Here is a 58,680-nt window from a genome sequence, read left to right as displayed (position 1 = left end):
AACTCCCATCACATCGGGGGGGAAAAATCCGCAAATATTCAAATTGACAACATTATATGTACAAAATCACAGAAGCACAATGTGGGTGTGTGGGTGTGTGGGTCTGTGTGTGGGTGAGTCTGTGGGTAAGTGTGTGTGTGGGGCATTTAAGTGCCAATGGGGTGAGCAACGCATTTTAAATAATGAAAGGAAACAACTCAAACAAATACAAATATACAAAATTCATTTTAAGGCCATAAACCCTAATAGCAAATATTACCCTATACTAAAGGCAGGGTTGGGAACAAAATCAGTCAAAGGCCCGATGGGTAATCTGTAAACTGGATTTATTGTGATGGGGAAATGTGCACAGCAAAGGGTCATTAACTCCTCGTATTTATCTACAACCAGAAGAAGGATTAACCCAGGTCACAAGGCAGTTTACTGGACACCCCTCATCCTTCTCATAGGCATTGTGAATGGGACTTACCCGTGGTCCCTTGGTGGCCATCTGAGGTCCCCATGCAGTTAAAGGGACATTTCACATACACATAAAGCAGGTTAATTTGTTGAAGTGCTTTATATGTGAAGAACTGTCCTCTAACTGTCAATCATACAAGGGTCCTGTTACACCCCCTCAGTGGAGATAAACCCAAGAGGCAGCGATTGCCCAGAGCACCTGCCTTGTAAAGACTTCTCACTGAGCTGCATTAGGAAGTCTGTGATTGGACAGCCACAGAAAGTCTGGGCGGGGTTAGAAGGGGAGGTGTTTCAAAGGCTGCAGATAATAGATCTGCAGTTTTTGAAGCTATTAGATATACCCACAGTGAAAAAATGCACAATTAGATGCAAGCATGTTTTCAGTGGGGTTGTATCTATTAAATATTTAAAGATTTATTTATTATTTAGGCAGTGGGGTGTCCCTTTAATCCTGCCTTATTGCAATATTCAGATATTCTCCCTCCCCCAGATGGTGTTACTAAATGAATTGTATAATTCTAGAATGGAATCGTTTAACCCTGCGCAAGCCGTCACAGAGCTACCAATCAATACTGCACTTTGATATCCATGCTTTCACTACCTATATTTAATGGGAATATTCACTTAAGTGGGAGTTCTGGAGAAACCTAAGGCCAAAACAGAAAAATAGTCAAATAAAAGGCTGTGACGTTCCAACTATTTCGGCCAAACACTTGCACCGCTCTTGCCAGCAGAAAAATCATATGAACCTGCAATAAAAAACCTGACGTTAATGCGTCCCCAAGGTGCCCTTTCCTATCCATTAAATCTGTATCAAGTTTATTTATCCATAAGCTGCCGTTACTCTGAGCCTTAACCACTCGGTAAATGATTAGCAGCCACATGGGCGAGGGTCATAGGCTGCATGAAGGACCTGCACAGGCAGCAAGAGGCAGGAACTAACACTTTTAGTGCCAAGGGGGTTACAATGGCTCTTAACGTTCCCAACCTAATAACTAATATTAGCTGATGGGAAGATATAACAATGCTGCTAATGCATTAAAAACAATAATCCAATCATTTCAGTAACTCAGATAAACTATAGACGTTCACCAAGTGGGATCATGTAAAAGACTTAATTGGGGAGATCCAGAAATTCTCCAGTTTTCAGCAAAGCTAATTCCCCAAACTGACACAAACATTGACAAGAAACAGATTATTATCCATCTCTGCACTTTAAACGGCTTTTCAAACTGGCTGCAAGTCAGGTAAAAACTTTATGTAATAATAAAAATGGCAACACTTAAAAAAAAAAAAAAAGTAATGAATTCTCAGACAGTTATTCACGTATTCAGCCACAATGTATGGAGAAAACGTACGCTGTCGACATCCTATGTGTAACATTTTAATTCAGAGGCCAACACTCCATATCAGAGCATGTTTTAAATGGCTTTTCTTTTTTTTTTTTTTTTAATTCTTTATTTTTGTGGTGCATAAGCTTTTAACAGTCAGTTGTGAGGTACCCCAAAGGCATTCCTCCAACGCATTATAGACATTTGAACATAGAGGTCCTTGAGATATCTAGCACACATTTTATGTTTAAAGGTAGTTGAGTGTTAACGTGGTTAGATACAAGCTTAGTTAATCTTATACTGGCGTCGCTATTCAGTTGTTTGGGTGCATATTTCCTGAGTGTGTAACTAAAGTTAAGCGAAGTGCTGTGTTGGGATGCATAATGTGTTAGCATGCTAGGTCCACTCTAAACAATATTCTTAATTTGAGTAAAAAATAATTAAAAAAAAAAAAAAAACAGAAATAAACAGTAAAGGGTCTCCTGGCCAGGTCTTGTTCCTATCAATGAATAGACTTGCTGTGCTATCTAGCCATAAGGATATTATGCTGTGTAAGAGCTAACAAGGCATTAGGTTATGAACCACTGGGGGTTAATTTAAGCTAAGTAAACCTGCATTCATATGCTGATGATAATGGGGGAACTGAATCTGTGTGCAGTAGTTAACAACTTCCCCTTAGGTAGCTATTATGCTAGTCAAAGGTGTTCCAGGCTATAGGAGAAAGGACAGCTTTAACCCCTTCTGACCTGGACCTCCCTGACAGCCTTAGAGACCCAAGCAGACCACTACAAGGCATCACAAAGCGATTTAAACATGTATAGCATTGTCCTTGCGAGGCCCTGCAGTAACCGTGTTGAAATGACCCAGTTGTCGCCTCTGCGGGTGGAGTACAAGTCTCTGTGAGGGTCCAAAGCTGCGAGCCTCTGAATGCACCGGTCGGGGTTGCATCACCCGATGCCCATTCTGGTGGCTTGTCTTGCGTGGCTGGGTAGGTGCCCCATCAAGGTTCTATCTCCAGTGGGTCGTGGGTGGGTTTTCCGCCGGTTCCGCCCGCCTGCCATCAACCTCGCTGTATCCTGGGCAGCATCTCTGTGTGCATTGCGATGTTCCACATGTGTGGTTGTTCCCCGCCCGTTGAGTGTTGCTGGGGCCGCTGAATGGCAGGTATGTTGGGTGCGTTGGTCCTGAGCCTTGGCATCCGAGGAACCCGGCATTGCTTCCCGCCCTGTTGAGCTCTGGCGTTTCCGTTTGGAGGCCGTTCTGCTTTTGCGAGGGGGATTCCCCTGCAGCTGGCGCCGGGTAGCCGGGCGGATCCACTCTGCTATCGCTCTTCTCTCCAGCTTATAGAGCCGTCTCTGGTCGTAGTGTTTCATCCAGAGGTGGGTGCACAGCCGGTCGAAGAACTCCAGGGTATGCCTGGGTGGCTTAGCAAGTGTTTGCTGAGACACAGTCTGCGCCTGGACCGCCATCCTGGTTAGGCCCCGTTGGTCTCGCTTAGTTGTCGCCGTTTGTGCATGTAGTGGTGTGGGGGTAATCGTCCCCTGCGAGGACCGGGATATCCCCCGCCGGTCCAAAGGGGGGGGCAGCAGGGCTGCAGTGGGTTGTCGCTTGTGGGCGCTTCCCGTGCTGGGGGATCAGCCGCCTCCCCCGGGCACCAGGTCCCGCTCCGGTGTAGGCCGCATGGTCGGTGTGGGTGTTTCCGTGGAGCTCAGTTGCCGGACAGGCACCATTCTGTGCCTCAGGTTGTAATGCGTCTTTTTCCGGTCACCGTGTGCCGCTATCGCCTTAAGGTTGGTCGATATCAGCGCAATTACGCCCTGAGTAGCTGGAGCTCTGAGAATGTACGGCCGGCCATCTTGGCTGTCAGGCCCCGCCCCTTAAATGGCTTTTCAAACTGACAGGCCAGAGTAGTCAAACTGAAAGATTAGCAGACTTGGAGAATTTTTCCAGCTCGGCTACTTTGACCTTAAAATCTGAAATTCACTTTGAATACTCATTTCAGTGAATAACCCTGTAAGATCCATTAAATCGGTTTCATATATTCTAACAGTTTCTTTATTACCCAAATCCAAGTGTGAACAATCCTATCTTCTTGTTCCAGTGTCCCCTGCCCTGCGTGTAAAGCTTCACTAATAAGTAAAGGGATCGTTTATACATCATTCATTGACATTTTTACTTTATTATTTAAAACGAGGGAATAAAAACAGGCCAGACAGCATTTATTGATATTCACGAGTAACAGACCACCCCGTACAATTTGCTATTAAACCACGGAAACAACAAAATAAATTAAAAAATATGAACTTAAACAGAACATTAAGATAAATGCAGGGGACTGATTGTCAAAACTGTAAAACAAATGGGTTTATTAATTAAACAATGAACTGTAGTGAATCAAAAACACCACAACAACATAACCAAAGTGTAACTATAACAATCGGAGAATTTACCCAGATCAGAACTTTTTTACTTAATTTGCGATTCACTACAATTCACTACTTAATAAATAAACTCGTAAGGATTTACTGAATAAAGAGAGAAAACACATAAATCTATCAGAAATCGTAAAACTTAGAGTGAAAGGAATTGGGCATCAAGTGGGTAAATGGAAAATGTCATTACCCCAGAAAACGTCTAAACATTTTGTAACGACGTGATGACGTAGACTCGGGTATCCTTTATGTCAGATATTGTCTGGACACGAGAGATTCTATATCCCAATTAACAAACCGCGTGTGATCTAAAGCAGTGTTTCCCAACCCAGTCCTCAAGGCCCACCTACCAGTCCAGGATTTAAGGATTACCCAGTTTTGTCTAAGGTGTTTTTAGAAAAAAAAAGAAAAAACACCTTAGACAAAACTGGGTAATCCTTAAATCCTGGACTGGTAGGTGTGCCTTGAGGACTGGGTTGGGAAACACTAATCTAAAGGATATTCCATGCATGCGCACACATCGTATACTGCCCATTTCACTACAGCTATTTCGCTTAATGCTATGTAAAGTGCTATTCTTAGATAATTATTGATGATAAATAGATGGCTGCTCCCGACACACAAAGAAATGTGTAATATAATGTAATAAATATCTTTTCCACACTGAAATGCATGTTGGGATACTCAGCATCATTATACAGCAGAAGCAGTTTATTTCTAAACGACTACGATTCCAGGGATATGTTCAGTGCAGACAGAAGGCTCATTTACAGCTGGTACGACACACACACAGCATCAACATACAAAAACACAAGTAACTTCACACTCATACCTCCAAAGAGTCCCAGATCTGGCATGACAGTCCTGATTTTGCACCACCCACTCACTCCCTGTCCTGATTTCACACCTCCCAATGTTGGGGCGCATGCCATAGGAATGGAAAAGGAGGAAAGAAACCTCCCCAAATTCCTATTGGGCAGCTATTCACAGATATTCTGTAAAGGACCGGGATAGGGCTACACCTATAGCAAGATACTTGGCATCATTATGCATAAGCATCAATCAGTATAAAATTAATTCAGCATTCAGGGTCAGCACACCAGCGCATCAAGAAATAAATAAATGGAAGGTTTCTGGATCAGGAATTCTTCATCATTCACCCAGAGAAGTCAGCTATTTAGGAGAGATACTCCACATCACTATACACTAACGGAGTGACAGGACGGAGAGGAGGGCCGTGTTTACAGATATGTAGGGAGTTTAGTGACAAAGCATTGCCAGCAGAACTCAGAGAAGGATCACGTTTGCAGCATGCTAGCTGTGCGGGTAGATACACACTACAGATAGACGGTGCAGCATATTGATTTCCACCTTTCCACACATAGAGAGGACAGACAGACACACTGGGGACAGACAGCTGACAAGCAGTGATATCTGGATTAAGTTAATCAGCCATATAAAGTAACAGCTTGTTCACATTGCTGGGTAACTAGGAAACACAACAAGAAACAAAGGGTTAAAACGATTGCAGGCGGGCTCCCCCTTTCCCAGAAACAGTGAATTTTGTCCCCCATCTTTCTGCTCCTCCGTGTCTTTTGGAACCAGAAATAACGAGCAGGGAACCGATTTTGGGGAGTTTCTTGCTTCGACCTCTGTCTCTTAGGTGCTGTGATATATCCGTATGCGCTGCGTAATCGCCCCACGGCACAGCGGGCAGGTATGGAGGGCGTCCCCACATTTTGAGCAGCAGCACACGTGTCCACAGGTGAGAAATATGGTCTGAGCCTAGAGATGACAGAGCAGGGCGTTATTACAGTTACTGGCTGGCACTTTTCTCCTACGGTACGCCCACGCCGTGTACTTGCAGCTCAGATCGTATCAGATATATAGGATTAAAAGTTGTGTTTGTGCTACCATTCTGCTTTGCCCTTTCATAAAGTTATTTAGAAAATGCATTAAAATGAAATAAACAAAAAAAGGACAATAATTAAGATATATTATTAGTAATGTGACCTGCCTCCTGCTCACTGCTGAGAATCTGTCAGTTCCAGCGCACTTACCGTAAGATCAGCAAGAAGGCGGTGTCTGATCTCTCTGCACCGCAGTTACTGTCTCACTGCGAGAAAGGGTTCTAAATGATTTGAAATTAAAGTGTTTGACATCATACCCCCAATGAACACAATGATAACAAGAGTGTCCCCCAATAGAGGCACAGCGCTCCCTTCTCCCTGAGCCTACACTAATATGGAGCGCAGCCCTTCTGCTATCGCCTGTATAGAGAGAGGAGAAGGATGATTTCAGAGTCTGTAAGATGTGGCCATAGGCTACCACAGCCAGGACACAGCGAATTTCTCCTATATTTGTCCTCTGCATACAGTAAATGGCAGAATGACTAACTTGGCCAGCGAGCACCATAACTACTGAGCAGGCATGTAGACCATTTTGGGCATTTGCTACGCAGCACTTGGTGTCTAATGAAATCCGCTGTGAGTTTTTACCTCTTGCTCCAAGCAGACGACGCACTCAGAGTTACTATTGGTCACTTCGTTTAAGGGGAAAGAAGGAGATTCGAGGCTGGGTTGGACGTCTTGGGGTGCACTCGGCTCAACTTCTTGAGGTACACTTGGCTTTAGTTCAACAGGTGTAATGTTATCCACAGCTTTGAGTTTTTCTGAAACCATGTAAAACAGTTTTAAGAATTGCAGTGGTTTTGGTTACGCCATGTGAACGGGTCTGCTGCAGACCAATATCTAGTGGAGACCACCAACAAGATCCTTTGACTAAATCCAAGGATGACTAAACCTGCAACTTCTTGGCATAAAGTAAGAGTAAAAATATCGATGTTTATAATTTCATGAAATAAATGTTACACAGAAAAAGAATCAGAGATTATAGGAGAAAATGTTATAGGAGAAGCCTCAGCAGTCTACACTCCCTCTTAAACACCCATGTCTGAATCTAATATGTTACTGCAGGGGAGGGTTCTATAGGATGTTACTAAACAGGAGGATTCTATAGAATGTTACTGGAGAGAAGGGTTCTATAGGATGTTACTAAACAGGAGGATTCTATAGAATGTTACTGGAGAGGAGGGTTCTATAGGATGTTACTAAAGAGGAGGATTCTATAGAATGTTACTGGAGAGGATTCTATAGAATGTTACTGGAGAGGATTCTATAGAATGTTACTGGAGAGGAGGGTTCTATAGAATGTTACTAAAGAGGAGGATTCTATAGAATGTTACTAAAGAGGCGGATTCTATAGAATGTTACTGGAGAGGAGGATTGTATAGAATGTTACTGGAGAGGAGGATTGTATAGAATGTTACTGGAGAGGAGGATTGTATAGAATGTTACTGGAGAGGAGGGTTCTATAGAATGTTACTGGAGAGGAGGATTGTATAGAATGTTACTGGAGAGGAGGATTGTATAGAATGTTACTAAAGAGGAGGGTTCTATAGAATGTTACTGGAGAGGAGGATTGTATAGAATGTTACTGGAGAGGAGGATTGTATAGAATGTTACTGGAGAGGAGGGTTCTATAGAATGTTACTGGAGAGGAGGATTCTATAGAATGTTACTGGAGAGGAGGGTTCTATAGGATGTTACTAAAGAGGAGGATTCTATAGAATGTTACTAAAGAGGAGGATTCTATAGAATGTCACTGGAGAGGAGGATTCTTTTGAATGTTACTAAAGAGGAGGATTCTATAGAATGTTACTGGAGAGGAGGGTTCTATAGGATGTTACTAAAGAGGAGGGTTCTATAGAATGTTACTGGAGAGGAGGGTTCTATAGGATGTTACTGGAGAGGAGGATTCTATAGAATGTTACTGGAGAGGAGGGTTCTATAGAATGTTACTGGAGAGGAGGGTTCTATAGGATGTTACTGGAGAGGAGGATTCTATAGAAGGTTACTGGAGAGGAGGATTCTATAGAATGTTACTGGAGAGGAGGGTTCTATAGAATGTTACTGGAGAGGAGGGTTCTATAGGATGTTACTAAAGAGGAGGATTCTATAGAATGTTACTAAAGAGGAGGATTCTATAGAATGTTACTGGAGAGGAGGATTCTATAGAATGTTACTGGAGAGGAGGATTCTATAGAATGTTACTGGAGAGGAGGGTTCTATAGAATGTTACTGGAGAGGAGGGTTCTATAGAATGTTACTGGAGAGGAGGATTCTATAGAATGTTACTAAAGAGGAGGATTCTATAGAATGTTACTGGAGAGGAGGGTTCTATAGAATGTTACTGGAGAGGAGGATTCTATAGAATGTTACTGGAGAGGAGGATTCTATAGAATGTTACTAAAGAGGAGGACTCTATAGAATGTTACTGGAGAGGAGGGTTCTATAGAATGTTACTGGAGAGGAGGGTTCTATAGAATGTTACTGGAGAGGAGGATTCTATAGAATGTTACTGGAGAGGAGGGTTCTATAGAATGTTACTGGAGAGGAGGGTTCTATAGAATGTTACTGGAGAGGAGGATTCTATGGAATGTTACTGGAGAGGAGGATTGTATAGAATGTTAGTGGAGAGGAGGATTGTATAGAATGTTACTAAAGAGGAGGACTCTATAGAATGTTACTGGAGAGGAGGATTCTATAGAATGTTACTGGAGAGGAGGGTTCTATAGAAGGTTACTGGAGAGGAGGGTTCTATAGAAGGTTACTGGAGAGGAGGATTGTATAGAATGTTACTGGAGAGGAGGATTGTATAGAATGTTACTGGAGAGAAGGATTCTATAGAATGTTACTGGAGAGGAGGGTTCTATAGAATGTTACTGGAGAGGAGGGTTCTATAGAATGTTACTGGAGAGGAGGATTGTATAGAATGTTACTGGAGAGGAGGATTGTATAGAATGTCACTGGAGAGGAGGATTCTATAGAATGTTACCGGAGAGGAGGATTCTATAGAATGTTACTGGAGAGGAGGGTTCTATAGAATGTTACTTGAGAGGTGGATTCTATAGAATGTTACTGGAGTGGAGGATTCTATAGAATGTTACTGGAGAGGAGGGTTCTATAGAATGTTACTGGAGAGGAGGGTTCTATAGAATGTTACTGGAGTGGAGGATTCTATAGAATGTTACTGGAGAGGAGGGTTCTATAGAATGTTACTGGAGAGGAGGATTGTATAGAATGTTACTGGAGAGGAGGATTGTATAGAATGTCACTGGAGAGGAGGATTCTATAGAATGTTACCGGAGAGGAGGATTCTTTAGAATGTTACTGGAGAGGAGGGTTCTATAGAATGTCACTGGAGAGGTGGATTCTATAGAATGTTACTGGAGAGAAGGGTTCTATAGAATGTTACTGGAGAGCTGGAGAGGAGGATTCTATAGAATGTTCCTGAAGAGGAGGATTCTATAGAATGTTCCTGAAGAGGAGGATTCTATAGAATGTTACTGGAGAGGAGGATTCTATAGAATGTTACTGGAGAGGAGGGTTCTATAGAATGTTACTGGAGAGGAGGGTTCTATAGAATGTTACTGGAGAGGAGGATTCTATAGAATGTTACTGGAGAGGTGGATTCTATAGAATGTTACTGGAGAGGAGGGTTCTATAGAATGTTACTGGAGAGGAGGGTTCTATAGAATGTTACTTGAGAGGTGGATTCTATAGAATGTTACTGGAGTGGAGGATTCTATAGAATGTTACTGGAGAGGAGGATTCTATAGAATATTACTGTAGAGGTGGATTCTATAGAATGTTACTGGAGAGGAGGGTTCTATAGAATGCTACTGGAGAGGAAGATTCTATAGAATGTTACTGGAGAGGAGGGTTCTATAGAATGTTACTGGAGAGGAGGGTTCTATAGAATGTTACTGGAGAGGAGGGTTCTATAGAATGTTACTGGAGAGGAGGGTTCTATAGGATGTTACTGGAGAGGAGGGTTCTATAGAATGTTACTGGAGAGGAGGGTTCTATAGAATGTCACTGGAGAGGAGGGTTCTATAGAATGTTACTGGAGAGAAGGGTTCTATAGAATGTTACTGGAGAGGTGGGTTCCATAGAATGTTACTGGAGAGGTGGGTTCCATAGAATGTTACTGGAGAGGAGGGTTCTATAGAATGCTACTGGAGAGGAAGATTCTATAGAATGTTACTGGAGAGGAGGGTTCTATAGAATGTTACTGGAGAGGAGGGTTCTATAGAATGTTACTGGAGAGGAGGATTCTATAGAATGTTACTGGAGAGGAGGGTTCTATAGAATGTTACTTGAGAGGTGGATTCTATAGAATGTTACTGGAGTGGAGGATTCTATAGAATGTTACTGGAGAGGAGGGTTCTATAGAATGTTACTGGAGAGGAGGGTTCTATAGAATGTTACTGGAGTGGAGGATTCTATAGAATGTTACTGGAGAGGAGGGTTCTATAGAATGTTACTGGAGAGGAGGATTGTATAGAATGTTACTGGAGAGGAGGATTGTATAGAATGTCACTGGAGAGGAGGATTCTATAGAATGTTACCGGAGAGGAGGATTCTTTAGAATGTTACTGGAGAGGAGGGTTCTATAGAATGTCACTGGAGAGGTGGATTCTATAGAATGTTACTGGAGAGAAGGGTTCTATAGAATGTTACTGGAGAGCTGGAGAGGAGGATTCTATAGAATGTTCCTGAAGAGGAGGATTCTATAGAATGTTCCTGAAGAGGAGGATTCTATAGAATGTTACTGGAGAGGAGGATTCTATAGAATGTTACTGGAGAGGAGGGTTCTATAGAATGTTACTGGAGAGGAGGGTTCTATAGAATGTTACTGGAGAGGAGGATTCTATAGAATGTTACTGGAGAGGTGGATTCTATAGAATGTTACTGGAGAGGAGGGTTCTATAGAATGTTACTGGAGAGGAGGGTTCTATAGAATGTTACTTGAGAGGTGGATTCTATAGAATGTTACTGGAGTGGAGGATTCTATAGAATGTTACTGGAGAGGAGGATTCTATAGAATATTACTGTAGAGGTGGATTCTATAGAATGTTACTGGAGAGGAGGGTTCTATAGAATGCTACTGGAGAGGAAGATTCTATAGAATGTTACTGGAGAGGAGGGTTCTATAGAATGTTACTGGAGAGGAGGGTTCTATAGAATGTTACTGGAGAGGAGGGTTCTATAGAATGTTACTGGAGAGGAGGGTTCTATAGGATGTTACTGGAGAGGAGGGTTCTATAGAATGTTACTGGAGAGGAGGGTTCTATAGAATGTCACTGGAGAGGAGGGTTCTATAGAATGTTACTGGAGAGAAGGGTTCTATAGAATGTTACTGGAGAGGTGGGTTCCATAGAATGTTACTGGAGAGGTGGGTTCCATAGAATGTTACTGGAGAGGAGGGTTCTATAGAATGCTACTGGAGAGGAAGATTCTATAGAATGTTACTGGAGAGGAGGGTTCTATAGAATGTTACTGGAGAGGAGGGTTCTATAGAATGTTACTGGAGAGGAGGGTTCTATAGAATGTTACTGGAGAGGAGGGTTCTATAGGATGTTACTGGAGAGGAGGGTTCTATAGAATGTTACTGGAGAGGAGGGTTCTATAGAATGTCACTGGAGAGGAGGGTTCTATAGAATGTTACTGGAGAGAAGGGTTCTATAGAATGTTACTGGAGAGGAGGGTTCTATAGAATGTTACTGGAGAGGAGGGTTCTATAGAATGTTACTGGAGAGGAGGGTTCTATAGAATGTTACTGGAGAGGAGGGTTCTATAGGATGTTACTGGAGAGGAGGGTTCTATAGAATGTTACTGGAGAGGAGGGTTCTATAGAATGTCACTGGAGAGGAGGGTTCTATAGAATGTTACTGGAGAGAAGGGTTCTATAGAATGTTACTGGAGAGGTGGGTTCCATAGAATGTTACTGGAGAGGTGGGTTCCATAGAATGTTACTGGAGAGGAGGGTTCTATAGAATGCTACTGGAGAGGAAGATTCTATAGAATGTTACTGGAGAGGAGGGTTCTATAGAATGTTACTGGAGAGGAGGGTTCTATAGAATGTTACTGGAGAGGAGGGTTCTATAGGATGTTACTGGAGAGGAGGGTTCTATAGAATGTTACTGGAGAGGAGGGTTCTATAGAATGTCACTGGAGAGGAGGGTTCTATAGAATGTTACTGGAGAGAAGGGTTCTATAGAATGTTACTGGAGAGGTGGGTTACATAGAATGTTACAGGAGAGGATGATTCCATGGAATGTTACTCGATAGGAGGGTTCTATAGGATGTTACTGGAGAGGAGGTTTCTATAGAATGTTACTGGAGAAGAGGGTTCTATAGAATGTTACTGGAGAGGAGGGTTCTATAGAATGTTACTGGAGAAGAGGGTTCTATAGAATGTTACTGGAGAAGAGGGTTCTATAGAATGTTACTGGAGAGGAAGATTCTATAGAATGTTACAGGAGAGGAGGATTCTATAGAATGTTACTGGAGAGGAGGATTCTATAGAATGTTACTGGAGAGGAGGATTCTATAGAATGTTACTGGAGTGGAGGGTTCTATAGGATGTTACTGGAGAGGAGGATTCTATAGAATGTTACTGGAGAGGATTCTATAGAATGTTACTGGAGAGGAGGGTTCTATAGAATGTTACTGGAGTGGAGGATTCTATAGAATGTTACTGGAGAGGAGGGTTCTATAGAATGTTACTGGAGAGGAGGGTTCTATAGAATGTTACAGGAGAGGAGGATTCCATAGAATGTTAATCGATAGGAGGGTTCTATAGGATGTTACTGGAGAGGAGGGTTCTATAGATTGTTACTGGAGAGGAAGATTCTATAGAAGGTTACTGAGAACAATTACTCAATGCGATCAAGATTCAATAGAATATTACTGGGCGGAAGAGGGTTTCTATTAAATGTTAAAGGAATGTGATTCTATAGAACATTACAGAAGAAGGAATGATATAGAATATTAGAGGACAGAATGGTAATATGATTACATACTGTAGACTATTACAGAATATAGAACAGAAAGAGAGAGCGGACAGACATAGACTATTAGAAGAAGATTACAAGAAGTATCTTTACCTTTTCTGAGTCTCCAGATCTCTTTTGCTCGATCGATGATGGAAATCTGTAGTCCCACTTCCTGCACTCCAAGCTAAGGCACAAGAAAGCGGTCTCAGAAATGAGTAATTAGGGGAAAGGATGACAGAAGAACATAGGGGTGGGAGAAGCCAAACCAAAAATCGACTATTTCCAGAGGTATTGAAGAGACACTCAAAGCATCATGACCAATTTATTTCATTAAAGTGGTTATGGTGCCTGAGTACACCGGGTGCAGTCATCAATTTTAAACGATTTTCTAGTGGTTTAACATTGAATGAGGTTCCCTGACAACCTGGCTACTCTCTGCAGCACTTGGTCATCAGCGAACCTGGTATGAGTTGGTACAGAGCAATACTTCCACATTGGGCTGAGATGCAGGAGTCTGAGGACCCTCAAACAGTGTTACGAAATCCCAAAATGGTTTCATAGTAAAGTGTGGGATAGTGATAGATGAGGGAAGTGAATATGGTGCCTAGAAGGTGCCTTTAAGGAAAATCCAATCATTTGAATTCGTCCAACAAAAAGAACCATTGGTATTTTTTAAAGGTTATATATTTGTCTAATGCACTCCGTTTTGGTTATAATATTTTAGGGAGTCTAACAGATCTGCAACTCTTAATTTAGTCTCATTACCACAACGCTGACGTTTCGTACCTTTTTAAGGTCGTTGGGCGTCATCTTCTCCAACATCTCCAGCGAGAAACGATGGTGAGCGAATATCGGAAGGTACTTCTCTGCAGAAACTTCCTTCAGGAGACTCACTAACTCTTGCTCCAATCCTTCTTCCTAGAAAAGGGAACCGACAGTGGCCATATGTAGTGTGTGTGAGCCACGTATAACAGCATGGATCCAGTTCTCAGCTGGTCATCAATGCACATCATTCCTTTAGATAGTAAGATTATAGCCCCCTTCTACTTTATGCCTGATAATATACTCCTCTGCAGTGTTAAATGTGGCAGCAAATTTCAATTTAGTTTTAGTCATATTTTAGTCATCGGAATTGTTTTAGTTTTAGCAGAATAAATCTCCAGTGGATTTTAGTCAACACGACCCAAATCTATTGGGTTTAGTTAAAGACTGTATTTGTCTCTTTGTCCCCTTCCCCAGCCCCTCTGTGTCTCTTTGTGTCCTCCCAGCCCTTCTAGGTGTCTCTTTCACAAGCCCTGGTCTGTCTTTTTCCCCAGCCCCTCTGTGTATTTGTGTCCTCCCAGCCCCTCTAGGTGTCTCTCTCACAAGCCCTGGTCTGTCTCTTGTGCCCCTCCTACAGCCCCTCTGTGCAGTGTTTATTTTGGCTTCAATTTTCAATTAAGTTTTAGTCGTATTTTAGTCATCTGAATTGTTTTAGTTTCAGTCGACTAAATCTCAAAATTGTTAGTCAACTAAAATTTGACTTAAATAGTAAAGCGCTTTGCATTAAGGGGTTAAGTTTAAACTGTCTAATAAATCTAGATCTGTATTGGAATTCTGACTCCTCGCTCAGTAATAAAGGCTCCCATGTAACTGTATTGGGAGACATTTCTATTAGTTCAGGTAAAGCTATTCTTACATATAATCCCAATTTCATTCAGTGTCTGTTCCAGACTTGATATTTATCGTTCCTTGCTGCAGGATGACCCGGGTTAGCACTGCGTTTGGCAGGTGGTCAGGACGATCGTCATATTACTCTGCATAATAATATTAACACCACAATACGTATCCAGACTCCCGCTCTCACCTGGAGTCTGAGAGACAGCGGCTTCTGGTTTAGCAGGCGCTGATACTGGATCAACCAGTAATTCTCCTGATTGGCTTCACTTTTCGCATCCATTTGGCGCTGAGGGAAAAAAAAAAAGTCACAAATATCTAGAATTAGCCCATGAGATATGAGACCATGACATTAGCCGCCAGTGCACATGAAATGCCGTGGACGGTTTAATTTCTATAGACTATTAGTTATAGAATCATTCATGCGAACATTTATTCCTCTTACAGACGTTCTATTATATGCTTTTAATTATACCAGTGTGTGGCATTGTTGGTTTGTTTGTTGGTGATTGCTGTATTCAGAAAATATTACAGACATGTAGAGAGACGAAAGCTATTTTACCAACACATCCAGAAGCTCTTCCTCTCTCTGCTTCTTATCTTTCAGGAGTTGTTGTAAGAGTTCGCTGAGTGTGCGGCGTTGCACTGAGATTTCTTCCTGCAGTAAATTAAAAACAGAATCATTCACAGTAAAATCGCCTGCGCCTTGAAATCGGGGGTTCGGGAATTGTAACACGAAAATGGATGGACAATCCCCCCTTCAATCCCCCCTTAAACCTTGGAAGGGAATTAAAGATAAATGCTACTTCATGGTGATCTCTCCCCCCTCAGGGGTCAATACAAAATATGAGCATCACATCACAAAAGGGGCGTGAGGATACTGGAGGGTTTTATTTGAAATAAGGAATAACTTAGAAAAATCATATTTTGGGGAAAAAATCACTACAAGTCAAATCTGGGCTTTATTGGGATCGATTGTGTCGATATGTTCTTGGGCACGAGAAGCAAGGCAGGGATAAGAAATGGGAGGGTGATGGTCAAAACAGAAATGGTCCTTATCACATTTGGTTGAAAGCGATGATACGGCAAAGGAAAACGAAAACAATGCAATGACCCCTGAGTTTTCCCTATTTATCCTAAAAATTCAACCACAAGATTGCAAGTTCCAAAGTGTAGTATACGGGGTATGATGGTGGGGTACAGGAGGGTTAGCAAGGGTTGAAGAAGGGAGATAAGGATACAGAGAGGGGGGGGGCCTAGGTGCAAGATGTGAGTGTGGAATAGAGGTCGGGGGGTTGGGAGCCAAAAGATGATGAAGTCTGCTGTATGATGGGACAGGTGGGAGAGGCATGAGGTAACGAGGGGTTATCAGACAGGGAGCGAGACTCTTTGCTGTAGAACAGGAATGTTTCATTATGTCTGCTGCCTGGACACTGCCAGGGCGGTCAGGATTGCAGTGCCCTCCCGTATTACAAAGACTGATCGTTCCGACCTTTAGTCTACTTACAAATACTCTATCCTAGTGAGGACACAATCACAGCGAGGACGCAGACGGTAACAAATACCAACAGAAGGAAAATGTACAAATATTATATACAAGACACACAAAGAGTGACTACATATAAAGACACGAGGCATCGCACACGCACCAACATACACATATACCAACAGGACGTAGTGAATGTACGAAAGATAAATCATTTCTATACGCAGAAAGAGAAACACCACTATATAGATGCAAATAGAAATATATAGCATGTATGCACAAAGAGAAAGGCGCTTTATATACGCACAAACAGAAACATACACTGTATCAGCACAAACAGAAACATACACTGTATCAGCACACACAGAAACATACACTGTATCAGCACAAACAGAAACATACACTGTATAAGCACACACAGAAACATACACTGTATCAGCACACACAGAAACATACACTGTATCAGCACAAACTGAAACATACACTGTATCAGCACACACAGAAACATACAATGTTTCTCCTGACCGCTGCTCGCACCCGTACGGCCAACTCACGCTTGCAGGACCTCTCACAGGCGGCTCCTCTCCTATGGAATAACTTGCCTACTGCCATCAGACTCTCCCCTAGTCTTCAATCATTTAAGAAGGGCCTTAAATCCCATCTCTTCAGGAAAGCTTATGGCCTCCCAGAGTAATCTCTCCCTTACATACCTGTCTCTTGCTCTCTCCTATGGGATAGTGCTTTGCTCTCTCCTCCAGCTCTGCTTCACTCCTACTTGATATTTCCTATCCTAATGTTTCTAATACCCCACCTCCTATAGACTGTAAGCTCATTTGAGCAGGGTCCTCTTCAACCTATTATTCCTGTACGTTTTCTTGTAATTGTCTTATTTATTGTTACATCCCCCCCTCTCAAAATATTGTAAAGCGCTACGGAATCTGTTGGCGCTATATAAATGGCAATAATAATAATAATAATGTATCAGCACACACAGAAACATACACTGTATCAGCACATCAGAAACATCCACTGTATCAGCACAAACAGAAACATCCACTGTATCAGCACAAACAGAAACATACACTGTATCAGCACACACAGAAACATACACTGTATCAGCACACACAGAAACATACACTGTATCAGCACACACAGAAACATACACTGTATCAGCACAAACAGAAACAAACACTGTATATGCAGAGAGGTAAAACCGTACTTTACATAAGCACAAAAGAGATAGATGTACATTATATACGTACAAAGAAAAACGTACTTTAAATACACACAAACTGAAACCTACAAAGAGGTAAACGTATATTATATATGCACAACGAGAAACACACAGGGAGGTAAACATACTTTATATACGCACAAAGAGAATCGTACATTATATACGCACTAAGACATAAACGTACTTTATATACGCACAAAGAGAATCGTACATTATATACGCACTAAGACATAAACGTACTTTATATACGCACAAAGAGAATCGTACATTATGTACGCACTAAGACTTAAACGTACTTTATATACGCACAAAGAGAATCGTACATTATATACGCACTAAGACTTAAACGTACTTTATATACGCACAAAGAGAATCGTACATTATATACGCACTAAGACATAAACGTACTTTATATACGCACAAAGAGAATCGTACATTATATACGCACAAAGAGAATCGTACATTATATACGCACTAAGACATAAACGTACTTTATATACGCACAAAGAGAATCGTACATTATATACGCACAAAGAGAATCGTACATTATATACGCACTAAGACATAAACGTACTTTATATACGCACAGAGAGAATCGTACATTATATACGCACTAAGACATAAACGTACTTTATATACGCACAAAGAGAATCGTACATTATATACGCACTAAGACATAAACGTACTTTATATACGCACAGAGAGAATCGTACATTATATACGCACTAAGACATAAACGTACTTTATATACGCACAGAGAGAATCGTACATTATATACGCACTAAGACATAAACGTACTTTATATACGCACAAACATACAGAGAGCTGAACGTACTTTATATTCACACAAAGTGAAATATACTTAGACACAAAGAAAAGTTCAAATATATGGAGAGATTTATCAAAGTGTTGCCAAAACTTCACGACTAATTTTCATAGAATACTTGGCACTATTTATTAAATCTGTTGCGTATTTTGCTTCCTAACCATACATTTTGAATGTATGCCATGTTTTCGGTGGCGCAACAGAAATGTAAATCTTTCAACCACTTTTTTGTGAAGCGGCTATTTCTGTGCATACTGGCAGAATAAAATATGGAAAAAATTGTCAATTATTTAATTGCTTTTGGAGCAATTGTATAAATACCATTAAAAAAAAGACAGAATTTAACAGTCGCTTTCAGAACACATTAATAAATATCCTTTATCATGTCTACACATAAAGAGAAACGCACATAGTTGCACACAAAGAGAAACGCACATGGTATGCACACAAAGAGAAACACACATGGTATACACACAAAGAGAAACGCATTTGGTATGCACACAAAGAGAAATGCACATTGTATGCACACAAAAAGAAACGCACATGGTATGCACATAAAGAGAAACGCACGGTATACACACAAAGAGAAACGCACATGGTATGCACACAAAGAAAAACACACATGTATTCACACAAAGAAAAATGCACATGGTATTCACACAAAGAAAAACACACATGTATTCACACAAAGAAAAACACACATGGTATTCACACAAAGAAAAACACACATGTATTCACACAAAGAAAAACACACATGGTATTCACACAAAGAAAAACACACATGTATTCACACAAAGAAAAACACACATGGTATTCACACAAATATAAACACACATGTATTCACACAAAGAAAAACACATATGGTATTCACACAAAGAAAAACACACATGGTATTCACACAAATATAAACACACATGTATTCACACAAAGAAAAACACATATGGTATTCACACAAAGAAAAACACACATGTGTTCACACAAAGAAAAACACACATGGTATACACACAAAGAAAAACACACATGGTATACACACAGAGAAATGCACATGGTATACACACAAAGAAACACGCACATGGTATACACACAAAGAAAAACACACATGAATTCACACAAAGAAAAACGCACATGGTATTCACACAAAGAAAAACACACATGGTATACACACAGAGAAACGCACATGGTATTCACACAAAGAAACACGCACATGGTATGCACACAAAGAAAAACACACATGGTATTCACACAAAGAAAAACACACATGGTATTCACACAAATATAAACACATGTATTCACACAAAGTGGAGAGTGGGGGGGGGGGGGGGGGGAGACAGAAGCTGGAGGGGAGGGAGGGGGGGTTCAGGCCGAATAGTTTGAATTCCCCACCAATAAGCCCCTAGGTTTCCTTGTTAAAAACCGATAGCATTTCCAGTGAAATAATGCACTAGCAAAATTCGTCACCCCTGAGAAAACTAAACTAAAGATCCAGTTAAATTAAATTCAAATCTGAAAATACCAACAGACAGACTAAAGCCACTAATATCAGGTGCAGCACAGGTATTGGGGGTAAAGGAGTAACAATGTAGGTGTCTTTGTAGTGTGAGCACAGAGTGCCCCCTCTCCCGAATCAGCTGTATGAAGAAATGTTAATAAAGACAAATCAGAAATCCTGCAATGGGTGTTACGGAGGGGCTCCAGGGGGACCACATACCTGCAGTGCCTCGGTGTCCAGTTCTTGCCTGGTTATCTCAAGGTGAGTCAGCTGCATTAACTCAGTCTCTATTAATATAATCTAGGCAGAAGATGAGACAGGAGGGTTTGGATCAATTCCCGCTTACTTACTGACGCTCCGGTGGATGGCACCGAGGGGCTTCTTACCTCTCATTTTATTCAATGTATAGTTAAAACATATCAATGCATAAGTACGCGCCTGCTTTATTTACACAGAGAGATGTGGAGTAACACAGGGACACAATGCGGGCGCAGGTTATTAGCGTCGGTTCGAGGATGGTAACAATCCAAAGCAAATTGAAAGCTGGAAAATGGGACTTTGCAAGGAAGTGCTGGCAAACACACTAAATCCTCAACAAAGGCTACAGTTTGTTGCTTAAATATTAACTTATGAGGGGCTTGGAAAGAAACAAATCTAAGCAGGGCTCAGGATGCTGTATCCCCAAAATATCCAGCAAACTGCAGCCCATACCTAGAAACCAACAGCGCCAACTTACCATCTACTAACCAGCAACTTACAGCGCCAACTTACCATCTACTAACCAGCAACTTACAGCGCCAACTTACCATCTACTAACCAGCAACTTACAGCGCCAACTTACCATCTACTAACCAGCAACTTACAGCGCCAACTTACCATCTACTAACCAGCAACTTACAGCGCCAACTTACCATCTACTAACCAGCAACTTACAGCGCCTACTTACCATCTACTAACCAGCAACTTACAGCGCCAACTTACCATCTACTAACCAGCAACTTACAGCGCCAACTTACCATCTACTAACCAGCAACTTACAGCGCCAACTTACCATCTACTAACCAGCAACTTACAGCGCCTACTTACCATCTACTAACCAGCAACTTACAGCGCCAACTTACCATCTACTAACCAGCAACTTACAGCGCCTACTTACCATCTACTAACCAGCAACTTACAGCGCCAACTTACCATCTACTAACCAGCAACTTACAGCGCCAACTTACCATCTACTAACCAGCAACTTACAGCGCCAACTTACCATCTACTAACCAGCAACTTACAGCGCCAACTTACCATCTACTAACCAGCAACTTACAGCGCCAACTTACCATCTACTAACCAGCAACTTACAGCGCCAACTTACCATCTACTAACCAGCAACTTACAGCGCCAACTTACCATCTACTAACCAGCAACTTACAGCGCCAACTTACCATCTACTAACCAGCAACTTACAGCGCCAACTTACCATCTACTAACCAGCAACTTACAGCGCTTACTTACCATCTACTAACCAGCAACTTACAGCGCCAACTTACCATCTACTAACCAGCAACTTACAGCGCCAACTTACCATCTACTAACCAGCAACTTACAGCGCCAACTTACCATCTACTAACCAGCAACTTATAGCGCCAACGTACCATCTACTAACCAGCAACTTACAGCGCCAACTTACCATCTACTAACCAGCAACTTACAGCGCCAACTTACCATCTACTAACCAGCAACTTACAGCGCCAACTTACCATCTACTAACCAGCAACTTACAGCGCCAACTTACCATCTACTAACCAGCAACTTACAGCGCCTACTTACCATCTACTAACCAGCAACTTACAGCGCCAACTTACCATCTACTAACCAGCAACTTACAGCGCCAACTTACCATCTACTAACCAGCAACTTACAGCGCCAACTTACCATCTACTAACCAGCAACTTACAGCGCCAACTTACCATCTACTAACCAGCAACTTACAGCGCCAACTTACCATCTACTAACCAGCAACTTACACCGGCTACTCACTATCTACTAACCAGCAACTTACAGCGCCAACTTACCATCTACTAACCAGCAACTTACAGTGCCAACTTACCATCTACTAACCAGCAACTTACAGCGCCAACTTACCATCTACTAACCAGCAACTTACAGCGCCAACTTACCATCTACTAACCAGCAACTTACAGCGCCAACTTACCATCTACTAACCAGCAACTTACAGTGCCAACTTACCATCTACTAACCAGCAACTTACACCGGCTACTCACTATCTACTAGCCAGAAAACTCTAGCCCCTACCCTGCAACTTACAGCACCTACTTACCATCTACTAACCAGCAACTTACAGCGCCCACTCATCATCTCGTAACCATCAAACTGCAGCTCCTAGCCAGCAATATGCATTACTTGGAGATTTATTTTACAAATAGAATATGTTCATTTATTAAAGCGCCCTACGCTATCATTACGTGCTCTGCTTGAGTCAAGATTTGCTCACTTTTTAATATGACAGAATAAATACAACAATCACTTTTTATCACTCCCTGATTAAGTAATTCACAGCATGTCCGTTTCCTGTCTCTCCTGTGAGCGAAGGATTCTGGGAAATTAAATGTCACTGACCCCATAGATGGTGTCATATTAGCGCGTAGATTTGAGGTGTCCAGTGTGAAGGGTGGCTATACCAGCAGAATTGGAGAATTATTATTTTTAAAGGTTTCAGACTGCTGTGAGGATGTGTAAACATTACCCTCCCAAAAATATTCAAATCCTGACATGTTTACCCGTAGTTTAGGTATAAGCCGGCCCCATGGGTTCATCCGTTCACCATGACTAGTATGTCTCCATTGATGAATGAAAAAAGGATGAAAACCAAAATAAATAAATAAAGCCAAACAGCGAAGCCAGGAATTAGGGTAACTCAAAACATGCTGGAGCAGAAGCGGGGAATGTCACGGGAAACTGTCCAGCTAGGAATTTATTTTGCACAGAAGGGGTGTGCAATGCCCAGTATTAGAGGCTGATATGGGTGTGCAGAGAATGGATAGAATATTGTATACCAGCGATGGCCGCAGGGCTAGCTGGGCATCATGGGAAATATAGTTCAGAACCATTGGAGGAGACATTACTCTATAATAAACTGTGTTTTCTAGGCAGGATCTGTGATAACAGGAAATGATTAGTGCTCTAAATGCCGGTCACTGGATATGGTACAGAGTTTTTATACGTCTCCATTTTACATTTTGGTTTGAATCGGCACAAATTGGGGAACTGTTATACGGAGTCCAAATAAATGCTAAAATGGTATTAAGTCACCTCCTTCCCTGCACAGTCTGGGCCACCATTACAATGCAACACTCATGGTGTTTGCCAAATGCAATGTTGACTAAGGTTCATGGGGGGTTTTGGCCAACCCTGAAAAAAATAATGTTTATTTTTTTCCCTTTTCTTTTGATAAGGACGTACGATTACACTCACACTAACCTGCTCTCTTATCTGTCTGTGCATCAGATCTTTTTTAAGCTGCAGAGCCTCGAACGCAGCTTTCTGGATTTCCGACTGAAAGAGAACAGAGGATATTTCAGGATTAAACTCCGTGTTGCACCAAATACTAACTGTAATAGAGATCTGTAAGGCAGATCCCTTCACCAGAAAGAGAAGCTCACAGAGATGTTTGTCTAAATGGGAGGCTCACGGGGTGCTCCACTAAATGAGAGGCTCTCAAGGGGGTGCTCCCCTCAATGAGGTGCTCTACTCAATGAGAGGCTCTCAAGCGGGCTTCCCTACATGAGAGGCTCACAGGGGTTCTCCCCTAATTGAGAGGCTCACAGCGGTATTCCCCTAAATGAGAGGCTCTCATTGGTGCTCCCCTGAAGGAGAGGCTCACAGGGGTGCTCCACTAAATGGGAGGCTCTCAAGGGGGTGCTCCCCTAAATGAGAGGCTCTCAATGGGGTGCTCCCCTAAATGAGAGGCTCTCAATGGGGTGCTCCCCTAAATGAGAGGCTTACAGGGGTGCTCTACTAAATGAGAGGCTCTCAAACGGACTCCCCTAAATGAGAAGCTCACAGGGGTGCTCAGGATACAAAGATCTACACACAGTTTGAGCAGCTACATTTAAATAGCCGGGAGCTGAATGCTATAGTGTATACAGTGAACAGCGCACTCTGCTGGCTACAACATGAGGACACGTTTCCCCAGACAAGTGTACGGTTATTTTCTTCTGTTATTATCAATAAAAAGATTTTTATGAAGTAATTCTCCTGCCTTAGTATGTAACCGTTCCCTTTAATATGAGCGCACAAGGCCTGTTCGTCATTAACAGGAAATCTCACAAATACTTGAAACTCAACCACAGATCCCCTAGTCTATGGAGTCTATGGACAGCTGCAGGGTATAATATTCAGTCTATGGAGAGCTGCAGGGTATAATATTCAGTCTATGGAGAGCTACAGGGTTCAGTATTCAGTCTATGGAGAGCTGCTGGGTTCAGTGTTCAGTCTATGGAGAGCTGCAGGGTTCAGTGTTCAGTCTATGGAGAGCTGCAGGGTTAAATGTTCAGTCTATGGAGAACTGCAGGGTTCAGTATTCAGTCTATGGAGAGCTGCAGGGTTCAGTATTCAGTCTATGGAGAGCTGCAGGATTCAGTCTATGGAGAGCTGCAGGGTTCAGTATTCAGTCTATGGAGAGCTGCAGGGTTCAGTATTCAGTCTATGGAGAGCTGCAGGGTTCAGTATTCAGTCTATGGAGAGCTGCAGGGTTCAGTGCTCAGTCTATGGAGAGCTGCAGGGTTCAGTATTCAGTCTATGGAGAGCTGCAGGGTTCAGTATTCAGTCTATGGAGAGCTGCAGGGTTCAGTATTCAGTCTATGGAGAGCTGCAGGGTTCAGTATTCAGTCTATGGAGAGCTGCAGGGTTCAGTATTCAGTCTATGGAGAGCTGCAGGGTTCAGTATTCAGTCTATGGAGAGCTGCAGGGTTCAGTATTCAGTCTATGGAGAGCTGCAGGGTTCAGTATTCAGTCTATGGAGAGCTGCAGGGTTCAGTATTCAGTCTATGGAGAGCTGCAGGGTTCAGTATTCAGTCTATGGAGAGCTGCAGGGTTCAGTATTCAGTCTATGGAGAGCTGCAGGGTTCAGTATTCAGTCTATGGAGAGCTGCAGGGTTCAGTATTCAGTCTATGGAGAGCTGCTGGGTTCAGCCTATGGAGAGCTGCAGGGCTCAGTGTTCAGTCTATGGAGAGCTGCAGGGTTCAGTGCTCAGTCTATGGAGAGCTGCAGGGTTCAGTATTCAGTCTATGGAGAGCTGCAAGGTTCAGTATTCAGTCTATGGAGAGCTACAGGGTTCAGTGCTCAGTCTATGGAGAGCTGCAGGGTTCAGTATTCAGTCTATGGAGAGCTGCAGGGTTCAGTATTCAGTCTATGGAGAGCTGCAGGGTTCAGTGCTCAGTCTATGGAGAGCTGCAGGGTTCAGTATTCAGTCTATGGAGAGCTGCAGGGTTCAGTCTATGGAGAGCTGCAGGGTTCAGTATTCAGTCTATGGAGAGCTGCAGGGTTCAGTATTCAGTCTATGGAGAGCTGCAGGGTTCAGTATTCAGTCTATGGAGAGCTGCAGGGTTCAGTATTCAGTCTATGGAGAGCTGCAGGGTTCAGTATTCAGTCTATGGAGAGCTGCAGGGTTCAGTAATTAGTCTATGGAGAGCTGCAGGGTTCAGTATTCAGTCTATGGAGAGCTGCTGGGTTCAGCCTATGGAGAGCTGCAGGGCTCAGTGTTCAGTCTATGGAGAGCTGCAGGGTTCAGTGCTCAGCCTATGGAGAGCTGCAGGGCTCAGTGTTCAGTCTATGGAGAGCTGCAGGGTTCAGTGCTCAGTCTATGGAGAGCTGCAGGGCTCAGTGTTCAGTCTATGGAGAGCTGCAGAGCTCGGTTACAGTTATATGAAGCTGCTAGGTTGAGCTTTAAGCCCCTATCCCTAAGGAGAACCCATACCTCCTGTAAGATCTGACTGATGGCTTTACTTTGATCCAGTTGTTGCCAGACCTGAATTTGCTGCAGTTTATGATCCATATCTGCCAAGCTGTAAATAAAAGAGAAATTTTAAAAAATTAAATAAATAACAACAAGGTCCCCTCCCATCTAACAAAGATACTTCTATTAGCTTACATTTAAAATATTGTATCCCTGACAAGACCCTATCTAGGAGAGTCAGTCACAATGCTGGACCCAAATCCCCCTGTCCCTCTTTTCTAGGAGGTCCATATTGTTGGTGTGTCTGTGTGTATAACAGAGCTCCACAGCAATAAATACTCCCAGTAATGTGTCTGAGTATATAACAGAGCTCCACAGCAATAATACTCCCAGTAATGTGTCTGAGTGTATAACAGAGCTCCACAACAATTATACTCCCAGTAATGTGTCTGAGTGTATAACAGAGCTCCACGGTAATAATACTCCCAGTAATGTGTCTGAGGGTATAACAGAGCTCCATGGTAATAATACTCCCAGTAATGTGTCTGAGTGTATAACAGAGCTCCACAGCAATAATACTCCCAGTAATGTGTCTGAGTGTATAACAGAGCTCCACAGCAATAATACTCCCACTAATGTGTGAGTGTATAACAGAGCTCCGCAGCAATAATACTCCCCGTAATGTGTCTTTAAACTAAAATAAATCTGTTTAGAAATCAGTCTGTGTAAATAAGTCACTTAAACGTCCTTGGCTACACACCCCTGGTTACACATGCAATCACACTACTAAAATTGGAGCAGAGGTACCTGGCACGGCCTGTGGCTGCCAATCTGTCAGTCTTACATTGGGTATTCTAGATCAACATGCCTGTCGCTTTGTGAATTCTAGCAAATCTCACTGCCCGCAGTTAAACTCTGCCAGAACTATCTGCAATTCCCATTGGATGCCAAGTGTCTTCACCTGGAGCATGCCTGGTTAACCATCTCCTGGCGACGGGACTCATAAGCCATTTGGAGAAGGCGGCTTTTATAGCTCTCCGTGAGCATCTGCTGCATGGCGGCTGCACAGACAGAAACAGAGGGAGTCACTCAGATGGGTTCGTAGTTATGGGCACAGAATGGAATGATGTATGAATAGATAACACAATCTCTAATAATACGACATTACTTGTGACTGAATAATCTGTATACAGAGCACTACATGTGCTTAGACATGAGAATTATAAAAACAAAAAAATACAAGCCCAATCACAAAATGTTATTTATAAGACAACGCACACGTGTACTCCTATATCCGACTAAACTGGTACTAAGTAATCTAATAATTTTTCGGTTTTGGCTTAATTTTTGCAGTGATCCCCATTTCTAGCAGTAATTATTTCATACAGGAGAGCAAATACTAATTGTTTAAGAGATAAAATGAGACAATTCAATAACCAGAAGCATTGGGGAACATTAAGAGGATGGAGATTAGGTTCATCACATCGGAATGCCCACAATCCCTTGCTAAGTATTCTAGAAGTTAAAGGTATAACTGCTTTCTGCGTGTGGATTAAGTTTACATACACGCTACTTCCTTTCGACGCAGATTGTCCGCCTCTTCTTGTGTGATTGCCATGAGCTGCTCCATTCTTATCCTGGAAGGTAGCACAATAAACATTCATTAAGCGAGGCTTCACACAATGCTTACATCACGCTACAAAGCTACGTTTCTTGACAGTGGTTGCCTGGTTCACGTTTTACTGATCAAAGCATGTTGATCGCCATTTATAAGGTGACCGAAAGAGGTTTCATAGAACATTTCCCGGGACAAGTTCAAATCCCGCCACGGCGAGTCAAAAACCCGGGTTAGGACTGAACCAAGAGAACAGACAGAAACCAAGACTGATAGCACTACTGCCTTAATAACCAGTGGAAGATGATGTTTTGGGGTGTTAATGAATAAATGAAGATTGTGTTATTAAGACATAGAATGTATTGTGTTTATTTAGAGTAAAAAAAAAAGTAACATCACTTACCGCTCGTCATCCAAAGATTTCAAAATGGCGGCACTTTGCTTCTGTCTGGAAAGTAGAAATAACAGTATTTAGTATCGAACAATTAATAACAACATATTATATGGGGTGCTCTGTATAACAAGACTCAATGCAAGCGTAACAAACTGGAGCTAGACTAGGTTTAATCAATGAAAATTTCCATGAGCTTCTGTTAAACTATCGTAGGACAATTATTTATAAACTGCTCAGTTTTATCAGAAAATGATATATTCAACATTTACAGTAATTTGGTTGGACTTGTTATCAGCTAAATATTATACCCAATCGAATTATCCCAGACAGGATTCTGTTAATCCAGTTATTGATGCAACGGGTAGGAATGAAAAAAGCTGAAGCTTCCTCAGCCGTGCTGGACCCGGCGTCAAAAATTAAACTAAGAGAAAATGGATGGTGTCTGGCTGAATTCACCGATGGGTGGAGGGTCACCGGGATCACCACATGATACTACTCTTACCTCTGGTTTTCTTCCAGCAGATTTGAGATGCGGAAGGAGATTCTCTTGTCCATCTGTTTAAGCTGCTCCTGTAGCTCCCGTCGGTCGTTGTGGAGCTGCTTTTGGTGTTGGGTCAGTCCTTTATCGAGCCGTGATTGCTCCTGAGACAAGAGGCACCAAACCATCAGCTCTGTCTGTCTGTAACTCGTCCTGTCTATATGCACTCACTGTGATACAACGTAACAGTCAATGGACCCTGAGTGCTCCCATAACCCTGAGGCAGCCAGCTTCTCAGTAATCCCATAAATAGAAAGTAATGGATCCCGGCTCTCCAGGAGGGTGTAAATCACAAACGTCAATTTTAAATGCAGTACGCAGATAACATTTCAAACACCTTAGACTAAATCATTAATTTTAATAGAATAGGTGTAGATGTGTGGAATAGCCATCCCACTAAAATTCAAGGTTTCTGCGTTCTATATTTTAAACAACTTGTTCTGATAATGTGACATCATAGAATTTCGCATTATGTTCTAATTTGTAGAATTAGCCAGACTGTGTTGGGTCCAAGGGATCTAGTAATCAGCCAGGGAGAGGATTAAAATGCAGTAATTTGGAGTTTCTGAGTGGTTCAGTATGGACATTACTATCGATCACGATACCTGGACCATCTGATGAACGGCCGTGGTGACCATTAGGATGTGTTTATTTTTAGGTTTGGAAGATTTTAAACTACTCACCTGTCTCACGGATTGCAGGATCTGGTCTTTCTGCGTGTTGTTCTGTTGGACAAGCTGTGCGTATTCTCTCTGCCCCAGGTCCAGACGACGTTCAAATTCCAGTTTTTCCAGCATTTTCTGTTCCTACAAAAGCAAATAAAGCATATAATATAGTAATATAATATATAATCCCAGGTGGGGGAGGTTAGAGGCCTGGATGGGAAGGACAAGGGTATGGGCACCCAGATGGAGGAGGGTGAAAGTGCCCAAGTGTCTCCCCAATTACCCACCTTTCTCCTTTCGTATTCTGAGAATTTGTTCTGAAATAAGAAATCAGAAAAATGTTTGTTACAGAAAACTGCAGATTTACACCAGAAATAAATAATACCCTCCTGGTTCGGAAACAATATAATTATTGAAGTACAAAATTAGAAGAAAAAAAAAAAAAAAAGCGTGAGACCGTAAAACTTGATCAGAAATCTTATAAATCACCCAAAATGGAGGGTTCACTCATTCTGTCTATTGTTGCTTCCAGTTAAAAGAACTGTGACATCTGAGCATATACGCATCAGTTCGTACATCCCTTACTACATGAGAGGTCCTACAACTATCCGTCTTCCACTTAACATCAATTCACACACGAACAGGGACGGTGCTACTATTAAGGTGAATAAGGCATTCGCCTGGGGCGACGGCCTCTGGGGGGCGCCCACTGGGAGGTTTCCTGGTGGGCTGCCCTGCTGCTGTCTGGGGATGCTGTGCTGGGTGAGCGGCTCCTTAGCCACCCCCCAGCGCAGCCACTCACCTGCTGGGCTCCTCTCTGCCGCTTGCCTGCTCGGGGAAAGCACCCAAGCAGAGCACTCTGCTTCCTGCAGGCAGGGGGAAGCAGGGATGTGACTTAGTATCCTGGCTGCCCCCTGCCTGTGAACACCAGAAAGCACTCTAAGGGGAACATGAAGCAGCCTTTGCTCACAGTGACCGGCTCTCCTGCTCCCCCCATCAGGAACAACAGCAGCTACCTGCAGGCTGGACTTCTCTTCGCAGCACTCAGGTGTGGCAGGCTAAGAGGGATGATTTATTGTGTGCATTGTTGTAAATTGGTGTGTGTATGTTTTAAATTGCTGTATTTGTGTGTGTTAATAAAGTGATGTTTTTTTTTTTGCTTGAGTGACAGTGTGAGAGTGTTCAAATGACACTGTGTTAGTGAGAATGTGTAAGTGACTCTTAAGTGAATGTGTAAGTGTGTGTGTGTGTCTGTGTTAGTGAGAGTGTGTAAGTGACACTGTAAGTGACTCTGGGTGTGTGTGTGTTAGTGAGAGTGTAGCTGACAGTGTGTATGTCGGTGAGAGTGTGTGTGTGTTAGTGAGACTGCAAGTGACACTGTGTGTGTGTTAGTGAGAGTGTGTAAGTGACAATGTGTATGTCAGTGAGTGTGTATATCTTTCTTTCCTTAAATGTGTGCTCACTATGTTTCTCTCCTAAAATGTTTTCCAGTCTCTGTTTCCTAAATATCTCAACAGTCTCTATCTTTTCCCTAAATGTCTCCCCAGGCTGTATCCGTTCTCTCACTGTGCGTCTGCTTTCACTTAAAGGGACACTAAAGGCAGCCAGACCACTTCAACTGATTGAAGTGATCTGTATGCACTATCCCAGTGCCCTTCAATTGCAAAGGTAATTATTGCAGTTTTTAACAAACTGCAATAAATTCACATTCAGAGTTAACTCCACCTCTAGTGGCTATTCATGGGGACATCCAGCGTCACGCAAAACCCCAAAGTATAATGCTTTCCTATGGGGAAATCCTAATGTGAGCGCGGCCATTGAGGAGCGACGGCGGACCTGAGCCAGTGCCGAGGGACATTAGCGCTGGACCCGGGTAAGTGGTTTGTAACCCCTTCTGCACCACTAGGGGGGAGGTGCACTTGATGGAGAGGGAAGCTATAGTGCCAGGAAAACAATTTTGTTTTCCTGGCACTATGGTTACCCTTTAATGTCTCCTCAGTGCTTCTCTTTCCCTAAATGTCTCTTTATTGCAATTCAGATTTGTGAATAAACCTCTGAGGGAATGTAGTTGCATTCATGAGGGGGCGGCAAAATGGATTGTTGCCTAGGGCGGAAGAATCCTTGCACCGGCCCTGCACACGAGACCTTAGCCCTCTTGCCGCGTCACTCAAGGAATTGTTACAGCTCGTCCTGTTACACGGACACAATACACACAGTTTACCTGCCACTCCACCTCCTCTGCTTGGAACGCTGCAGGTGCCCCGTCCACGGAGTCCCCTTCTCCCGCACTGTTTTCCAGGACGGAGAGCAGATACTGCGAGGGCGCACAGTATTCAATGCCGATCTCTAGCAAAGGAATAGAAACAAAACACAAACTGGAGGAACGTGTAAGACCCAAAACCCAGCAATTTATAAACAGATAAATGAAACATGGCGGCACCGTTTATTATGCAGACATGCGGTTATCTCTCCACGATTCCTAGTTTAGTAAATACTGTAAACAACGTGCACCACGCCGTCCTTACAATTTGGATGTCAGATTCACTATAAACAGATCTGAGATATTTCTCACATTTACCGCCACAAACTGCCAGCATACTGGGTTTATCTTTAATCCACGCAGGCGGCAGTTTGAGATATATCACTGTTTTTATTTCTGGAGTGATGTCAGAGTTATTTACTAAAGTGAGAATTCAACGTGAAGTTCAAATTTAAGGCCTTCGAAGCCAAACTGAAACTATAGCGGACTTTTCCACGTCGGCTACGCTGGCCTTAAATTGGAGATTCACTTTGAGTTCTCTCTTTAGTGAATATGCTGTGTATGTTGATAGAAGACACAGGTTGGAATTGATCTGGTTTTACCTTTGCACAAAAACTGCTGGATAGCTTCTGTTCCTTCCACGCAGACAGAGCGCGGGGGATAGACCATGCCGGCCGTGTCCAGAGATAGCATCTACCAGGCGGGATCAGATCAGACACAGAAACATTACAGATACAACCAAGCAATCGGACAAAACGGATATTAAACAATCTGCAGACAGACATTCTACAGTCGCCATGACGACCTTTAGCCGCTGGACACACAAAGAGAACAGATTATCAGACGTGACACTTCCATTCTTACTTTTCCTCCCTCCCACCGGGACACCTAACCTGCAAACTACGCCCCGTCGTAAAGCATGATGGGAGTTGCCATCCCTTGTCTGAAAACGATTTCTGATAAAAATATTAAATCAAATAAAAATAACCCTAAATAATTAGAGGACACATTCCACATAGCGATTTCTTTTAACTCATCCTGATTGTCTCAGAGTTACGTCGGTTATAGATAATTTATTTTTGGTTTGTCAGAATCTCAGAGTAGAGAGGAATACTTTACCTCGAGAGTTCGGACATGGGCAAGCGCTTGAGGGAGTTCCTGCAGTCTGTTTTCCATGACATCGAGCGTCCGCAGGCTGCGCAGCCCACCCACCGTCTGAGGAAGGACTTTCAGCTTGTTCCCTGGATAAGGAAAGATAATGAGCTCATACAGAGACGGCAGGAGTAGAAGCAGTGTTTGTCTGGGAGAACAGGAGTTTGTCCTCAGACAGATCATCTGTACAAAGTGCGAGAGATTATGGTAGAACTAAAACACGGAATAAACTATAGAAAACGTGAAAAGCACTCATAAACAGCAAAGCTATCATTTCATTAAGCTCAGTTTAAAAGTCCGTTAAGGATACCTTTACCAAAATCCAAACTGATCGCACTGAATATACCTTTCACATTGAGAGTCTGAAGCTGCACTAAGTCTCCAATTGAGTCGGGAAGAGACCGAAGGAGATTTCGTTCAACGTTTAACACCTGTTGGGAACAGAGAATTATTACACTCTCCTCCCGGGGGGGATACATTGATCCCCATCTGTATACACATACCATACATACATACACGCACACAGGATCTGCTATAGAGTGGAGCATGGGATGTGGGAATCACCGGTGACGTTCTCCAACCCACCCCTCTCAATATCTCACCCCCAGTAAATATCTTCTGCTATTGTCTGTAACTGAGTCTCTGTATATGGTACAACTAAAAAAATATAATAACATTTTATTGGGGAATCAATAAATGGCCAGTTTTACAGAATTTTGCTACAACACGATTTGATATAGAATTACTTTTATTTATTTAATCACTTAGTTCATCAATTGCTTTCCCCATAGAACAATATGACTATTACATCACCCCAGGGCTGCATGTCCCAGTGCCTGCCATATTTACCCGTAATGATGTCAGGGAACCAACGTCAACAGGAAGTGATGTCATTTTATTATCATGCAGATCAAGGACCTAAAATAAGGAGAGAGAAAAAATCTATATACACATAAATAGAACTTATTTGCAAATCAGTGCCTTTTTAAATACAAATAATTATGTATTTAGGACAGGAGGGATAGAGCTGCATGCACACTGGATTGGTAAGTGGCTTTCACATTATTTCTTATTTAAATCTTAAATTTACACTGTATGTTTGATCTTGAAAAAGACCCTGAGTGGTCGCAATGTCGATCGGGACATAATACTTTGGATGAAATAATTTACTAATATAGAATCACTTGGAATAAGACCTTTTGAGCGCACCTCTCAACTTATTGGATATATATATACGAAAGGAAGGAGGTCGGGCCTGATGAGTGTCAAGGCCACAGTCCTGGATGAAACACAGAGCATGCACAATTATATCACGAAGATGGCTCCCAAAGATGAACTGCTAAGGGAATGCCTGAGACTTCAACAGGTCGAGGATGCAGAAAAAGAGGAGGTTCCTTGGCTAGACAAACCTCTCCATGGGGTGTACCACCGGCAGATAGTGGATGTGGCTCACATGATAAAATCCTACCAGTGGTTGGAAAAGGCAGGACTGATAGACCGCACTGAGGCACTAATCCTAGCAGCACAGGAGTAGGCACTCAGCACCAGATCAATAGATGCTGGAGTCTACCACGCCAGGCAAGATGCAAGGCTCAGACTGTGCAGAGGACTCAGAGACAATCCAGCACACAGTAACCGAGTGCAAGATGTTAGCAGGAACAGCATACACAGAGAGACACAACCAAGTTGCGGGGATTGTGTACCGAAACATCTGCACAGAATATGGATTGGACCTGCCTAAGTCCAGATGGCAGATACCACAAAGGATAGTTGAGAATGACAGGGCTCAGATCCTGTGAGACTTCATGATCCAGATAGACAAGCAAGTGCTGGCCAACCAACCCAATATCGTGGTGGCAGACAAGGAACGAAAGACTGCAGTCGTGGTGGATGTGGCAATACCCAGTGACTATAACATTACGAAGAAGGAACATGAGAAGGTGGACAAAAAGCAAATGAAAGAAGAACTAGAAAGGATGTGGAAAGTGAAGGCAGTAATAGTCCCAGTTGTGCTAGGAGCACTCAGGGCTGTGACTCCCAAGTTAGGTATTGGCTTCAACAGATTCCAGGTGGGACATCTGAGATTGCTGTCCAAAAGAGTGCAGTTCTAGGAACAGCTAAGATACTGCGCATAGCCCTCAAGCTCCCAGGCCTATGGTACAGGACCCGAGAATGAAGAATAAACATAAAAATATATCTATGTGCTATGTAGACACTTTAAGTTTCTCTGGGATGTCGGACAGGGCAGTACTGTTTGAGGCTGTGAGCTGCCTTCCATGACCTCGACAATGAAAAGGTAGATAACCTAAAATTAAACTCCTTGGAAAAAATAAATAAATAAAACCACCAACCCGTCCTCCACTCTCCCAATCTACCTATCCCTCCAACTCCAACCGTGGAGCCCACACCCCTTAGAAAGGTTGCCTGGAGCTACGTACTATGGCTGAAAGCTTAGCCACGAGATAGCTCGCTTATATCCTGTGTTTGACTTCTGCCAAGCTGTGGGGCCGTGTCACTCAGCCACTTCGCCACTAGGGTCCTCCCAGCCATTAGTCGTATTCTATTCATTAGTTTATGGGACAAATCTGTTACTTTTTCTTTTTTTAGAGACAAGTAAAAGAAATCTGAAAGTTTGTCCAAGACAGGAAGTCTGCCGCTTCCTCATTGTCTGATGCTTAAGCACTAAATTTCAAATGTCACCTATTTTGACCTAATTAAGTCAAACTTAAAATACAACCGACAGACACTCGGGACTCCAGCCTTGTGTCGCACTTCTAAACAAAATGGCGGCATAGGACGCTGCCACTGATCCCACCGCAATGTGGACACGGAGAAGAAACACAGGTTAATATGTATTTGTAATATGCGTTACCTTCAAGGCAGCAAGATCTGAAATGTGGCATGATTTGGGGAGAAGCTGCGTTAGGAAGTTGCTGTGAAGAATCAGGACCTGCAAAAGATTAAAAGCAAAAAATAAATAAAATAAAATGTTTAAATGCATTACTTTCCAGGTTTTATAAACCGAGAGGTGAAATTTGCTGAGAGTTGTCTTTTTGGACCAGTTTAGATGAACGCTGCCCAGTTAGGCACACACTCTGCTAGGACAAGACACGTCTATGATCATCTTTTAATAACTTCAACATACTACAGTGAGCAATGTGTCCTGTTCTTTATTACATAAAAAAATAATCGGTCAATAAATGTGATAGATCTTAGATCAGACGTTCTTACTGTAGTGATAATGTTATTTTATCATTTACCGAATCAGATTAATACTTCACTGGGTCAGTAATAACTACCTTTTTCTGTAACACGCGACATGTGGAAAAAATGCCATCCGGAATCTACAAAGAGAGGGGAGGGGTAAACTTTAAACTCCGGCATTTCGTCCGTAAATTAAATAAATTAATGTATTCATATATTGGGAGCAGATAACAGGCTCTGAGTCCGTTACCTCGGACAATTCACATTTTGAGAGATCCAGAATATCATCAGCGCCAGCCTCTTTCGCCTGTTGGAGGGAAAATAATAAATTGTAAACCATAAATATATATTCACACACATAAAGACGTATACACACATAACAGCCCCATTGACTCATTGGCCTTACATTTCCACAATCCCTCCTCAAAGCCTCGATATTAAAAATGATCTACACACCCCTCCCCATAGCTCGCAACAGCACCCGTCCTCCTCGCCCCTCCTCCCCCTCATATGGCCCCAGCCGAAGACATTCAGTGGGACCCCGGTGATAGGCTGACAGATTCAACTGGCGCTCCCAGCCCATTACCAGCGCCCATGGAAAGGCATCCATATTGAAGCCGGGGCTAGAGGAGGACACAGAGGGGCCAAATGGGCAGGCTCCATCTAGAAAGTTAGAAAACAGCTTAACTTGTTAAGATGGCAGGCAGGTCCCCCATATAATGTACCGTAATAACTTGATTAAATTGCAATAAATATTCAATGCGTCAGACCACTCCTCAAAGACACAAACACTCCTGGGTTTCAAAGCATTTATAACAATTCACCTCACTGTCTGTACCAGGTGCCACATAGCTAAAACTCTGCCAACCTTATCATGAATACAATCCACATTGATCTTTGATACTTTTTAAAATAATTATATTTTTTATTTTACTTGTAATGCTAAAAGGGTCACTGTCACTTGAGGGCATGTTTTTCGAAGCCCCCCAAGGTGGCGCGTCTGATTGTATGTGGAAGCCGCTAGACAGGGAGCCGCTATGGTCACTGCCGCCATGTCTCGCCAGCTCCTGGCACTTTATTTACCACGAGCCACGTCTCCCGCATCCGAGACAGTATGTAAAGGGTTATATGGATCTTGTCACGTATACACTATAAGATGTCACAAACGTCACATTCCCATCAGCCATCACCGGATTTTCTAAATGTTAATCTTTCAGCTGTTTAGTAGATTTTTACATTTACCAGATAAGGGTGCAAAAACAATGTACTGCATGTGCTGCATGTATACAGAATGTATGTGATATACACAGTATAGCTAATTAGGGAGCAATCTTCTAAACAGCTAAAAGATCAAAGTTGCCACAATTCGGGAACAATCTACTATAACAGCTAAAAGAACAAATTTAACAAAAACAGCTTTTGGCAACTTTGATCTTTTAGCTGTTTAGAAGATTGCTCCCTAATTAGCTATACTGTGTATATCACATACATTCTGTATACATGCAGCACATGCAGTACATTGTTTTTGCACCCTTATACGAAGGTAGAACGCAGATAGAACCCCCATTTGGTAACCTCAAATACGGCAAACTCACAGAAGGATAAGAAATTAGAGAGCTATTAAACAAACAAAAGATTACCTGATTATCTTTAATCTGTTTAGTAGATCCCTTATTTGGTCATTGATATCTTCAAGGCAATCCCGTATAAGGATAACAAATTCGAGCATTATCTATTAAACAGCTGGAAGAGTAAAATAAAGGAAAGGGATTGACCTAATTTTGAGATTTCAGCAGTTTAGCAGATAATTCCCTAAACCTGTAACTTTGTGACTGCGACCTGCAATCATTGTCCACAGAGAATAACGGACTTCCAAAATTAGAAAAAAAACTAATGATCAAACTAAGATTTGGGTTGTCCAAATTGCATTTCCCAATTTCGGAAAATAACTTGTCAATCTAAAATAAGTCAAATCAGTAAAGCACTCCCCCCCCCCCCCCCCCTCCCCTCCCCACCCATGCACATCTCTAATTTCAAATAAATTCTGAAGCAGTGAAGATGATTTTTTCCATAAATAATAATTTTGGAAGTGGTGATAGTCCACACTTACCAGGCACATCTGATATTCAAGCCGTTTCCTCGCTTCGCCGCTCTGCTTTTGTTTTCGGAAGAATAGCGGCATCATAACGCCACTGTGAGGGCTTTCAGTAAATGGCGGGCAGGAAGAAGCCACGTGGCTCGGTTCTTGCTTTTCACTGCATTGTGGGCTCCTCTGTGAACACACTGTAACAAGCGTCATTACATTTACAGAGTCTGGGCGGTCAAACTGCGATATCTGGGGCAAAATATCCGACTTACTTCGTCTTAACCCAGGAAATGAGTTCCCATATGGGGAAAACGCACTGTTCAGATAATAAGCAGCCTGGGAACATATTTTGGTAAGTCATTAATAAACATACATCGATCCGATATTAAAATCCCCTTCAGAACCACTGAACACAAATCTGTAAAATAAAAAGTGTGCATTTTCTAATCACTGCCCGTGGTACTAACGCCAGATGTATTCTGATTGGCTGAAAATAAAAGCAGACATTAAGGAGACAGTTTCAGTGCCCCCACACCACCTTTTCGGTTATTAATTAACTCTTTAATTATCGCCGCAGCCAAGACTCATAACATGTACTGTACTTATACAGGTATATAGTGTAACTCCTGTAAAGGCCATTTAATTAAACCCCTAATGTAATTAATGACACAGTGACACAGAGTTACTAGCGAATGGCCAGAATTCCGCATTATTTGTGGTCAGATTCTCTCCCTCAGTAGCAGCCCACGTTTACATTTCCCAAATGTGAATCCCATGATGGCTCTGCTTACCAACAGGACACCAAGTCACGGCTTTACACCTGTTGCAAGAGGTTTAGACAGACTCAGCATTTCCGTGAAGATTTGTCCCTAGGCGAGCATGCATTCTTCCTGGACAGCCTTCTCCCACACCCAGCCGAGCATTACTCCACTGTACACTCACTCTGCCTAAAGCACCAAACTAGAACGAACAAAAAATACTGATATGTATATACAGTTGCAAGAAAAAGTATGTGAACCCTTTGGAATGATAAGGATTTCTGCACAAATTGGTCATAAAATGTGATCTGATCATCATCTAAGTCACAACAATAGACAATCACAGTCTGCTTAAACTAATAACACACAAAGAATGAAATGTTGCCATGTTTTTATTGAACACACCATGTAAACATTCACAGTGCAGGTGGAAAAAAGTAAAACAAACTGGAACGGTTTTACAACAGGGCCCCTGGACTAACTCATCACACACTCAGAAGCCCATTTTCTGAGCAGTTTTGATAATGCTGGTTGATCTGAAAAGCCTCTTCTGCTTCCATAAAACTGACTTCCTCCTACTGGTCAGGAAATGGGGCTTCCCACCACGTCAGGCTTGGATCATTGGGTTATCACTCCAGGAAATCTGCTTACTACCAACCACCACCTTCTAGGATCCTCCAGTCTTTCAGGAATAATCTTGATCCAGTGAGGTTGTCATTTACTTGTCCTAGCTGGCCATGACTGATTGAGAATTAGCAGTCCACCTCAAGGCCTTTACCAGCTCCAACCAGTCTATAAGCTCCAATAAACCAGGTCTTGCATGCAGATGGCAATCTTGCGCCCTAGCAAAAGTTTGGAAATGGAATGTAGCTAGGACGATCACAATAAACACAGTCATGGGAAGTGACTGCCACCTTGTCAAAAGCTTGAATAATCTAAGGCAGGTTTCTGTAAGCAGCCAAACCGTCCACGGCTTCCTAATACAAGTCCCTGGATTTACCTGGATTGAGACCCATCTCTTTGTTGGGGCTTGAGGGTCAACCTTCCCCGTGCCCGAGAAAGTAGTCATTTACACCCCAATCACAGCACACTTTAAGGCCCAATGTAGGCACCCAGGCCACTTCATAAAGGATAAAAGTGTGCATGGGTAGCAAGAGTAATCTGGATACCACTAGGAGGTTCTTGGGCATAACCCTAAAATAATCATTGAAAAGAAAAACCAAGGAGGACAATGCCAGTACCAGGGAGATCCCTCTGCTAGTGAATGGCACTCTCCTCCGTATCAAAAAAAGTTAATGTATGTACAGTGCGTTACAGAGGATGCATAAATAGCAACTAAAAATTAAAAGGAAGAAACTAAATAAACCAAATATCTAGAGGACTAGTAGAGTATCTCCATTAAAATATATTTAAACGAATCCTTATATATCTTTACAATGTGTCCACTCCGCTTCATTAACGTGATTTCCCCATTGGAAACATTGTTATATAGACTGTCACCTGATCTACCTATTCTACTAAGGATTTATTTGGAACTATTTAAATACCTAGCTGACATATTTTAATTGGCAACCTTGTATTCCTCTTCACAATCACTGGGCAAATCCTGTATTTTGTGTGTTTTTTAAATGAATAATCCCCTTTAAATATGGTCAGATAAATAGCCCCCTTGCAATCACTATTACAGTTCTAGTGAAAAGACAGAGGAAAATGTGGGTATAATAAAACCACTATTTAGCAGATAATTCCCTATCATACCTCCTGACAAAGGATAGCAGTAACGCAGTAACTATCACATCCAAACTTCAGCCAATTCTATTGTAATTAACTATGCCTAGAAGAAGTACTATAATCACTACAGTTCCCTCTCTTGTGTACACTCCCTCACAATCCTCTGTACCAGCAATCCCTTTGACCCTGCCCGTTGAACCCTTTTGGGCCAGTCGGAGTGACTTACGTTCACTGCTGACAATCCTTCCAGAACTCTAGCCTGGCTACCTTCAGTGCCTCTCCCCTGTCATTTTACTACCTTGTCCTGACCCCTTTACCCACGAGCTAGCAGGGCGATCTTTGGAGAGTAAGACATGGTACTGCGACATGGTCAAAGGTTTAACCGGGTGGCGATTGGACAATTCCCAATATTTTCACAGAAGGGCCCTCGGATCCCACCTTTCAGGGGATATATAACTTGTGGTGGTACATTGTTGTTTTTGTAACGGTGCTTACTTGGTCCGTGTGCTGGCAGGGGTCCTCTGATCGAGCCGTGTGCCGGACAGTCTGATCGGTCACGCGGCCCGTACAGTATTGGGAACACTGCTCGCACCTTCTTAAAGGGAAATGGGAGCCTAACCTTGCGATCGGCTCCAATTGGCCCACATCATTCCGACGCCCCCATTCACGCATGTTTTGGGGCGCAGGCATGATGTGGACCAATCAAATTAAAAATAAAGGTATTTAAACTTACCTGGTCTTAGATTCTGTGCCCTAATGTGGTTTCTGTTCCCAGTACCCTTTAGAGCATTCCTTGTGATTTGTATTGTATTCTGGTATTGACCTTGGCTTTGTTTCCTGACTCTGAGTTTCTCTTTAACCCTTGCCTGTCTTGTTTGCCCATCTGATTATTACCGTGTACCTGACTCTGGCTAGTTCTCGATTTCGATGTCTCTCCGTTACCCTGACTTCGGCTCATATTTCGACTACGCTTTTCTCTGTCTAACGTTAGGTCCGGCCACTCTAAGACCCGGTAAGACGTTTATATTTCATTAGTTCGTTACTTGCCATCCTAAACTCTGCGTGTTAGGGTTATACTCCGTGACAGTTTTGTACTTGTTTTTGGGGTATTTTGTGTTGTGTCCTCTGTATCTGGGAGATAATTGGTTTACCGAGGTCTAACTCCATTATCTCCACGACACAGACGCCTGGGCGAGCTTAGGACAGAATGAACGGAGACCCCATGTTGGGGGTCTGTGTATAAATATCTCTGAGCAGCCACTCAGACAATCACTGCCACGGCCCCCTCGCCACCAAACACCGCTGATCTAAACCCAAACATCTTAACAGCCTAGACTTTACCTGTAAACGTACCCGGAGGTACTCAACCAATTCCCTTCATATAGACACCGGCTGGTAATGGTAAATATGTAAACAACATTCACCAAATATTTACCTGTTTAACAAGATGAATAGGAAGCTTCATTGGAAATATGCAGTAATTGGTGTACACAATCGCTAATTACCCAATACACAATGACTAATTACCCAATAAACACACATATCATCCTAATGTGTGAAGCGTCCTGGTACCCACCCAGCATTAAGATGCCTCGAACGATGAATCACAGAAAGCACGGCCAGGGAGGATATTATCGAAATGCTTCGTACGACGGCTCACAATGACATAATCAATTAATAATTAATCGCAGATCTTGGCTCTCCATCAGAGAACACATGGAATACTTGCTTATGAGAAGACTGTATCTACCAGTAACATATCTGTAGTTTATTAAAGTAAAACTGGAGGACATTATTTTATATAAAGAATCAACATTAACCAATTAAAGGAACGCTCCAATCACCATAACCACTACAGTCTGTCGTACCCTGGCTCCCTCTCAGGGTAATTAGTCAAACTGTTTATGGACTGTTTCACACCTTCTGGAGTCTTTGCATATTTCGCGACATCACCGTTTGGGGTGCGCCATGTGGGATGCGGTGGCAAGTTGCTGTTCCCTTGCACGCGACTCCATCTTTGATATTAAGCTTCTGGCACTTCATCTGCCAGGAGCCCAGGTCAGTGATGTTCTCTGTAGCCAGGAGCCCAGGTCAGTGATGTTCTCTGTAGCCAGGAGCCCATGTCAGTGATGTTCTCTGTAGCCAGGAGCCCAGGTCAGTGATGTTCTCTGTAGCCAGGAGCACAGGTCAGTGATGTTCTCTGTAGCCAGGAGCCCAGGTCAGTGATGTTCTCTGTAGCCAGGAGCCCAGGTCAGTGATGTTCTCTGTAGCCAGGAGCCCAGGTCAGTGATGTTCTCTGTAGCCAGGAGCCCAGGTCAGTGATGTTCTCTGTAGCCAGGAGCCCAGGTCAGTTATGTTCTCTGTAGCCAGGAGCCCAGGTCAGTGATGTTCTCTGTAGCCAGGAGCCCAGGTCAGTGATGTTCTCTGTAGCCAGGAGCCCAGGTCAGTGATGTTCTCTGTAGCCAGGAGCCCAGGTCAGTGATGTTCTCTGTAGCCAGGAGCCCAGGTCAGTGATGTTCTCTGTAGCCAGGAGCCCAGGTCAGTGATGTTCTCTGTAGCCAGGAGCCCAGGTCAGTGATGTTCTCTGTAGCCAGGAGCCCAGGTCAGTGATGTTCTCTGTAGCCAGGAGCCCAGGTCAGTGATGTTCTCTGTAGCCAGGAGCCCAGGTCAGTGATGTTCTCTGTAGCCAGGAGCCCAGGTCAGTGATGTTCTCTGTAGCCAGGAGCCCAGGTCAGTGATGTTCCTTGTAGCCAGGAGCCCAGGTCAGTGATTTTCCCTGTAGCCAGGAGCCCAGGTCAGTGATGTTCTCTGTAGCCAGGAGCCCAGGTCAGTGATGTTCCCTGTAGCCTTGAGCCCAGGTCAGTGATGTTCTCTGTAGCCAGGAGCCCAGGTCAGTGATGTTCTCTGTAGCCAGGAGCCCAGGTCAGTGATGTTCTCTGTAGCCAGGAGCCCAGGTCAGTGATGTTCTCTGTAGCCAGGAGCCCAGGTCAGTGATGTTCTCTGTAGCCAGGAGCCCAGGTCAGTGATGTTCTCTGTAGCCAGAAGCCCAGGTCAGTGATGTTCTCTGTAGCCAGGAGCCCAGGTCAGTGATGTTCTCTGTAGCCAGGAGCCCAGGTCAGTGATGTTCTCTGTAGCCAGGACCAGGAGCCCAGGTCAGTGATGTTCTCTTTAGAGGATCCCACGAGAACCTGCACTGGTATTGTCTTATTCCCACAGTAACTCCACCTTTTGTCAAGTTATGTCAACCTCACAATTTAACATATGATAAGTAGTCCCACGGTGTCTTATGCAATGTTTTTAATGGGTTGAATTTCAAATTAGGTCAAACTAGCTGAACTAGAAACATTCTCTAAGTCTGCTCTGCTTTCAGTTCGACTACTCTAGCCTTGAATTTGAAATTCTCTTTGAATTCTCACTTTAATTTATGTGATTTACAAGCATTTCAAAAATATTAAAAAGTTCAGAGCCGCTTTAACTGGCGCCTGGAAAGCAAAGGTCATGGCCTCATCCAGAAGCTGTAATACAGTGAACTGTAGTGGTTATGGTGCTTACAGTTTTCCTTTAAAAGAGCAATCTAGCACAAAATACTAAAAGTGGAGCAATTATAAAGTCCTGTACATACACAGCCAATATCAGTACAGCCTGTACCTGGTTCTACCTACACAGCCAATATCAGTACAGCCTGTACCTGGTTCTATCTACACAGCCAATATCAGTACAGCCTGTACCTGGCTCTATCTACACAGCCAATATCAGTACAGCCTGTACCTGGCTCTATCTACACAGCCAATATCAGTACAGCCTGTACCTGGCTCTATCTACACAGCCAATATCAGTACAGCCTGTACCTGGTTCTATCTACACAGCCAATATCAGTACAGCCTGTACCTGGTTCTATCTACACAGCCAATATCAGTACAGCCTGGGCCTGGCTCTATCTACACAGCCAATATCAGTACAGCCTGTACCTGGCTCTATCTACACAGCCAATATCAGTACAGCCTGTACCTGGCTCTATCTACACAGCCAATATCAGTACAGCCTGTACCTGGCTCTATCTACACAGCCAATATCAGTACAGCCTGTACCTGGTTCTATCTACACAGCCAATATCAGTACAGCCTGTACCTGGTTCTATCTACACAGCCAATATCAGTACAGCCTGTACCTGGCTCTATCTACACAGCCAATATCAGTACAGCCTGCACCTGGTTCTACCTACACAGCCAATATCAGTACAGCCTGTACCTGGCTCTATCTACACAGCCAATATCAGTACAGCCTGTACCTGGCTCTATCTACACAGCCAATATCAGTACAGCCTGTACCTGGCTCTATCTACACAGCCAATATCAGTACAGCCTGTACCTGGCTCTATCTACACAGCCAATATCAGTACAGACTGTACCTGGCTCTACCTACACAGCCAATATCAGTACAGACTGTACCTGGTTCTATCTACACAGCCAATATCAGTACAGCCTGTACCTGGCTCTATCTACACAGCCAATATCAGTACAGCCTGGGCCTGGCTCTATCTACACAGCCAATATCAGTACAGCCTGTACCTGGCTCTATCTACACAGCCAATATCAGTACAGCCTGTACCTGGTTCTATCTACACAGCCAATATCAGTACAGCCTGTACCTGGTTCTATCTACACAGCCAATATCAGTACAGCCTGTACCTGGCTCTATCTACACAGCCAATATCAGTACAGCCTGGGCCTGGCTCTATCTACACAGCCAATATCAGTACAGCCTGGCCCTGATATTATACACAGTAATTGCTCACTATGGAGTGCCTGTCTAATATGTGTATAGAATACATGTAGTTGAGGCCAGGCTGACATAATCACTGTTATAAAGTGTTTTATTTACAGACATACAGAGCATTTTGTATATTAACAAACAACCACACACTGGGATACTGACTGATACACTGTATACGATAACAATGTGACTGATACACTGTATATAATAATGTATATACTGACTGATACACTGTATATAATAATGTGACTGACACACTGTATATAATAATGTGACTGATACACTGTATATAATAATATTCTGACTGACACACTGTATATAATAATGTGACTGACACACTGTATATAATAATGTATATACTGACTGATACACTGTATATAATAATGTATATACTGACTGATACACTGTATATAATAATAATGTGACTGACACACTGTATGTAATAATGTATACTGACTGACACACTGTATATAATAATAATGTGACTGACACACTGTATATAATAATAATGTGACTGATACACTGTATATAATAATGTATATACTGACTGATACACTGTATATAATAATAATGTGACTGACACACTGTATATAATAATGTATACTGACTGACACACTGTATATAATAATAATGTGACTGACACACTGTATATAATAATGTATACTGACACACTGTATATAATAATGTGACTGACACACTGTATATAATAATGTATACTGACACACTGTATATAATAATGTATACTGACTGACACACTGTATATAATAATGTATATACTGTCTGACACACTGTATATAATAATGTATACTGACACACTGTATATAATAATGTATACTGACTGACACACTGTATATAATAATGTATATACTGACTGACACACTGTATATAATAATGTATACTGCCTGACACACTGTATATAATAATAATGTGACTGACACACTGTATATAATAATGTGACTGACACACTGTATATAATAATGTATATACTGACTGACACACTGTATATAATAATGTATACTGACTGACACACTGTATATAATAATGTGACTGACACACTGTATATAATAATGTATACTGACACACTGTATATAATAATGTGACTGACACACTGTATATAATAATGTATACTGACACACTGTATATAATAATGTGACTGACACACTGTATATAATAATGTATACTGACACACTGTATATAATAATGCATACTGACACACTGTATATAATAATGTATACTGACTGACACACTGTATATAATAATGTGACTGACACACTGTATATAATAATGTATACTGACTGACACACTGTATATAATAATGTGACTGACACACTGTATATAATAATGTATACTGACTGACACACTGTATATAATAATGTGACTGACACACTGTATATAATAATATATACTGACTGACACACTGTATATAATAATGTGACTGACACACTGTATATAATAATGTGACTGACACACTGTATATAATAATGTATACTGACTGACACACTGTATATAATAATGTGACTGACACACTGTATATAATAATGTATACTGACACACTGTATATAATAATGTGACTGACACACTGTATATAATAATGTGACTGATACACTGTATATAATAATAATGTGACTGACACACTGTAGATAATGAAACAACGGGGGGGAAGGGCTGCGCTAAAAAGTAGTAAAATACAGTGTAAACCAGACCGGATGGTCACAATCTGATAATAATGGAAAACGTAAGTCTCTTACACACTGTAGATAATAATGTATACTGACTGACACACTGTATATAATAATGTGACTGACACACTGTAGATAATAATGTATACTGACTGACACACTGTATATAATAATGTATACTGACTGACACACTGTATATAATAATGTGACTGACACACTGTATATAATAATGTATACTGACTGACACACTGTATATAATAATGTGACTGACACACTGTATATAATAATGTATACTGACTGACACACTGTATATAATAATGTGACTGACACACTGTATATAATAATGTATACTGACTGACACACTGTATATAATAATGTGACTGACACACTGTATATAATAATGTGACTGACACACTGTATATAATAATGTATACTGACTGACACACTGTATATAATAATGTGACTGACACACTGTATATAATAATGTGACTGATACACTGTATATAATAATAATGTGACTGACACACTGTAGATAATAATGTATACTGACTGACACACTGTATATAATAATGTATACTGACACACTGTATATAATAATGTGACTGACACACTGTAGATAATAATGTATACTGACTGACACACTGTATATAATAATGTGACTGACACACTGTAGATAATAATGTATACTGACTGACACACTGTATATAATAATGTGACTGACACACTGTAGATAATAATGTATACTGACTGACACACTGTATATAATAATGTGACTGACACACTGTAGATAATAATGTATACTGACTGACACACTGTATATAATAATGTGACTGACACACTGTAGATAATAATGTATACTGACTGACACACTGTATATAATAATGTATACTGACTGACACACTGTATATAATAATGTGACTGACACACTGTAGATAATAATGTATACTGACTGACACACTGTAGATAATAATGTATACTGACTGACACACTGTATATAATAATGTATACTGACACACTGTAGATAATAATGTATACTGACTGACACACTGTATATAATAATGTGACTGACACACTGTAGATAATAATGTATACTGACTGACACACTGTATATAATAATGTGACTGACACACTGTAGATAATAATGTATACTGACTGACACACTGTAGATAATAATGTATACTGACTGACACACTGTATATAATAATGTATACTGACACACTGTAGATAATAATGTATACTGACTGACACACTGTATATAATAATGTGACTGACACACTGTAGATAATAATGTATACTGACTGACACACTGTATATAATGCCCCCCTGTGGCTGGAGCCCTGTGCAATGTATACTCACTGTGATTTGGGGCCCCTGGCACACTCTCTGGGCCCTATTCTGGGGATCCTCCCTTACTCTGCAGTCAGGAGCTCTGTAAATGCATCATTCGGCAGCAGCAACCGTGACATCACAAGGTCATGTGACTGCTGTGATCACGTGATGTGACTGTTAGCGTAAGGCTGCTAAGGTAAGGGACAAACAGAACACGGCCGCCATGTTTAATGAGGGCAGATGCCAAAAGCTGATACTAATAACCCATTGCCTCACACAATATGGCGGCCCCCTTGCCACACACAATATGGCGGCGGCGGTGCCTGATTGGGGATCTCGCGATGTTTGGGCGGTTGATAAGGCGCTGGCGCTGTCGCTCCACCCTCTTTCTCTCCCCGCTCCCAGCTGGTTGAGGTGTAACAGTTCTATCGGTCGTCCCGAATCCGGGTTCATCCGACACCGAGACCGGTCTGTGAGAAGCGGAACCGCCCAGTAACCGGCAGCCATGCCTCCCAAATTCGACCCCACCGAAATTAAAGTCGGTACGTGAGCGGTTAGCGGGCAGTGAGAGCCCCGGGCGGGCAGGCCTCAGTGCGGCAGGCGGAGCGAGTGTGGCTCTCACGGTACTCCATCATCATCGGCTGGGGGGACCGGGCGGGGGGGAGGTTAATATAATCCTACCGGGCTGGGGGGTTTAATAATATAATCCTACCGGGCTGGGGGGTTTAATAATATAATCCTACCGGGCTGGGGGGTTTAATAATATAATCCTTCCGGGCTGGGGGGGGGGTTAATAATATAATCCTTCCGGGCTGGGGGGGGGGTTAATAATATAATCCTTCCGGGCTGGGGGGGGGGTTAATAATATAATCCTTCCGGGCTGGGGGGGGTTAATAATATAATCCTTCCGGGCTGGGGGGGGTTAATAATATAATCCTTCCGGGCTGGGGGGGGGTTAATAATATAATCCTACCGGGCTGGGGGGGGTTAATAATATAATCCTACCGGGCTGGGGGGTTTACTACATAACAAGATTATATTCTTTACTTGGCTGAAGGGGGAAATATTATTTTATATTATACCAGACTGGAGGGTGGAAATATTCTTATATATCGGGACTATACTATACCAGGCTGGGGGGGGGGTAGAAGGGGAGCAGTGGGTGGAGAATGAGCTGTATTGAATTTACAAACTTGTAGGTAATGGTTTCCTTATGTACTGTTGATCACTGGGTCAAAGTTTTGTTGTGCCAGTAAGTGGCTTGTTAGTAGGGTTATTCACTAAAGTTAGAATTGTTAATGCATTTTAACCTTAAAAGTAGCCACTAACAACTATTGATTGACACTGAATGTAGGGCCAGGGGACTCTGGTCACTATAACCACTTTAAGGAAATGGCTACAGGCCAAACGAAGATCTGAAAATTCTCCAGGTCTGTTTCCAGTTTAGGTGTTTGACGCTCACTCTGCATTTCTGGCAAGTCTTGCTTTAGTTAGGAGTGTGGTATTGAGCCATTGCTGTAGAAAGTGTAGCTTATTGCTGATGTAACGGTACATGTCCCATATATGCCTGAAAGCTGTCTGGAACTTCTCCTGTTACACAATTCCCATACTCCCTGTGTGAGAAGATAGACAGGAAGGTCTAGTGACTGGGAATCTGCCGCAGCCAGTTAAAGTAAAATCTTGGCTATGGGATGCCCTCTTTTAAGATGAATAATGTAGCCACCCGCCACTATACCAGCCTGATTCCTGTGTCTTGGTGTATTCCAGTGGTGAGCTTAAAGTAACCTCTTCTTAGGAAACAGAGCTTTTCTACACGTGGCTTGCTCTGTGCCGAAAGATTGAGAACACTGTATTCTGTTTGCTTAGAACTGCTTACTGTGCTCTGCACTGGTTTTAATTCTGCCTCTGTTTCGGTTATAGTGTGTCTGAGATGCACAGGAGGGGAAGTTGGAGCCACCTCTGCATTGGCCCCTAAAATCGGACCCTTGGGTTTGGTGAGTTACATGTGGTGTAAAGTGTATTTACTTTTATTTAGTATTTTATGAAAGGTCATTGAGCTGGATAGCGGTGTGCTAAGCAGTGACCTCTGGCACACAAGCCTGTATGACAGGGGCAGGCAAACTTCAGCACTCATAAGTTGTGAACTAAATCTCCCATAATGCTGGAAAACATCAGGGGTGGTGTAGCCCACATCTGAAGTGCTAAAGATTTCTAAACTCTGGAATACTAAAGGTCTGTCTCTGATCTAGAATAGTTGTATGGAATTCCTAGTTTGCATGCTAATCTGAGCCCCTGCAATAAACCCTTTGGTGCCTAAATGGCCACAATTCTACTTAATGCATCTGCTGTCAGATCTTGCTGCAGTAATGAACCAAAGGACCTGCCATGTCACCTCAATATTCTGTTCTTGTCATACTCACCCCATGTCTGCATTTTAGTGAGGAGCTAGATTTTAAAAATTCCCAATTATTTACTGGGAAAGGGGACAGGAAATGGCCCTGCTGAAACAAGCTTAGTCTATCTGGAATTGGGGTGTAGTTTATCAAACCTCTTTTGATGGATATAATCGAACAATTATGGCAATGGGAGTACATGCCTGTCTTAAATCCTTATTAAACTGTGTAAACTAATGCTATGATTCTGAATTGACAACTTGCTTGAATGTTACAAATGGATTTTGTTTTTAGTCTCCCAAAAAAGTCGGTGATGACATTGCCAAAGCCACTGGAGACTGGAAGGGGCTGAGAATTACAGTCAAACTGACCATTCAGAACAGACAGGCACAGGTAACGTCAAATTTATGGACAGACTTTAACAATTGAACGTGTGCAGGAATAGTCCAATGTTTATGTGAATATCCGTGTGGCTAATCAGTCAGAGCATCCTCCAACACGGTGTATGGTGCATTAGAAATGTGTGCAGGGACAGTCTGTTATGTATTAAGGCACTGGGAAGAGCCCCGCACATAAAGTATGACAAACCACTGACTGGTCTTAACATAGTTTTATAGCATTAAAAGGGATTGCATTGCTCAGTGCTAGACAAAATTAGTCTTTCAAATGTTATTGTGGGTGTCTCTAGGAAGACAACCTCTCTTGGATTATTTTATAGCTTCTTGGAAAGTAACTGCCATGCAATCCCAGTAGGGTGTGGTAGCATTTTAGATCATGCTGAAGTAAAGTAACATACAAATATATATAAAGTTCTACTCCCTCTAGCGCTGCATGTTTATTGTGGTTATAGGTAGCCAGTGGCATGCATCCAGCTGGCTGTCAAACTGAGACTGCCAATCATGGGTAATGTGTGTACAGCCACCCGCCACTATGCCAGTCTGCCAGTGACATGGTATATTCCAGTGGTGAGCTGAGACCAAAACCCATCTTAGGAAACAGAGTCCTTCTGTGTGTGAAAGACCCTGTGCCGAAAGATTGGGGACACAACAACCTGATGCCACACAGCAGAAAAATGGTTTCTGAATGGTCCTAACAGGGTTTTATTTTTCTGCAGATTGAGGTCGTCCCATCTGCCTCTGCTCTGATTATCAAGGCCCTGAAGGAGCCCCCTCGTGACAGGAAGAAGCAGAAGAACAGTGAGTATCTTGTATTGAATAATGTGGCAATGTCAAATGTCCTGTGTGACTTGGCGTTCAAACATAACCCCCTTAAATGATCACTAAAAGGTTAAAATACATTAACCTTTTAGTATTGGGATTTATTTAATAAATACAATAAAAGCCTTAACTTGCCTGTAACTACTCCAGGACAGTGCTCTCTGCAAATGCTTGGACATCCTGTCAGACTGCATTCTATTCTAGTACTTCTCATAAAAGCTCCTTTGGCAGCAAAAGGCTTAAACCAGTCCTCACAACCCACCTACAGTCCAGGTTTTGTCAGGCATTTATTCCAATGTAGATACTAACTCCTCAGCTTGTGGTGAGCAATGAGATCTAGTCTGGGATCTACTGACTCCAGGCCGTAACCACTTCAAATCACTGGTCATGGTGCCTGGTGTAACACTTCATTCACAAAGTTAATTGAAAAATATTTAAACACCTTGATTTGCATTAGTTTCTGCTAAATGTTGTGGAATTCTAGATGATTCATGTTGCCTCTTATATTCCAGCCACCCGCCACTATAGCAGTCTGATATATGACTGTGTATAATCCAGTGGTGCGCTAAGAACAAAACCCTTCTTAGGAAACAGGTTCATTCTGTGTGTGAGTGATTCTGTGCCGAAAGATAGGGAACACATGTTGGCATTTTATGCTAAAATACACGAAGGGTGGAGTTTGCTTGGTGTGAATAAAGTCTAAGTTCTGTATTTTATTTTCAGTCAAGCACAATGGCTCCGTCACCATGGAGGAAATTATCAGCATCGCCCGGCAAATGCGGCACCGGTCTCTAGCCAGAGAGCTCTCTGGTAGGTAATCTTTCTGAAATATATTAAACGGCATAAAATAACGAATCTGTGAATATAGAGTAATACATTCACATCTGATTCTTGTCTAGTGTTTTATTTTGTTTTTCACGTGTTAATTTGATTCTACCTTTTCTTTAGGAACCATTAAAGAGATTCTGGGCACGGCACAGTCCGTTGGCTGCAACATTGATGGAAGGCACCCACACGATATCATTGACGATATAAACAGTGGTGCGATGGAATGCCCAGCGGTAAGTGCTCCATAGGAAAACAGTTTGTGTATGTATCCTATAGTATAACACTCTATAACTAGCTGGTCATTAAATGAAATCTCCTGTTCTTTACTGTGATGGCCTGAACCATGAGGCCATTTTTGCACTGCATTTTACTGGGAAGTAACCTTGACACGTGCCCCTTCGTATGCTAGGTTTCCAGGCAGGTTCAGTCACTGGGAACCACTGCTGGCGTGCAGCAACTTTTCACTCCCGGTTTCTTGTAGAATTCCCTGTAAGGCTGGAAAACTGTTGGAAACCCTGATTAGACATTGTAGTAAAGTTTTGGTAGTTTGTGCTGATAAATATTAATACATATATTTTTTTTTTTTACAGAATTAAACCTGCTGTGTAGAAGAATTATCTACAATAAAGAACATTTTCTCTATTTCTTGTCTTGTGGTTTTTATTTAATTTTGTTGATCCTGGGTCTTTTTTTTTTTTTTTTTGTGCTTGGGGTGTTTAATATCAGGCCTTTCCAATGGGCTGTTTAATTATAAAACACTCCTTATTCAGCTGCAGTAATTCAGAATCTTCGACTTTTTAGTTAATAGTCTGACCTGTTCAGTTTCTTAAAGTTGCGGTTTATTGAATATAATTAATGCTGACATGTAACAATGGTCTATTTCATGCTCTTTCCTTTTTAAAGAAAACAAGCCACATGTTAAACATTCCTCCCCTCCCCCAAACCATGCATCCTATGTCTCTATCTGTGCCCTAACTTAGGCTGTAAGGAATGTTAAGCAGCAGACTATACCCATTGCAGTGGTTATAGTATGCATTCTGCGTTCATTCCTGGCTTGCTTTTTGGCTCTATGTGTCTTTGTAGAAATCAATATTCTGAATTTAGCCCTAACTGGGGGGAGAATGCATAGTCCTCACAGGTTGTTTTTGCATCCAGTTTATGGCAGTGTCCAGTAACTACTCCATGTCAGTGTTTGTAGATGTAAGCCAACAAACTGCTTTTAAAAGTGCAGTTACTATAAAGGAACTTAAAGTAGCATAAAGCAATGTTTGGGGCTGACATTGGGCTTTGAAACCAGTTTGCCAGGGCACATTACCTCTGGGCAAACTTTTTTTCTGGATAGGGTGAGGATAAAGGCTGTTCAGAGATTTGTGTAGTTATGTATGTTGCATCTTTAACAAACTGGAAGATCTGTCACCTGACACATTTGTTTGGGACATCATGAAGTTCACATTCTGGTGCATCTAACATATAAAAATATTTATGCAAAACTGACTAAGTTAATCCTCTGAGGATGCCAAAATTTCCCAACCCCAGATCTAAAATACCACATTCATATTTGTAATTGGGCATCTGTGCTGATGGGAGCACTGACTGGAAGCTGGTTGAACTTCCAATGTAATATATTAAGCCATAGTGTTCAGTATTATATAACATGGGCCCCACTGCACTTGTATGATGTAATATCTACGTAAATGTAATTTTATTCAATAAAATCTGCTATTAAATTTGGGATGTACTGAGAAACATGGTGGTTCAGAGCAACCACAGCCTCCTTGAAAACCAGTTGTAAAATGAGTCCATGTGCATTTTGTAACTGACCTGCAATAGTGATATTTGGATAATACTAACCTGTCAGTGCTGTTGGCAAAGGGCATGCATCTTGTGGTCCCCACCAAGCTTTTGGTTGCCTGGAGTGACACTTCAATGCCTGCTACAAAGCATCAAGGGGTAGTTTGAAAAACAGTAATGTGTATTTTTTCTTTCTCCTCTATTACCTTGCCTGCAAGCTTGTATGCCAATTTATTTACTGTGAGATCTACATTTGCCAACAAGGGGTTGCATATACACGGAGCAACATATAAATCACCTCCCTACACAATATCAGGCAGGTCCTTTATGTCCTGCAAGGAGGAGGGCGGCCTTCACGCATCGGACTTGTTCCAGCACATCCCCCAGCTGCTCTGTCGGATTGATATTTTGTGACCAAGGTAACACCTTAAACTTTGTCACGGTCCTCAAACCATTCCTGAACAATTTTAGCAGGGAGCATTATCCTGCTGAAAGAGGAAACTGTGATCAGGAAATGCTATTGTCAAGAAGGGGTGTATGTGGTCTGCAAAATTCTCTAGGTTTGTGATAGTATCAAAGTAACATCCATGTGAATGCCTGGATCCAAGGATTCCCAAGAAAACAATGCTTCTGCCTGCCATCTTTTCCCCAGCTAAATTATGCACATGTCCTCAGACATCCACCAATCCTGGCAACCTTCCATTGCTCCATGGTCTAGTTCTGAAGGTTACATCCCTATTGCAGGCGCTTTCAGTGGTGGGCATCTTGACAGGTCTGGTCCAGACAGCTCCATATCCAGCAAACTGCGATGCGTTCTATTTTGACACCTTTCTATCATGGTGTTAGGGTTTCAGCAATCTGAACTACAGTAGCTCTGTAGTGTGATGGGATCGGACTGGCTGGCTTTTTCTCCCTATGTGCATCAGTGAGCTTTGGGTACCAATGACTGACAACAGTTCACTGTATATCTGTCCTTGCTCCACTTTTGGTAGGTACTAACCACTGCATACCAGGCACACCCTACAAGACTTGCTGTTTTGGAGAGGCTCTGACCCATTCATCTAAACTATTTGGGCCTTGTCAAAGTCACTCCGATTTTTTTTCGCCTGCCCATTTTTACTACTTCCAACATATGAAATTCAAGAGCTGACTGCTTATTTGCTGACTAATATATCCTGCCCCGTGACAGGTGCCATTGTGAAAATATAATCAGTTATTCACTTCGCCAGGCTTTAATGTTGTGGCTGATCACTGTATAATAGAGCAGTGTTTATAAAAATACATTCTGTTATCTAGGAACATTTCTTCCATTGTTTTCTCTTCCTTCAGTATTGCAATGTTAAACATAAAAGTGATGCCTTGTCCACTTGTGGCTAGTTGGCAAGTAGAAACTTCAATGGAGTTACTGCATGTAATTTAAATAATGGGGTATCCATAGGGCTTATTGCTTGCCATGAGCATACCAAACGTGGCTCATAATACCTGGTATATCGCACTTAAATGAAGAATACACTGATCTGTGCCTTTTTTTTTATTTTTTTAAACCGCTGAATATGTGTTATGCCACCAGACGCCCTTATAGAACAGTCCCATTTTAAGCCAGCTGACCTCATATCCCACCAAGTGTTGAATAAAGGTTTGACAATAAGCTTTGCGATAGGTCATCGTTACATACTTGCAGTTGTGCGAGGCTTTTGATTTTGCACATGGGTACAATTTTTTTAGCTCCATTGAATTGTGCCTGGATGAACAAGGCTCTGCTGTGTTGCGGCAAACGTTGTTATACACTTGGGGAAGACTTTCAACTAGGAATGGGAGAAGAGATAAGAAAGATTATAAAAAGTAGATTGAACAGAAAGGAGGTTGGAATGCGGTATATCTTAAAAATAAATTAAATATAATAAAAAGAAATGCTAAGGTAACATTAAATGTCTATGGTGAGCTAGAGCTGCTGGCATAAATCATTGGTATCACTGATACATGTTGGTATGAAACAAATAACTAGGCGTTGATTTAAATCAATAATTTTTGTAAAACTTGATAGTTTGTGCTGGGGGGAGAGGAGTTCTGCAGCTATACCAAGCTAAGATTGTATTAAACTCCCTAAGAACCCATGCAAAACAAATTATTAAAATAACGAATATTTTATAGGGATGTGCACGGGCAAAATATACGGTTCAGTTTGGCACTTCCAAAATTCAGGACTTTGGCAATTCCCTAGCCCTGTTAGGGTAAGATACCTGTCATCATTCCCTTAATTTTCCCTCCCTCTCCTGTTTTGCCACTTTGCAGAAATCCAAAGTACTTGGGTTTGGCACTTTCTGCAATTTGGAAGCATCCGAATAGCCGAAATCTGTCCGGATTGAAATTCGGACTGAAACTAATTGCACGTGTCTAATATTTTATTTCAGGATATAGCTAGAAAACATTTTAAAAAATAAATAAAATATATATATATGTGTATATTTCATGAAGTGTTCCTTTTAAACATTTCACTTATTGACTTGAATGAAACGGAATCTAATCAATTAAACCTCCCTCACTCTCATTTATACTGTAGTCCTGCTTACAAGTCTAAAGGGGCATGGATTGTTCTTCCAGAATATACTGGTCACTGATTTAATGCCTGCAAGTCAGATCTCCCCACTTTGAAACTATAAATCAACCGTAAATTTCAAAATCATTGGGTTATTTCCTACAATCAGTGAGGGATGAGAGAAAGAGCCCTTCCACCTCACGATTACCATTACATAAACATTCTAAAGACTGCTACAGCACATTTTAAAAGTTTTTATTTTAGAAACATGTGACTTAAAGGAACACTCTTAGTACCAGAACCACTACAGCTTAATGTATTGGTTCTGGTACAGAGACGTTCCCTGCAGTGTCTCGCTTGCCTGAGGAAAGGCAGTGTTTATATCAAGGAGCAAGCTTATCATCATTATTATTACTGGCATTTCTATATTGTCATTGCATTCCACCATGATTCACAGTATTAACATTTTCCCATCGTTAGGGCGTGCTAGGCCGGTCTACAAATGGAGGTCTATAATGCTGTTATGCAGACAGAATAGTTACCTTCTTCGGTGGATCCGATTGGGAGGACTGTAACACAGACGAGGCATTCCCCCGCAGCCATTGCCACCCATCCGAGACGTGACTGCAATGTTTGTTTTCATCCTATAACACTGTGTAAAAAGGTATAACTCCGAATCCCATCACAGAAGGCCATGATGGAGCTAATAACAATATGACATAATAGGCATAGCAGAAACATGGTGGGATGAGACACATGACTGGGCAGTTAACTCAAATGGGTACATGTTATTTAGGAAGGATAGGAAAAACAAAAAGGGTGGTGGGGTATGTTTGTATGTCAATCGTGTGTTAAAGCCAAATCTCAAGCAAGTGGAATGTGATGAGGAAAATGTGGAAGCTTTATGGGTATATATCAGCTTGGGGGGAAAAGAAGGGAAATCAATTATTGGTTGGGATATGTTATAAACCACCTAATGTTAAAAAATATATAAGGAAGCCAATAATGCATGCAAAAAGGCAATTAGAATTAGAATGGATAAACTAGAAAATGAGAGGTTGATAACCAAAGAGCAAAACTAGCCCCAAAACATTGTTTCAGTACATAAATCCTAAAAAAAAATTAAAAAATTAAAGTATATATTAAGGAGGATCCTATGGCAAGAGATATGCAAATGATTTCTGCAAAACATTTACAGAAAAATTGAGATTTGATGACTGAAGACAAAGTGCTACAGAAAGTTAATGTAAACAAAGCTCCGTGGCCTGAAAGTATTCACCCACGAGTACTAAGAGGGACACTATATAGTCACCCAGACCACTTCAGCTCAATGAAGTGGTCTGGGTGCCAGGTCCCCCAGGTTTTAACCCTTCAGATGTAAACATAGCAGTTTCTTTGAAACTGCAATGTTTACATTGCAGGGTTAATCCAGCCTCTAGTGGCTGCCTTCCTGACAGCCGCTAGAGGCGCTTCTGCAACGCTAGATGCGAAATTCACATCCAGCGTGCAGAACGTCCATAGGAAAGCATTGAGAAATGCTTTCCTATGGACTGTTTGAATGCGCGCGCGGCTTTTGCCGCGCATGCGCATTCCGCCGCGCATGCGCATTCCGCTCCACTAGGGAGCTGACATCAGAGGGGGAGGAGAGGTCACCAGCGCCAAGGGAACCCGGTGCTGGATAAAGGTAAGTGGCTGAAGGGGTTTTATGAAACATAGGTCATGTCAAACTAACCTAATTGCATTCTATGAAGAAGTAAGTAGAAGTATAGATCAGGGTGTTGCAGTGGATGTGATCTATTTGGATTTTGCAAAGGCATTTGATACTGTTTCTCACAATAGACTAGTGTTCACATTTTTTTTAAAAATGGTCTAGATTAAAAAAATATTATTCATGTGTAGAACATTGGCTTAACAATAGCATACAGAGACTTTTCATTAATGGTACAT

General features: G+C 42.1%; 2 protein-coding genes and 3 non-coding genes across 7 annotated transcripts; 4 read left to right on the top strand and 1 right to left on the bottom strand.

Moving 5' to 3' along the window:
- Window positions 1-4,705: 4,705 nt before the first annotated feature.
- On the bottom strand, window positions 4,706-48,111 carry LRSAM1 (leucine rich repeat and sterile alpha motif containing 1). Of its 3 annotated transcripts, none has more exons than XM_063433012.1 (25): window positions 47,996-48,111; window positions 37,723-37,895; window positions 35,863-35,919; window positions 35,708-35,752; window positions 35,281-35,358; window positions 33,258-33,326; window positions 32,755-32,839; window positions 32,376-32,497; window positions 31,859-31,949; window positions 31,218-31,342; window positions 29,284-29,313; window positions 29,015-29,137; window positions 28,296-28,435; window positions 27,803-27,847; window positions 27,351-27,421; window positions 26,746-26,845; window positions 25,806-25,893; window positions 23,308-23,382; window positions 20,035-20,115; window positions 15,343-15,438; window positions 14,971-15,069; window positions 13,911-14,042; window positions 13,236-13,308; window positions 6,721-6,893; window positions 4,706-6,007 (listed from the first exon to the last, which is right to left on the bottom strand). In XM_063433012.1, coding segments are annotated over exons 1-25 (2,298 nt in total). In that variant the 5' UTR covers window positions 47,997-48,111; the 3' UTR covers window positions 4,706-5,881. The 3 variants fall into 3 exon arrangements, with proteins under 3 accessions (XP_063289082.1, XP_063289084.1, XP_063289083.1); XM_063433014.1 differs by lacking the exon at window positions 47,996-48,111 and adding an exon at window positions 38,490-38,525; XM_063433013.1 differs by lacking the exon at window positions 20,035-20,115.
- Window positions 48,112-48,340: 229 nt separating this feature from the next.
- RPL12 (ribosomal protein L12) lies at window positions 48,341-53,048 on the top strand. The gene is made up of 7 exons (XM_063433006.1): window positions 48,341-48,510; window positions 49,889-49,962; window positions 50,656-50,754; window positions 51,476-51,557; window positions 52,302-52,388; window positions 52,527-52,639; window positions 52,997-53,048. Exons 1-7 carry the CDS (start codon window positions 48,474-48,476, stop codon window positions 53,000-53,002), a joined length of 498 nt encoding a protein of 165 aa, XP_063289076.1. The 5' UTR covers window positions 48,341-48,473; the 3' UTR covers window positions 53,003-53,048.
- On the top strand, window positions 49,691-49,818 carry LOC134573801 (small nucleolar RNA SNORA65). The gene has a single exon (XR_010085361.1). It is a non-coding gene; the product is annotated as a small nucleolar RNA SNORA65 (small nucleolar RNA).
- LOC134573804 (small nucleolar RNA SNORA65) lies at window positions 51,283-51,408 on the top strand. Its single transcript, XR_010085363.1, has one exon. It is a non-coding gene; the product is annotated as a small nucleolar RNA SNORA65 (small nucleolar RNA).
- On the top strand, window positions 52,094-52,220 carry LOC134573802 (small nucleolar RNA SNORA65). Its single transcript, XR_010085362.1, has one exon. It is a non-coding gene; the product is annotated as a small nucleolar RNA SNORA65 (small nucleolar RNA).
- Window positions 53,049-58,680: the final 5,632 nt, after the last annotated feature.

This window comes from Pelobates fuscus, chromosome 9, assembly GCF_036172605.1.
Source record: "Pelobates fuscus isolate aPelFus1 chromosome 9, aPelFus1.pri, whole genome shotgun sequence".
Lineage (NCBI taxonomy): Eukaryota > Metazoa > Chordata > Amphibia > Anura > Pelobatidae > Pelobates > Pelobates fuscus.
The sequence above is the reverse complement of the archived record's forward strand: the minus strand, read 5'-3'. Positions and strand labels throughout refer to the sequence as shown.

Bases quoted from the DNA above. Each gene is read 5' to 3' on its own strand.
- RPL12 (XM_063433006.1), top strand. From the start codon at position 48,474: ATGCCTCCCAAATTCGACCCCACCGAAATTAAAGTCG. The intron at 51,558-52,301 runs GTGAGTATCTTG...TTTTATTTTCAG, and splicing joins CAGGAAGAAGCAGAAGAACA to TCAAGCACAATGGCTCCGTC. The intron at 52,389-52,526 runs GTAGGTAATCTT...CCTTTTCTTTAG, and splicing joins TCTAGCCAGAGAGCTCTCTG to GAACCATTAAAGAGATTCTG.
- LRSAM1 (XM_063433012.1), bottom strand. The intron at 32,498-32,754 runs GTATATTCAGTG...TTCCTTATCCAG, and splicing joins TCAGACTCTCAATGTGAAAG to GGAACAAGCTGAAAGTCCTT. The intron at 15,439-20,034 runs GTATGTGGTCCC...AATTTACTGCAG, and splicing joins TGGACACCGAGGCACTGCAG to GAAGAAATCTCAGTGCAACG.